The sequence below is a fragment of the Triticum aestivum genome, chromosome 6A (genome assembly GCF_018294505.1).
Source record: "Triticum aestivum cultivar Chinese Spring chromosome 6A, IWGSC CS RefSeq v2.1, whole genome shotgun sequence".
NCBI lineage: Eukaryota > Viridiplantae > Streptophyta > Magnoliopsida > Poales > Poaceae > Triticum > Triticum aestivum.
This window is the reverse complement of record NC_057809.1, coordinates 1,514,461-1,576,598: the sequence shown is the minus strand read 5'-3', so window position 1 is coordinate 1,576,598 and position 62,138 is coordinate 1,514,461. Positions and strand designations below refer to the sequence as shown.

The 62,138-nt window shown below is 44.5% G+C and overlaps 4 protein-coding genes across 5 annotated transcripts; 2 read left to right on the top strand and 2 right to left on the bottom strand.

Annotated features, from left to right (window-relative positions):
- Positions 1 to 3,374: 3,374 nt before the first annotated feature.
- Positions 3,375 to 4,871, top strand: LOC123129885 (leucoanthocyanidin dioxygenase 1). Its single transcript, XM_044549861.1, has one exon. It carries the CDS (start codon positions 3,434 to 3,436, stop codon positions 4,748 to 4,750), a length of 1,317 nt encoding a protein of 438 aa, XP_044405796.1. The 5' UTR covers positions 3,375 to 3,433; the 3' UTR covers positions 4,751 to 4,871.
- Positions 4,872 to 12,321: 7,450 nt separating this feature from the next.
- On the bottom strand, positions 12,322 to 18,200 carry LOC123131549 (uncharacterized). Its single transcript, XM_044551191.1, has 11 exons — positions 17,992 to 18,200; positions 17,350 to 17,901; positions 17,184 to 17,261; positions 16,945 to 17,037; positions 16,670 to 16,765; positions 16,115 to 16,168; positions 15,828 to 16,031; positions 14,446 to 14,577; positions 13,967 to 14,032; positions 13,146 to 13,445; positions 12,322 to 13,051 (listed from the first exon to the last, which is right to left on the bottom strand). The coding sequence occupies exons 1-11, from the start codon at positions 18,052 to 18,054 to the stop codon at positions 12,578 to 12,580; spliced, it is 2,112 nt and encodes a 703-aa protein (XP_044407126.1). The 5' UTR covers positions 18,055 to 18,200; the 3' UTR covers positions 12,322 to 12,577.
- Positions 18,201 to 27,687: 9,487 nt separating this feature from the next.
- On the top strand, positions 27,688 to 32,552 carry LOC123131548 (LEAF RUST 10 DISEASE-RESISTANCE LOCUS RECEPTOR-LIKE PROTEIN KINASE-like 2.4). Of its 2 annotated transcripts, none has more exons than XM_044551190.1 (5): positions 27,688 to 28,439; positions 29,005 to 29,613; positions 30,523 to 30,561; positions 30,911 to 31,970; positions 32,066 to 32,552. In XM_044551190.1, exons 1-5 carry the CDS (start codon positions 27,779 to 27,781, stop codon positions 32,205 to 32,207), a joined length of 2,511 nt encoding a protein of 836 aa, XP_044407125.1. In that variant the 5' UTR covers positions 27,688 to 27,778; the 3' UTR covers positions 32,208 to 32,552. The 2 variants fall into 2 exon arrangements, with proteins under 2 accessions (XP_044407125.1, XP_044407124.1); XM_044551189.1 differs by having other exon boundaries at positions 27,689 to 28,439; positions 29,452 to 29,613; positions 32,066 to 32,548.
- A 2,024-nt stretch (positions 32,553 to 34,576) lies between these two features.
- LOC123129884 (probable LRR receptor-like serine/threonine-protein kinase At1g51810) lies at positions 34,577 to 41,272 on the bottom strand. Its single transcript, XM_044549860.1, has 12 exons — positions 41,164 to 41,272; positions 40,295 to 40,862; positions 39,265 to 39,755; positions 38,482 to 38,626; positions 38,070 to 38,141; positions 37,912 to 37,977; positions 37,762 to 37,842; positions 37,006 to 37,160; positions 36,654 to 36,886; positions 36,377 to 36,506; positions 35,333 to 35,392; positions 34,577 to 35,247 (listed from the first exon to the last, which is right to left on the bottom strand). The coding sequence occupies exons 1-12, from the start codon at positions 41,270 to 41,272 to the stop codon at positions 34,577 to 34,579; spliced, it is 2,781 nt and encodes a 926-aa protein (XP_044405795.1).
- Positions 41,273 to 62,138: the final 20,866 nt, after the last annotated feature.

Genomic DNA, 62,138 nt, shown 5'->3' with positions numbered 1-62,138 from the left:
ATCTCGGGCAAGTAACATACTAACGGACAAAGGGAATTACGTATGTTGTCATAAGGTTCGATCGATAAAGATCTTCGTAGAATATGTAGGAGCCAATATAGGCATCCAGGTTCCGCTATTGGTTATTGACCGGAGAGGTGTCTCGGTCATGTCTACATAGTTCTCGAACCCGTAGGGTCCGCACGCTTAACGTTCATTAACAATATAGTGTTATATGAGTTATATGATTTGGTGAGAGAATGTTGTTTGGAGTCCCGGATGAGATCACGGACATGACGAGGAGCTCCGGAATGGTCCGGAGGTAAAGATTGATATATAGGACAATGATGGGAGCGGGGCGTCACACAAGACCACGATAATCTCTTAGTTGTGTGCGGCGCCCCTCTCCATAGTTTCGTCCCTTGGTCATATTTTTTGAGTGCTTAGGCGAAGCCTGCGGAGATAGCATCACCATCACCGTCGTGCTACCGGAACTCATCCACTACTTCGTCCGTCTTGCTGGATGATGTCTACTACACAACCTTCTTCTCGTAGACGTTGTTGGGCCTCCAAGTGCAGAGGTTTGTAGGACAGTAGCAAATTTCCCTCAAGTGGATGACCTAAGGTTTATCAATCCGTGGGAGGCGTAGGATGAAGATGGTCTCTCTCAGGCAACCCTGCAACCAAATAACAAAGAGTCTCTTGTGTCCCCAACACACCCAATACAATAGTAAATTGTATAGGTGCACTAGTTCAGCGAAGAGATGGTGATACAAGTGCAATATGGATAGTAGATAATGGTTTTTGTAATCTGAAAATATAAAAACAGCAAGGTAACTAATGATAAAAGTGAGCACAAATGGTATTGCAATGCGTTGAAACAAGGCCTAGGGTTCATACTTTCACTAGTGCAAGTTCTCTCAACAATAATAACATAATTGGATCATATAACTATCCCTCAACATGCAACAAAGAGTCACTCCAAAGTTACTAATAGCGGAGAACAAACGAAGAGATCATGGTAGGGTACGAAACCACCTCAAAGTTATTCTTTCCGATCAATCCGCTGGGCTATTCCTATAAGTGTCACAAACAGCCCTAGAGTTCATAGTAAAATAACACCTTAAGACACAAATCAACCAAAACCCTAATGTCACCTAGATACTCCAATGTCACCTCGAGTATCCGTGGGTATGATTATACGATATGCATCACACAATCTCAGATTCATCTATTCGACCAACACAAAGAACTTCAAAGAGTGCCCCAAAGTTTCTACCGGAGAGTCAGGACGAAAACGTGTGCCAACCCCTATGCATAAGTTCACGAGGTCACGGAACTCGCAAGTTGATCACCAAAACATACATCAAGTGGATCACGTGATATCCCATTGTCACCACAGATAAGCACATGCAAGACATACATCAAGTGTTCTCAAATCCTTAAACACTCAATCCGATAAGATAACTTCAAAGGGAAAACTCAATCCATCACAAGAGAGTAGAGGGGGAGAAACATCATAAGATCCAACTATAATAGCAAAGCTCGCCATACATCAAGATCATACCACCTCAAGAACACGAGAGACAGAGATCAAACACATAGCTACTGGTACATACCCTCAGTCCCGAGGGTGAACTACTCCCTCCTCGTCATGGAGAGCGCCGGGATGATGAAGATGGCCACCGGAGAGGGATTCCCCCTCCGGCAGGGTGCCGGAACGGGTCTAGATTGGTTTTCGGTGGCTACGGAGGCTTCTGGCGGCGGAACTCCCGATCTATTCTGCTCCCTGATGTTTTTAGGGTATATGGACATATATAGGCGAAAGAAGTCGGTCAAGGGAGCCACGAGGGGCCCACGAGGGTGGGGGCGCGCCCAGGGGGGCAGGCACGCCTCCCTGCCTCGTGGCCACCTCGAAGCTTACCTGACGTTTACTCCAAGTCTCCTGGATTGCTTCCGTTCCAAAAATAACTCTCCCAAAGGTTTCATTCCGTTTGGACTCCGTTTGATATTCCTTTTCTTTGAAACACTGAAATAGGCAATAAAACAACATTTTGGGCTGGGCCTCCGGTTAATAGGTTAGTTCCAAAAATAATATAAAAGTGTATAATAAAGCCCATAAACATCCAAAACAGATAATATAATAGCGTGGAACAATCAAAAATTATAGATACGTTGGAGACGTATCACTGGATCAAGAAGGTGAGGACGTCACCGAGCTGAACGTGTGTTGAACGCGGAGGTGTCGTACGTTCGGTACTCGATCGGTTGGATCGCAAAGAAGTTCGACTACATAAACCGTGTTACTAAACGCTTCCGCTTACGTTCTACGAGGGTACGTAGGCATACTCTCTCCCTCGTTGCTATGCATCTCCATGGATAGATCTTGTGTGTGCGTATAATTTTTTTTGTTTTCCATGCAAGGTTTACCAACATGTTCTTGTTCAACACTTGCACACTAGCATACTACCAATTCATCCATGACCACTAGCTATCAATGCTTGCCTACATGAAAACAACCCGTAGCATGCTTCAAATCCATCACAACTAGCTACTACTATATCACGGTCAAACAGATCGGAAGATCTAACCCTACCACGTCGACAGATCTAGCTAGAACTAGTAGAAAGGAGGAGTGATTGAACTTACAAACGCCATCGGAAGACCCGCGGAGGAGGTGCCTGGCATGTCGGAGAAGAGGAGCAGTAAGTAGTCAACAGGTCGCCGGAGTAGTTGCGCCGCTTACCTCGTCGTGGAAGTGGATCCGCGCCGGAGGGAAAGCTCGAGAAGGGGGGGGGGAATGGTGGCGGGAGTTTTGCCACGGCGGTCATCTGGCTATATAGGAGCGACCGAATTGGCGGTGCGGCGACTCGAGTTCGTCTCGCCGCTTTTCCGAAGACCTGCCATCTCCCTGCCCGCAGCGCAGCGTTCCCCTCCCATGCATTGCTCGAGGCTGACTCGCTGGAAACTATCGATCCGGGCGTTTCTAACGGGCCTGGCTGAGCACTGCTTTAAGGTTTGTGCGGGCCAAGATTTAGATGCGGGCCAGGCAACCAAACAGGCCGCAAAACTGCCCGCGCGGGCCTGACTGGGCCTAATACAAGCAACCAAATGCATCCTTCTTTTTTTAGACAAAATTGTCTCTTTTCTTAGGGAAGCAAAAATAACAAATTCTAGGGTGAAACGTGAGGTGCAGCCCAGCATCTCGTGTCGGCATCCCACCCCACACTGTTTCTGCTAAGGAGATAGACTAAAAAAACAAAAATGGAGTTGGACGATAGCAGCACGTGCGGGTGGTTGGAAGCCAACTTTTGGCGCGCGTGATGGAAAGATGGAGCTAACCCATCCCAGCCATGGATTCTTCTCATCTTGTATAAGTATTCCGTCCATGAACTCCATCGATCAGCAAGTGAAGTGACCATCGGAGGAGGGAGAAGAATACAAGAAGAAGAAGATGGCGCGCGTGGAGGCCCTGAGCATGAGCGGCGCGACGGCGATCCCGGCCGAGTACGTGCGGCCGCAGGAGGAGCGCCAGGGCCTGGGCGACGCCTACGACGAGGCGGCGGCCAGCTGGTCCGCGGCCGGCTCCCCGCGCATCCCCGTCGTCGACGTGGCCGCCTTCGACGCCGCGGACCCGGGCTCGCCATCCAGCCTCGCCGTCGTCGACGCCGTGCGTGCCGCCGCGGAGGGCTGGGGCGTCATGCACGTGGCCGGCCACGGCATCCCGGAGGACCTCATCGACGCGCTGCGCGGCGCCGGCACGGGCTTCTTCCGCATGCCGATCGAGGACAAGGAGGCCTACGCCAACGACCCGGCGGCCGGGCGGCTCGAAGGGTACGGCAGCCGGCTCGCCGGATCGGCCGGAGAGGATGGGAAGAGGGAGTGGGAGGACTATTTGTTCCACATGCTCCACCCCGACGCCCGCGCCGACCACGCGCTCTGGCCGGCGCACCCGCCAGAGTACGTGCCCGTCACCAAGACCTTCGGGGAGCACGTCAGCGCGCTCTCCTCCCGGCTCCTCGCCATCCTCTCCCTCGGGCTCGGCGTCCCGGCCGACACCCTCGAGCGCCGCCTGCGCCTCACCTCCGGCGGCGAGACCCAGGAGGTGGAGGACGACCTGCTCCTGAAGCTCAAGATCAACTACTACCCGCGGTGCCCGCAGCCGGAGCTGGCGGTGGGCGTGGAGGCGCACACCGACGTCTCCGCGCTCTCCTTCATCCTCACCAACGGCGTCCCCGGCCTGCAGGTGCTCCTCCCCGGCGACGGCCAGACCTGGGTCACCGCGCGCGACGAGCCGGGCACGCTCGTCGTCCACGTCGGCGACGCGCTCGAGATCCTCAGCAACGGGCGCTACACCAGCGTGCTCCACCGCGGGCTCGTCAACCGGCAGGCAGTGCGCGTCTCCTGGGTCGTCTTCGCCGAGCCGCCGCCCAACTCCGTGCTGCTGCGCCCGCTGCCGGAGCTCCTTGTGGACGAGACGCCGCGCTTTGAGCCGCGCACCTTCAGGCAGCACCTCGAGCGCAAGGTCCTCAAGAAGACGAATGATCAACAGGAGGAGGAGGTTGTTAAGATGCCGCCCGTTGTCGCTCAAGAGGAGGAGAAGGAGGTTATTAAGAAGCCGCCGGTCGCCGGCGAGGAGGAGGAGAAGGAGGAGGCCACGGAGCCGCTGGTCGCCGGCGAGGAGGAGCACAAGGTGGTGAAGAAGGAGCAGAGTGAACAGGAGGATGCCAAGATGGCGCCGGTGGCAGCCAACCTAGTGGAAGTTAATTAATTAACTCATCCTACAATAATTACCATAATGATTAGTATTACTCACATGGGGTAATTGTACGAATAAGTGTGCTTGCTATTGAGAGGTGATCAGAAAAAATATATATTAATTTTGCGCTTTATTGTGGCATTTGTAATGTTTTTTTAGTAATGTTATATATGTTATGATGTTCTAAGTAATTAAGTAAAAGATGCATGGTGTGATTCAAATGCCATATTTTTTGTATCTGTGTCTAATCTTGATCGGTGGATGGTTGGGTAGTTCCATTCTGCACAAAATATGTGAAATTTAAGGCACAAATGTGCTTCTATGCTTGTTGATTGACATGCCGTCCATCAGACAAATAAGAACTCACAAATAGTGAATTGTTTTGGGACCCTCTTAAGACATGGCCGTTTCTTCGCCAGGAGGCAATTTTTATGTTAAAAGTATGGCGACTGATAGGCGCCGGTGCACCGGCCTAACTTTCGACCCGTCAGCGCCCGAGCATCCGATCTGGATGTCTACAGCCGTTGATTCCTTCTTCCTCCCCTCCCCAAAACGATTCTGATTCGCACGCGCACAACACGCCCACTCGCCCAACGCACAGCGTGGCTGCCGGCCCCCGGCGTCCTCCATGGCCGCCGTCGTCGCCGTCAAATGTAGCTCGCTGCCCCTCGCCGTCCCCGTCATCGCACGTCCTCCCAATCTCGTAGTCGTTTCCAGCGACACCCACTGCCAGATGCAACTCCACTGAAGCCTAATGCAGCTTGCGGCCAAGCCAGTTCCAGCAACCAATCAAAGCACGGCGGCGCCCGCCGCCTGGCTCGCCGCCGCCGTCGAGTTTGCAGCATAGTTTTCCAGCAAAAAATAAAAATTCGAGCAACTAGAGAAACCAAGAAAGCCCGTTGAAGCAAAAAAAATAGCCGGTTCCAGCAAACAAAATTGCCGGTTCCAGCATATACCATAGATTGTCGTCGTCGATTCGTAGCGAAAACAAAAGCCGGTTCTAGCTTCCGACAATTACGGTTGCAACACCTGTCGTGCACAATTACTGCTGGTTCCAACATCTCCTACTGGTTCCAGCACCGTTGCATCCCCCTCATCGTTGTTGTAGCTTGCGAGCACCGTGATTGCAGCTTTTTTGCTTGCTGGCTGTAGCTCTGCCGGTGGGCAGTTCCAGCTTTTTCTCTGGCTGGTTGCAGCTATGGCGCCCCAGTTGTAGCTTTCTGATGGCTGATTCCAGCATTGCCGGCGGCGGGTTGCAACACCTCGCGGTGCCGGTTCTAGCTTTGGGTCAGGTGGTAGGCAGCGCACCTCCGGCAGCCGGAACGGAGTGGAGGTCATCGGGCTAGGAAAAAGAGTGAGAGAGGGTGGGATGTGGGATGTGGAGGTCGTCGGGCTAGAGGAGGTCGCCGGCGTCGTCGGAATTCGTAGTAGCGGGGCGCTCCAGCGATTGGGAGAAGGGGACCAGGAAGAGTGAGTGGATAAAATCGGAGAGGAGGAGAGGCGCGGTGAAGTGCGTGGGAAGAACCCTGTCTGGGAAGTCAAGATTCCACAAAAGATTAAGGTCTTCACCTGGTAGTTAGTTAGAGGCATCCTCTCGTTGGGTATCGAGGTCGAGAACAGGAATGACCCACGTAATAGTTTGCGTCCCGTCTGTGTTGTAGCCGAGGATGACATCCATATTATCTTCTCCTGCACAGTATCATACATCCTTTGGAGCTACATCACGAAAATAGTATGTGTTCCTTCGTGCCCATCCGACTAGTATATCCATCGTGTGTTGTAAAAATATTCATTTTGTTGTAAAAAATGTTAATAGTGTTTTTTTAATTGTTTCCTGTATTTTAAAATTGTTTGATGTGTATTTAAAAAAATATTTGTCATGTACTTAAAAATGTCTGTTGTGTTCCAAAAGGTGTTGTCAAGCATTTTGGAGAAGTTCCATAAGTACTTCATACATTTTGAAAAAATCATTGTGTATTTTTTTATAAAAATATTCACCTTGTATCTACAAATTGTTCGTCGTCTATTTTAAAAATGCCCATCCTGCACTTAGAAAATATTCACAACATATTTTCAAAACAAAAACAGTCGGTATTATTATTGAGTGTTGATTTTTTTTCTATCTAAAACATGTTTATCCTATTCTTAAAATTGTTCTTTTGTATTCTTAAAAAATATCAACATTTTAAAAATATATCATTTTTAAAACTTTATAACCATGCCATTTTAAAATGTTCACCGTGTTTTACAATGACATGTTTTCTTACTTACTTATTTTTAAATACGCATCTTTGAATTACACAATGGAATTTTTTAATACATGTCAAGCTTTTTAATACCCGGTGAAAGTTTCTGGGAAACATGATGAATATATTTTAAGACTCAATAATGTTTTTCAAATATATGACAGAAATTTATGATGGATTTTTTGAATACCAGACGAACATTTTTTTTAATTCCGGATTACCATATTAATAATACACATAAAAAAAGATATTTTGAAATACATATGAACGTTTTATTACTCACATTTTTGTTTGCCAAACAAGAATATTTTACCAAACAGAATAAGGAAGCAGAAAAGAAAATGTACAAAAACAAATGTGTTTGCTTCGGTCACTTTTTGTTTTGGAGCAAAGTGCATTGCTAGCTTCTTATTTTCTAGAGAACATGTGTTGGTTTCGAGATTTTTCTTTAGATCAAGCTGCTAATTTTCATTGATTAAGCAAAATGTTTACAGGAACCATAACATGATCGGTAAGGATGAACAAGTCAGATATGGCGACCTTGTTCTAGAGAGGTAGGAAGCGTAGCAATGGGTGTGAGCTTGAAAGTTCAGGCTTCTGCTTTCTTGGACATATCTACAAGCCTGAAAAGAGGCCTCTAGGATTTCTCAAATAATTAAGCAAGTTATTCCAGCAATGCCTTCCTTAATTTCAGTTGCCACCGTGTTGCAGCGATATGTACATGTCCCAGTTGAAAATCTTCAGAGAGAAGTTACCACCATCCAGAGCTATTACTCTTTTTCTATATATTTTTAGGGGTTGTAATTCGTTTTTCAAAAAGCTGCACTAGTAGAAGAAAATAAAAAACACTCATATACTCTACTTTTTTTTTTTGAGATGACTCATATACTCTACTTTTTTTTTGAGACAATACTCATATACTCTACTTGAATAAAATCATCCTTCACGTGACCCAATTATGGCCTGTTGGCGTACGAGGCCCAGTTATGGCCTGGTAACCTTCACGTCGTGACCAAAGCTCCACTTCCTCGTCTATTAACAGGCCTCTGTGGATTCTCAAAAAAATAATAATTTACAGGCCTCTGTGTTATGGCCTGTTGATAACTCTTCTTCTCCATGTCAGCAAGCTGCTACACATCTCTGCTTCTTTCGCCAGCCACCAGCAGGCAAAGAAAAATCTTGGTCCTTCATGTATCTTTTCTCCACCTATTTTCTCACTCCCAGACTAGCTCCATCGATCGATCTAGATCAGGTTCAAAGCCAGTCCCACCGGATCCAGTAACTATTGTAAAAATTCACCTATTTTCATGTATATGTTAGCCCATATACCCTCTTAGGTCTCTTTGATTTAAATGATTCTCAATACACAATGATAAAAATAAAAAAAATAAAAACATGATAAGAGTGTCATGGGTGGAATGGAAAAGATATATATACTATTTTTGCTAAACAATATCAGAACACAAAATAAATGCAAGAAGCGCATGAATAGAAGCAAGATGTTACATTCCACTACAAAGTGCATGATATATTCTAGAACTTTGATGCTTGAGAAACATAGCTTTGTCTTAGAAAAGTACAAACCGTGGCGCGAAAAACACAGAATAAATGTGAGAAGCGCGTGCATATGCACTAGATACCGCAAATTCCAGAACAAACTGCATTATGCAGATAGAACATGTGCCATTCAAAAACTGATGAGTAGGGAAAATTAGATGTCTACAGCATTAGATACGTCCTAGAGGGAAAGGTTATACTAGGCTTGGTCCCAACAAAACTAACCACAAAGATAATAGCATCAGGCCATTGATTTATAGTCTTGAAACATTGAGCCAAACATAAAAGCCCATTGTAATATATCAATAATTTGATCATGAAAAAGACATGGATAATAATCTGCACAGGCTCGCCGTAACACAAGCATATGCAGTAAGTTTGAATACTTGGTGATGATTTGGATCTATAACCATCGACAATAAGGTTAACAATTTGCAAGATACTGTTGATATCTAGAACCAGAATAGTCACTCAAACACTCATCCCTACTATGGGGACTTCAAGATCTGAGACATATACAGATTTGCGACAAACAGAAGGTAGGTGAAATATATATTTTAACAGCCATATACAGATCATATCTAGTTTTTTGCCTTTAGCTGAGCCAGCCAGATCTGCAGCTTTCCCGGTCACTTTGTATAATCTATTTGTATCATTCATTCTGGTTGGGGCATGACACCAAGAATTGATGAGGCATGACACCAAGAACAGATTATCTGAATTAACTAGGATTCAGATCTGGGTTAAAAGTACCCAAAATACTAAAACTGAAATGCAAGATAACAGATACCTAGTCTTACCCAAAGGCGAGGCATGACACCAAGAACTGATTAGCTGAATTCTAGGCATTCATACTGCCAATTTATATGATACATTAGATTACAATAAGCAAAATAATACCATAAACACACACTGCATCTCTGTGGGTTCATACCCAAATCATATCGTAAAGTTGCACCAAAATTTGACTAGTTTTTATTTTATTTTATCAATTATCAAGAATTGGTACGAAGATTGCTAAACTTGTATACTGAATATATAGGGTAAACTGTAAGCTAACACACTCATATATTTTTAGTCTCCAGTGGGCATATTTATCACACACGCCAAAAGGAGGATGCAAGTAACATATAATTAACTACAGGTGATGTGAGAAGCTGAACAAATTACCCTGAAAGAATGGCATCAACATGCTAGCCACTTCAGCCCAAAGAGATATCCTAACGAGTATAAATCTCAAGCAACTACGAGACAGTCAGAGCTTCTTGTGAACATAACTCGACTACATAAAAAAGTTACAAGACAGCTCATAGTGGACCAAATTCAAACACATTGCGCCAGTCAAAGAAAAAAAGAGCATGGCGGGGACTTAAACTCAGAGCTTCTTGCTTGTCTTCATCAGAAAGAAAAGAGCATGGCAGCCACTTGAACCCAAAAGGATATTCAATGAAATATAACACAAACAAACATCTAACAGTTACAGCTTCTTGATCATACATTCTTATATTAATCAACAAGGAACCTTAATTGTGGATCTGATTTATCACACCCGCCTAAAGGAGGATGCAAGTAACAGAAAATTAATAAGTGGTGTGAGAAGCTGAGCAAATTCCTGAAGGAATTGCAAATAGTACGTTATGTTCTTGAGATGGCCTTGCACTGGTTACAGAGAAAAAAGGAACGTGGCTGACAGTTATGACTGTCTGAAGAGTGTGTCAAAGGGAACGTAATCTGGGGCCTATAAGCCTGACAGTGACAGAGATAGTCCCAAACAATGCAGCAACAAAGACCGACTACCGCGATTTAGTTATCAAGCAGACCATTGGATGATCTGTAAGAAAGTAGACTCGATTAAAAAAAACAAGGCAATTGTTCGGTTCGGAGAGAAACAGAGACCTAAGGCAAATAAATAGGAAAATATTTCAAACGCTGACTAAAACAACTAAATAATTTTAGCATCGACATGCCAGCCACTTCAGCCCAAAAGGATATTCTAATGAGTATAAATCTAAGGCAACCATGAAACAGTCAGAGCTTCTTGTGATGATAACTCGTCTACATCAAAAAGAAATGAACCGGCTCATAGTGGACGAAATTCAAACACATTGCGCCGGTCAAAGAAAAAAAGGGCATGGCTGGGGCTTACAGTTACAGTCAAGAGCTTCTTGTGACCATAACTTGTCTACGTAAAAAAGAAACGAGCCGGCTCATTGTGGACCTAGTTCATAAAAATTGTGCCGATCATCTTTAGAAAAGAGCATGGCTGAAACTTACAGAATCAAAAGGGGAGCACAATCTGAGACCTGAGCCTGACAATGATATCCTTATCAGTACAAGTTTCATATCTCGAGCTTATCTTAAGATCACACACCACATGCAGCACTAATTCCTTAGTGTGGTTAGCCGCTAAAGTGAAGTGACTCCAGATAGAAGCGGATATTGGCCAACGGGTGCGCCTCGTACCATGCTTTTTTCAGTCGCGCGACGGACTGTAACCGGCCGGCGGCGGCGACCCCTGCACGGTGGTCCAAGGAGACGATGTCGGAAAAGGCGGCGCGGAAGTCGTCGCTGCCGTCGAGGAGGGGGAGGTCGGGCTGGCGGGCGTGGTGGGAGAGGAGGAAGTCGCGGCGGGAGGTGGCGCGGCGCCACGCCGGGCTGACGGCGCGGCAGCGGAGCAGGGGTTTGGGGGCCAGGCGGATGAGGATCTCCCAGATGGAGATCTCGTCCGGGAGGCCGGGGAAGAGAGGAGTCGCATCCGCCATGGTCGCCGGCGGCTGAGAGTGGTGGAGTTGCGGCGGCGGCGGAGGTAGGTAGGTTAGGTCATCTGAGACTGAGAGTGGTAGAAAGAGACGGCCATTTGGGCTGCTCTCAAACGGGCTGGGCTTGGATCCACTTGAATGCATTTATTTAGCGTGTAAAAACAGAATAAGAAAACAAATAGATTATGCTCCTTGTCTAGTTTTAGATTTTTTTTGTTTGAGATCTTTGGCAAACATTGAAATTCAGGCAGTTTTCAATCTTATTAGTTATCACACAAATTAAGTCGTATCGCACCTCTATCAAGATGTATGTACTTTCGGGCTATGATCGAGGCGCTCACCCGGCTGATCTAGCGAATTTCGGAACTAATATTTGCTAGCCTTACGTTTTGGTTTAGCGAATAGCTAAAGCAGCGGTATATGCGCCTCCTCTGGTTCTACATAAATTGAATGTGAAACTAAACATCAGATGTATTGGTATTGTACATATAAATAGTTTTCTCCATGAACTAGGTAAATAATTCCAAAGTTTGACCTTTAAAAAAATCTATGTATGCACTACATTGTAGAATGGATGGAGTATTAGAGGAGAAGAAAAGTAATAACATTCATGCACATAAATTTGCTTTAATACTGGTTGACATGCCAACAACCGGTTGACTAGAAACATAGATATATGATACATAAATAAAAATCCATGGGCGGATTGAAAAAAAAGTACATCATAGAGTGAAAAGAAAAATGAATTGTAACAAGACCTCAAGAAAATGAATTGTAACAAGACCTCGGACGGATGAAAATCTCTCTCCAAAATAGAGTGCAATCAAGTCTTTAGGAAAAATATCAAACGATCCTCATATCATAGGACAAAATCCTTAGGATTCATTCCTAACTACAGTATGTAGTAGTTTATCTGCAATAGCCCATAGTCGCTCTACGATAACAAGTTCCTTACATATATCTGAAAACAGAAGATGGATACTGTTTTTTCTTAAACTAGCATAACTGAACAAAAGATGGATTATATGAATCGATGATCTTTAGTAATAGAACTATACTCATGTCATGTAGGAGCTTCCTCGTCGTATCATACAACAAACAAAACTTCATCACTAAAATACATACAAAAGCTGTGCAAAGTTTACACAAGTTAAACATCTCCAGCTTACTATAGTATTAAAAATGTCTAGTTCAAACACTGTAACAGCTCCTCACTGCTGTGCAGGGGATGCTCGCAAGATCCTGCCGACAGAATCCGGCTGAGATCGTCGTAGCAGTCATCTTTGGCCGGTCGACCTCGGTTTGGCACCGTTCGACGAGTTGAGGTGCAGAGAGACAAAGATCACCCCGATCACGACAATCAAAAAGCCGACGAGCGTGCTGAAGAAGAGGGCCCCGGGCTGCCTCGTCTGCACAAACCCGTACACTCCACCGGACGTCACCAGGATGACGTCGGTCAGACCGTCGCCGGAGAAATCCTCGAGGATCAGCGCGTGGGTCGGAGGCGCGGGGAGATCAATGGATGTCAGTAGGCTACCATCGGGAGAAATCACCACGGCCTCCTGGTCTCCACCCGCAATGATCACCTGCTTTGGGTCATACGCTCGCAGAGAGAAGGTCTTGAGAGTAGGAACCACGACGTTCTCCATCATCCCTGATGGAGATGGAAGGTTGGACCAAGTTGCGCCTGTCGATAGCTGCCATCTCCACATCGCGTCGTGACCAAGTAGGCCTGGGGTGTAAGAGGTCACCTACAATGACAAACAAACATGTCAGGCCATTTATTGGAAAAGCGAGTGCCCTCTCACTTGCTGCGTCTAAAATCGCTAAAAATATATTACTGACCTCTCCCCTGCTTGTTAGAAAGATGATATCGCCATGACTTCCTCTTCTGTGTTTATGACCATCATCCCTCTCGAGCAGAACTGGGGTTGCCACCTCTAAGCCAGATGGATCAAATGACCTCCCAAAACTTCTTGAAAAGTCACCGTGATGGAACAGGTTGAGATGGTTGTAATGGCAGATAGAAACATTGAAAAGTTGCTCCCGCACTGGTACACCGGATGTAGCAACTGCCCAACAGGGTTTCAGCACCTCCATGGACCCGCTAACAACAGTTTGCTCAGCACCATTTCCACCGACAACCTACATAGAATGAACAGAAATTTTTTATGACGATGCTTAACGCACAAGAAAAAAAACATTGGGCCTGGCAAAGAAGTGATATACTCAAATATGGCACGCTTGAATTCACTAGGAGAATTGGAGCGAAGGTAATTGCCCATCTAACGAGACGAGGAACTTACTACTTACTAGGACAAACTGATAGCAAAACCACATTAAATAACAGTACAGATAGAACAAGTTCAGTATCATCTATGTTCATCTTTCAGCAGAAAGTTCAATATCTACGTCTACAAGAAACTAACTGAAAGACCTATAGAACATTTGAACTAATATGTTTACTGATTGAAAAGGCCCAAGAGGAGCTACAGTACATCATAAAACCTTGTGACAATAGTCGAGAAACGAATCTATAGTACGGCTCAAAATTACGGACATAAAATACGAGCAGCAGAGACCTGAAGAGTATTCTCCTGACCCAGAAAAATGTGGCACAGATAAAAAAAAGTGAATTGCAGCTCTATTTTGACATTTCAACACACCTGAACATGATCAAGAACTCCATCTCCATTAATATCTGCATGAAGGCCTCCTTCTGTCAAATGAAGCTGAACATGGTAATCACAAAAACAAATCAGAGATGATTAACCATAAGACATTGTTACAGAACATAAAATTTATCAATACACATGAATTACGACTCCCTTAGAAGGAACTGGGCTGCTCAAGACACTCATGGTGTACACATAGATGCAGTACAACCAAACATTCAATTGGCATAAAAATGATGGTTTAATGTCCATTAATGATGCCAGGCATTTTACCAACAGTTATTGCCATGTAAAATAAAGGCAATCAGCCAATACATCCCTATTAAAAATTAAGTAATAAACATGTAGAGCGTAAAAACAATCATAGATCAATTTTAGAAAGCATGATTGGTTCTTAAAAAACTACACGAGCTAATATGTAAGAATGGCAGAGTGCAAACAACAATAAATCACTGAGATGCATCTTGTACCTTGCAAAGCGTACGTCCAGAAGCTAGATGAATAGCCTCTATCCCTTCCTTTTCATGCGCAACAACAACATTGGGAACCCACCAAACTTGAGTATAATTAGTAATTGTAGGAATATAAACTGTGTGCAGAGACTGCAAAAGAAGCAAGATGTTACATATCAGTACAAAGTGTGCAATACATGTTAGAACTTTGACGCTTGAGCACTGTAACTTTGTTTGAGAAAAGTACAAAATTTGAGCACAGATAGAAGATATGCAATTTAAAAATTAAATGAATTGGAAAAACTAGATGGTTACAGCATTAGATACATCCTGAAGGCGAAGGCTACAATAATAAGGATAACATATGAAGATAAGTACATTAACTACTAACTGTAGTATTGATCCCAAGTTCCCAACAAAACTAATCACAGAGATATTAGCATCAAGCCACCAGTTTAGAGTCTAGCACCACTGAGCCAGGGAATAGCAGATGCCAAACACAAATACTCATTGCAAGTATATCTCAAATTTGATGATAAAATAAACATGAATAATAACCTGTATAGGGACTCCCTAAAAAGATATACACAGTAAGTTTTGTTATAACTTTGTTTAAGAAAAGTACAAGCTGTCGTGTAATAAAAGAAAGAACAGATAATATCTGTAAGAAGTGCAGGAATATGTACTAGCAGCTACCACAAATTCCAAAACAGATCACATTATGCAGATAGAAGATGTGTCATTCAAAAATTGATGAGGACAAATTAGATGGCTACAGCATTCGACACATCCTAGAGGTGAAGGCTATAATACTATGGAGAACACATGAAGATGAAGCACATTAACTACTAACTAGGCTTTATCCCAACAAAACTAATCAGAGACAATAGCATCAGGCAGTTTAGAGTCATGTGCCACTGAGCCAGTGAATGGTGGATGCCAACCATAAAGATACATTGGAATATATTTCTAATTTGATCATAAATAGCCATGAATAATAAACTCTACATGCACTCCCGAAGAGAAGTACACACAGTAGGATTTGTTTTATAGTTATCTACAGTACAGTTATCGATTTGCAACATACTGTTGATATCTAGAACCAGAATAGTCAATTGAGTAGGGATGCAACTTTGTGACCCTCAAGAGTACCCTCTGACCTTCCTTATTTCAACCAAATGAACTAAATTTACAAAAGTTATGTGACTTCTGAAAATTTAGTTCATTTAGTTGAACTGAAGAGGGTCAGAGAATACCCTAAAGGGTGCCCATTTGCACTCTTACACTCGAACACACACCCACACTATGCAGACTTCAAGACAACTGCACTTGTTGCCGACCTGCGACAAACACAAAGGTAGGTGCATTTTGGATTTAACAGCCATATATAGATCATATACCTTTTTGCCTTTAGCTGAGCCAGCCAGATCTGCAGCTTTCCCGATCACTTTGGATATTCTATTAGTATCATCCTTTCCGAGTGGATTGTGTTCAACAGGCTTGTGCACGTTATTAACAACATTTTTTCCTTGTGTTTTCTTTAATTCTTTCCTTTTATGCTTCCTAAAATGTGCAAGTTGTAGGAAAGTATCCTCTCTCCTATCCTGAAAAAGAAAGAAATTCAGATCAGAGTTAAGTACCCAAAATACTAAAACTGAAATACAAGATAACAGATATTTAGTCTTACCCAATGGTGAGGCATGACGCCAAGAATTGATTCTCTGAATTGTCGGCATTCATACTGCCAAATGATACGAGACATTAGGTTCCCGTAAGCAAAATAATACTACTATATAAACACACATATCATCTCCATGGTCGTATCCATATCATATCGTGAAGTAGAACCTGAATTTAATTAGCCTTTTCTTTTAGCAATTTTCATAAATCGGCATGAAGATTGCTATGTAGGCCACCTCCCTAGTCGAAACATAATCAATTTTTGGGTTGACGAAATATTGGCAGCAGCAGAACACGATGGTGACTTATAGTTGCTAAAGTGGAACAAATGGATGTCCATAATATGTTCTTTGTAGAGTATGAGTACAAGCAAATAACTCTCGTAAATATCAGAGGGAACACTGACGCTGTTCAATTGCTACCTATCCAAGAAGATGATCATGATAACTAAATCAAGCTAACGAAGAACAAGTGGTGACAGAGCATATAAGACTTACTTAAATGTGAATATGACCACTGAAGATTATTTTTCATTACAAGTAGTGGTGGACATAATTCTCACCTCCCCAGGATGACGGCTATTAAGGGCGTGAACATCAAGCTTGTAATTATGCTGTGGTATCATCGCCGAAGCATCTGATGGCTGTGCCTGGATATTCTGCCATGTGAAGAGAAAACCATAACAATAATATGAGTCAGACCTTTGTCCATAGCTTATTCACATGCTAAATTGGAACAGAGAGCAGACACACAGAAGTGTTGACGCCATATGACAAGAAACAGTGATGTTAAATTTATTTATGGTACATGAAATAAAATTCCTAAAATGGGGCATACCTCATTCTTCCGGCTCCACCTTAACGCGCCGGTACGGCCAGAGAAAGCATAAAGCGCAAAATGACGCACGTCAACGTTGCCAGCCTCCGAAGCCTGCAGGATGTACATAAAAGCGCAACACCTAAACAGCTTAGGTTTCTACCAAGTTAAGGGGTGAACATCAAGAAATATTGCCACTTCTGTGGTACTTCTGAAACAGGACAACAGTACAGGCTAAACGATGAGCTCGAGGAAATAACCTGTTTCTCGCTGGCACTTCTGCGGTGCTCTTCCCTGCCGTGTTCGGAGGTCATGAAGTCATCGAAGAGATCTGCGGACTGATCAACAGGTTACATTTTTTTGCTGAATGATTTTAACCAAGGGAATGCAGGCAGAAGACAACGTTGGTGGTGATAGCATACATACATGGTGCTGCATCTCCATCCTCCCTCCGACGATGACGAGCCCGGCGTCGCCGTGCTTGAGCGTGTAGTTGGTGACGGAGACGGCGACCTCGCGGTGGTGCGCGGCGTGGGGGAAGTCGTCCCCGAGGCTCGTCTCCCAGAGCTTCTTGAGGTTGTGGTCGAAGCACATGACGGCCCAGCCGGAGGTGACGACGACGAGAACCTGCTTGCGGACGTCGGCGTGCTTGTAGGAGCGGTCGACGGCGCCGACGGCCATGGCGACGGGGCGGCGGCCGGCGGCGACGCGCACGTTGGCGGGGAGCAGGGAGATCTCGGCCATGACGCGCGCCTCGTGGAAGCCGTCGAGGGCGGCCGCGGAGGCCAGCCCGGCGTGGGCCGGGAGCTGGAGGACCTGGATCTTGGCGTCGTGGGTGGGGAGCAGCACCTCGCGCCGGCCGTCGCCGTTGAGGTCGGCGACGAGCGGCGGCGGGAGGCGGTCCGCGTCGTGCTTGATGGGGAACCCGTCGTCCGACAGGTGGTACCACGCCTCCCGGAAGGAGAAGTCGCCCTCGTGCTGCGGAGGAGTTCGCCGGAGGACGGGTCAGCTAGGGTTCCGAATCGATCCGAATCAGAGGAGGGGGAGGAGGGGAGCGGGGTGGGTTACCTGGAGGGAGAAGAAGACGGCGAAGGCGGCGAGGAGGAGGACGCCGAGGTCGCGCTTGCGCATCTTGCCGGCGGCGAGGAGCTCCGGCGACCGGCCACCGGAGCAGTGGATCTCGGGGGGAGAGGGGGGGAAGAAAGCAGAGTGTTTCCACTAGCGCCGGCCGCCGCTCGCTGCTGCTTCACAAGACGGACGGGTGGACGGGCGAGCCCAATGGGCCGTTCGGGAATCACAAGCCCCCTTCTGAAAATGTACAATGAAATGAGAACTATAAAAAAAAATATGTGTGAGGTGAAACTCACTCGAAGATTTAAAATGACGTTACGGGCTAAAATGTAAAATGAAAATACTGTTTAGAAAAAAAAAAGAGTGAACATTTATGAGCACTGCGATTCTAGGGTTGTATACTTTTTTGCTGAAGATAAGCCAACTTCCACCGCGACGATCGCAACCCCTCCTCCCCTCTTGCCAGCGGCCTTGACGGTTGTTAGTGAGCGGAAGGAAAGCCGGGAGCATATATATACTGGTGAGGTTTTCTCTATTTCTTTCTTCTACTAGTAACTATGCAACGCGCGCGTAACCGTTTGACTAAGGAGTGGATTCTTATCATGATGTTTACTTCATGTGTCTACATGCCTTTGAGTTGTGATTAAGTCATGCACCTTAACATTGGCTAGAAAAAAGGATGGCATACAACTAGTCTATGTAACATCCGCTTTTGTAACACTAGTAGAAAAGGGGGCTTTGGTCCAGGTCGGGTAAGCCTATTAGTCCCGGTTCAGTCCAGAAACGGGACCAATGGGTGCATTTATCCCGGTTCGTGCGGTTAAGGCATTAGTCCCGATTCACCTGGGCCCTTTAGTCCGGTTCATGCCACGAACCGGGACTAAAGGGTGCGATGCCCATTAGTCCCGGTTGGTGGCACCAACCGAGACTAAAGGTTAGACCTTTTGCCCCGGTTGGTGCCACCAACCGGGACTAATGGGATTTGAGGCATTAGTACCGGTTCATGGCACGAACCGGTACTAAAGGTCCCATTTTCAAACTCTCCCCCCCCCCCCGACCGCCTTTTCAGTTTTAGAAAAAACAAAAGAAAATGATGGAAATGTCAAAAAAAATAAAATAAAATAAGTTTCCCATGTGATATGTGGTCTAGTTGTTGGGAAAATTTACAAATATGAATTTCCACTTTATTTACAAAATCTCTCTGGAATTTGTAAAATGGGCATAACTTTTGCATATGAACTCGGATTAAAAAGTTTTTTATATGAAAAATCATCTACTCGAAAAGTTACATCCGATGGAGACCGCCTACGGCCTGTTTGCAAATTTGTAGAATCCTCAAATTTCAAAAGGAAAAAAAGTTATGCTCAAATTTTAGTTTTTTTTAAATTTTCAATAAATCTGGTCAAACTACTTATTCAAGAAGTATTAGTGTTACTAAATAATTATTCAAGAATATTAGTGTTATTAAATAATTATTTCAGTTTTTTTGAATTTTGGTCAAATCTGGTCAAACTATGGTCAAACTATGGTCAAACAATGGTCAAACTACTTATTCAAGAAATATTAGTGTTACTAAAAAATTATTGTTTTTTAGAACAATAGTTTCAAACTCAAACAGTGAAATGTGTGACTTCATGCTTAAGCTAAACTCCTGAGGGTTAATAGGATTGACATCTTACTATTGTCAGGAAAACAACGAGTGCAGACTTGGAAACGAGGGAGAATAGAACCCGAAAGTTAAGTGTGCTCAGGCTGGGGGAGTGGGAGGATGGGTGACCGTCCGGGAAGTAAGATGATTTAGAATAATGAGGGGTGATTAAAGATTAAATTGAGCAGTGATGAGGGGTGATTAGAGATTAGAGGTTAAAATAATTCAGAAATTTGAAAATAAAAAAAATAAAAAAAATTCAAAAAAAAATTCAAAAAATTTCCTTTAGTACCGGTTGGTGTTACCAACCGGGACTAAAGGTGGACCGGCCACGTGGAGGGCCTTTAGTCACGGTTCTGGTTTGAACCGGGACTAAAGGGTCAGGGCATTAGTAACGATCCTTTAGTCCCGGTTCAAGAACCGGGACTAAAGGCCCTTATGAACCGGGACTAGAGGCCCTTTTTCTACTAGTGTAAGCAATCCATGACAATTATTTCAAAGCCGGATCGGAGAAACGCAAAAGAAGACTGCTCCATGTGTAAGAAGGTTGACCTTTTGCCGATGTGTTCGTGACATCTTTAAAAGGGCATACGTTCAACAACCTTGGAAGATGGTGCAGACGATGTGGCCGTAGCCTTCATAGCTTGGCAGACTATTCATTCTTTTTCAAGGTATTGTGGCTTCTACTCTTCGGTCAGACAAGCATACCACCCTTAGCCACCGGTTCGCTTTGGAAGAAAACCATGGTTACAAAAAGAGCGTTGGCATCAAAATACTGAGATGCTTTGTTTGCTAATGCAAATAGTCACGCAAGCTCATTTTTTCCCCACTTGACAAGACAATAGGCTGGCAAGTTGGCTATTGGACCAACCTGGCTCCAAAGCCTCTTATCTTAAAAACCTTGGTTCGAGTTGGAACCACCAAGATCTTTGTTATTAAACAAGATAGTTTCATTGTACCAGTGAAATCCTGGACACTCAAAATTAGAATGTTGCTGCTAGAGCCAACAACATTTTCACTGTCGGAGTTCCAATAAGAATCATTGTCCACTACTGTTTCATTATTGTCTTCTACGCACTCAAAGGTTGATGCCAATGTTCAACTGTCCCTGCCTTGGGGATCACATGATTCTACAATTCATTGTTTGTCGGCATGATTCTTGCGAAAATGTTCTCTTCCAGGCTTGAGGTGTGTTTTATTCTTTAACACACACACACACACACTCCATCTGACCACATGATTCGTCTAGGAAGCAAACCTCAAGTGTGCATTGTCCATGGTGCAATGCGCAATATATCCCCTTATTTGTCTTTCCTAAACTAGGTGTTACTTTTTTTTTCTTTTGGTGACTTAATAACTCGGTAATTGGTATGTATCATTTTGCAAATATATGTACTGTATCGTTAAAGGGGAAGTCTGTTGTCGCCGTCATACTCCCCCTCGCACGATCCTCTCCTTTTGATACGTCCTCCCACTCCCTCAGTGCATGTTTTATCTGTCCATGAAAATCATATTTTTGTGTGTGATCCCACTAGAACAGAATATCATTGACAAAAGTTTACTTTCATTGACGAAAGAACTTTTACCAAACCGTGGCATCGTTAACAAATCCACTAGTTGCGGGCAAAACAGAACATTTACTTTCATTGACGAAACTGTGGCACCATCATCAAATTACTATGGTTTAGGGTTTTGTTTGCTTATTGTAGCCAAAGCCATCTTTCTATATATTTCGTTAGGGTTTCCTATAAACCATGGCATCGTCAACAAAGAATTATTAAATATTGCAACCTAAATTTATGCCATGGTAGACCAAACATGATACAAACTTAGTTCCCAAACTAGAACTGATACATGATTGATCTAAAACATTGCATTAAGAAAAGGTTTGCATAATCGCTTTGGATAAACCCTAGAAACTAGATCTCGTTAGCCAGGCCGAGGACGATGGCAATGATGTAGATCCGGCACGTCACAAGGATGTTCTTGAAATCATTTTGGTTATGTGCGAGTAGCTCCATGATTGGGACGATCTTAGAGTTGGGTGCGAAAATGCGAGTCCATTTCTGGCGCAGGAACTCAATGTACTCATCCTCCCACTTCCAGAAATTGCACTTCCCGGACTGCTTGGAACAGAAAAGAAAAGTCCAGAAAAAATTCCAAATTTGAACCGAAGTCGGAAACAACAAGTCAATAATTACTGGCTGGTTCTGGAAATGGTAGAAGTTACTTCTCATATTGGTGGGAGTCATCAAGATATACCACCTCACGAACCCGCAGTTTCAAGTGGTGCAACATATGAATGACACAGGAGCGATGGGTTCATTAGCTAGTGTAGCCGGCGGACTAGGAGGTCTCAGAACCTTTTAACATTGCTACGAGCAGTGTGGAAGAAATGAACAGAGACTATCTAGATAAAAAGAAGAACATGAACAGTGAGGAGACTGTGAGCAACATGGCGTTTGGAGAAGAAGAAGGTTGCTTCACACTTTTATTACCATTGGGAAAAAAGAAGAAGGAGGTTGCTTCACACTTTTATTACCATTGGGCGTTGCCAGTTGGTTGCTAGTTGTTAGCTGTTGGGAGATAGATGAATTACTGAAGCTTGGGATAAAAGATAGGTGCATGAATACAAAACGTGTGAAACGATGAATCCAAAATGCTAGAATACTAGTAGTAAGGGGACGGATGTAAGATATGAGGTGCATTTACCATCGTGTGCAACATGATTTTTTCCTGATTTACAACTGCTATTAATTGCTTCCACAACGGTGACAAATTTTCTTTAATGTATGGTAGCAGAATGCATGACTTGGAATGCTCCTTAGGTGGCGGCAATGGCCATTGTATGAGGAGCGGGTCAAAGTTTGGACCACTAGGCCATTCAACATAAGTTCAATGTTTATACTAAACTTTTATATTTATTTAGAACATGTTCGTATACAATCACATTAATAGTTAATATATTAAAATAATAATTATAGTAAGTAATGAGATGATAAATTTTTCCAAATATGATTAGTTATATCCTTTATGCCCATTGTTGAAAGATGTGTATGCATTGTACTAAATTTAAATTCTATTAGAATTGCATTTCTAATTTTCGTTGCATTGCGCCTCAAAGAGACATTTAAACAAAACTGTTGCGTGAGAAAATAATAAAAGCAGACATACACCTTCATAGATCAATCGTGGTATTCACATGATCATGGTGTATATATCTATGTGTGCTACCTTAACGCGTATGATTTCGGAAATATCCTGATAAGGGTTTCTAGTTTAGAATTATATACACGTAAATAGAAATGTCTAGAGTATATAAAATATTTAGGAGGAGCTTTCCATTGAATACTAGCATGCTACTGTTTTTTTGTGTGTGTGCCAAATGGGTCTCACATAGTACACCGGGTTTGGTATTGTGTTTTTACAAGCATGTGCTCTATATTTGGTATTAGGATAAAATCGATCTAGTTAAGATAACCTTCTATGCGACCTATAGGGTGTTCATAAGAGTGAAACTAACAAGTAATCCAACTAAACTAGGAACTACATATTTGACTGATTTTTTTCACGGTGGTTACCACTTTGCGGTTCGGTAATCGTGAGGAATGGCGATGGTATGTTTTGAGGTGTCTGTGTGGGATGTCCTCCCAGTTTGCAGCTGCACAGAGGAAGCGGATATTTGCTTCACTTTTATTCTTGGAACCGACTGTTTATATATCCAGAAATTCCTCGCCTCTTAAAATAAATGGAATGGGAACTTTAAAAATATGTAAAGTGAAATTCCCTCAAAGATTAGAAAAACATTGTGGGATAAATGGTAACATTGTTTATGCTAATGCTTTTTCTATCCAAAAATTAAAAGAATCATCATTCCAACTAGTAAGATCATGGTGTCGAGTGTGGTGGTGTTCTCTTATCGCCCTAGCTCTCCAGCGTCATGGGTGTGCAAGGGGGAGCCGACGCATGTGCCGACGCCCGGGCGGCCAGGGTGCCGTATTGTAGCGGTGTCATGGGCACTAGTAGAAAACAGGGCTTTGATCACAACTCAATATACACATTAGTCCTGGTTACGAACCGGGACTAATGTGAGCATTAGTCCCGTTTCGAGCGGCTAAAGGCATTAGTCCCGATTCAAATGAGACATTTAGTCCCGGTTTGAGACACGAACCGGGACTAAAGGGGTTCGTGTCTCAAACTCTACCCCCCCCCCCCCCCCCCCGTGTACGTATCGCCATTTTAGTTTTGAAAAGAACAAAAGAAAATGATAAAAAATTCAAAAAATAAAATCCTTTGAGATGTAGTTATATTACTACATCTACTAGTTAGAAAAATTTAAAAACTTAAATTTGGACATGTTTTGCAAAAAATGTAGGAAAATAGTAAAACGGCTATAACTTTTGCATACGATGTCGGAAAAAATGTATAATGTATCAAAATGTTCAGCACGAAAATCCGCATCCTATTTTGACCGCCGTAGGCCTGTTTGCAAATTTTTAGAATCCTCAGATTCTAAAAGGAAAACAAGTTATGCTCAAATTTCATTTTTTTTAATTTTGGTTAAATCTGGTCAAACTATGGTCAAACTACTTATTCAAGAAGTATTAGTGTTACTAAATAATTATTCAAGAATATTAGTGTTACTAAATAATTATTTCAGCTTTTTTGAATTTTGGTCAAATCTGGTCAAACTGTGATCAAACAATGGTCAAACTACTTATTCAAGAAATATTAGAGTCACTAAATAATAATTATTTTGTAGAATAATAGTTTCAAACTCAAACAGTGAAACATGTGACTTCGAGGCTCAAGCTAAACTCCCGAGGGTTAATAGGATTGACATCTTATTATTGTCAGGAAAATAACAAGTGTAGACTTGGAAACTAGAGGGAATAGAACTCGAAAGTTAAGCGTGCTCAGGCCGGAGTAGTGACAGGATGGGTGAACGGCCGAGAAGTTAGACGATTTGGAATAATTGAGGGGTGATTAGAGAATATAGATTATAGATTAAATTGAATAGTGATGAGGGGTGATTAGAGATTAAATTATAAAATAATTCAGAAATTTAAAAATCAAGAAAAAATTCATTTTTTTTTCAAAAATAGTCCCGGCTGGTGTTAGACTAAAAGTGGAGCTCTAGACAGTGGCCACGTCGAGGGCCTTTAGTCCCGATTCGTATAAGAACCGAGACTAAAGGGAGGGGGGCTTTAGTACCGACCCTTTAGTTCCGGTTCCAGAACTGGGACTAAAGGCCCATTTTCTACTAGTGCGGGAGGAGCGCCTGTAGTTAGGCCTGGGGGATGTAGCCATGATGGTGAACCTCGTTAACAAATCTCGGTGCCGTGTTCGTGTAATTGCTTGGTCCTCGGATGATCGACTATGTGCATCGGATTAATTCTAACAAGTTCGACTCCGAGAAGTTTTCTGTGGCTTCTTCTAGATCCTTGTGAGACACTTTGAGAAATTCCTTTCCAAAAGGAAGCTGCGATGCAGACTCCCTTGTTCTCTTCCACTCGGTGAGTACAGAGTATATCCGTATGGTGAGTATCGAGTATATCAGTATGGCTAATGCTAGGATCAATATTTTGATCAGATAATATTGCCTTGCTGATTTCAGAGAACTAGCATGACATGAGGCCATATGAAGGTTTGGTGCTCCTCCGTAGAGCCCCCAATCGCCACATAGTGAAATTGCTGAAGTGTCTTCAAATACACCATTTTCTTGGCATTTTCCCCCCTTGGAGATGGTTGTAGGATATGTCTAGCATTCTGAGTTGTTGAAGATCATTAAGTTTGAATGCCATGGTTCCCGACAGATTGTCGTGGGGAAGTTTGAGCATGTTGGAGTTTCCCCTATTAGCATGTTCTGGCCCGTTTGGATAGTTACAAAATTATGACATTGATCTGAATTGTTTGGTACTTATTTGTCAGGTAAGATTGTTAGATGAAACCTGCAGAGGTATGCTACCTTGGATTACTAAGTCATACAGTCCATGGAGTGTTGGGCCAACCGACACTTTTTAGTTGTGTCTGGTTTGGTCTAGTTTTTAGAAATATCCAAGTCATACAGTCCTTGGATTAATAAGTACCTGCAGAGGTACTTATTTCCCGACATTGATCATAATGTCTGGTTTGGTCTGGTTTTCAGAAATATCCATCATACAGTCCAGAGTTGGAAATCAATCTAAGCCCTGCACAGTTTAGCATCGCTGTTGGAGTGTTGGGCCAACCGACACTTTTTAGTTGTGTGCTGCAACAGTTTTGGCACGTGGGATTAAATCATTCCTGCTAAAGAATATGGGGTTAAATCGAGAAATACGTGACCAAAATGTTTAGAGCTGTTAAGATCAGAAGTCCGATGGTATATTCTTTTTTGAGATAGCTCACACCATGTCACCATCCATGCCGAATAGTGAAGTCCGATGGTTGATATGTTCCCACATGAGATCGATTGTAGCAAATAGATAAGTGGTTATGTTGAGATGGGTGGGTATTAACCCAAACGTAAGTTCAAAACTGAAAATTCGTAAAAAAATACCTGCTTTTATAATGACAGGAGCATAACAAATATGTCTCACACGCCATACATAAGTGCTAAATAAACTCGTGACTTGTGTTGGACTAGCGACAAAAAGTCATGAGTAAATATCGATTGGACCCTCTGGACGCCTCCCCAGGGGGCCGCCAGGGGGCGATCCCAAGCGCCGCCAGCAGCCAACCACGACGCAGCCTCCCTCCCGATGCTGCCGCTGGCATAGGCCGTTATGGCGGTGGGCTCAACGCCGAAGTGGCAGGGGCGCTGGACGCGGCGGCAAACCCCATGGATCGGCTGGGGTGAGGCTTGTGGGGAGCATGCTCGCAGCGGCCAGTGTGGCGTCCCCGGTCGTGCAGTGGCGGAGCTCGCCCCCATGGCTAGCGGGAACCCACTTCTTTGGCGATGGTGGGCGTGGTGGCAACCGTGGATCTGGATCCCACACAGATCCGACGTCAGCTTTCATGGACGACCGACGGTGTGATGAGGGGTCGACGAGGGAGGAGGGTTCCCTGCCGGTGATCCGAGGGTTGCACACGTCATCACGGTGTGGCTCAGCCGCGCGAATGCCGGTAATAACCGTGTCGACCTCGGTCATGGCAGACGATGGCAGCATCTTGGGCGTCGTCTCCTTGTTGAAGGCATCGTCGGCTGCAGTCATTGTCACATCTTTCTGGCTGATAGGGGGAAACCCTAGATTTGAGATTCTCTGATCGGACGATGATAGAGGCTTCGGGGCCGTCCTCCTTCTTGGGGGCATCATCTTGGACGTGAAATGGGGAACTTGTGTTTGTGGGTATCAGCATGCCACAAGTCAGGACTTTATAAACACAAGCAAATGCATCAAGCGAAGACAAAGACACTCTTGTGACCATTGACGAGCGCACCAAATTGTCTATGTCCATGCTACCTGTAATCATCGCTTTCTTTGGCTGCGGCGCCTCATTGACTGGTCAAGACTGTCATCCCATGGGTTGTGCTGGACAAATATCTTCCGAACAATCCAACTGCTGAAGAACCTACCAGTTTTTATATTTTATTTTTGCCAATGAACACCTACCAGTTAAATTTGTCTTGCTAACATCCACACAAGTCACGACCAGAACCTGATCTCCTATGTACTATGGCACTGCCCTTTCAATGTCCCCCACAAGATTGATCTTGCCTATGTGTGCATATCAATAATGCTAAATGTACAAAGAGTTATACGCTGACTAGAATTCTTTCTTTCTAACTAACCTCTCAACTCATCAGTTTGTAAATCCCGTATAACTCTATTACTCGTGTGCATATACACTTCTGTTTCTCATATAGCTAGCATGGATCGCTCAAATCCTAGCCCTTGACATGTAGCCAGCCAGACGTTTTTCCCTTCTCCCCTGCAACACGTTTGCCCTTGGAAATTGAGTGGTGCTGAGCACACTTGGGTCGGGTCAATCTTAGTCCCCTAGCAGTCGCATCACGTCCCTTCAACAATTAATGGTTAAGACTTGTCCCTCGGGTTCTCTCCTCAATTGTTTTTCTCTTTTGAGATTTCTATCCTCCATTCCCCATGGTCTCCTATCGTAATAATAATAGTAGTAGCAGCAGCAGTAGTAGTTTCAATGTCTCTAGCCAGCTTGCTCTTGCTGCTGTGTGTATCTTTCTTTCTTATGGCAGCCACTAAACCAGGCGTGCAAGCAGAAGGCTGCTCACCCGAGCGATGTGGCAACCTGACCATTGCTACCCCGTTCGGGCTCGTCTCGGGGTCGGAGGAGAACACATGTATGCAGCTGGGTTTCCAGGTCCACTGTACTGACGGTGTCCCGTACCTCGGGTACCACTCTGGATACGGACTCCAGATCCTCAACATCTTCCCCGACAACGGCTCCATGGTTGTTTCTGACATCCTCAAGCTCGGGGACTTCAACAGTTCGAGCCGCCAAGGTTGCCATGTCCCCATGGCCAACGCCGCCACCAAAATTGAGCCTCCATTCTCAATAAGCCCCCTAAACCAGAACCTCATCTTCTACAACTGCGCCAAGCCGCCACCAGCCCGAGCTGGGCTGGTGGAGACGATGTGCGGGAACAACACCTTTGTCCGCGCGGGAGGGTGGTACAACGCGACAGGCGGGATGAACAGCGGATACGCTTTGGAGGGCTGCAACACCACCGCCGTGCCGGTGCTGGTGCCTTCTGGCGAGGCGAACGCCGGAGACTACGCGGAGCTCATCAGCAATGGCTTCCTCCTCACATGGCAGCCGCTGCCTTCCGCTGGTGGTAGTGGTAAGCTCACTCATCAAATAATTGCTAGTATTAGGCGGGTTCCATTCTCGTCCACTACTTTGCAGATTTCCATTACTCCTCAATGTGCTGTTTCTTGTCATTGTAACCACCAAGGATTTGGTTACTAGGCTGAGAATTTGGTTGCCGCCCCGTAACCACGAATCTCGGTACCCCATGAGAATCCTCTTACCCAGCAAAAAATTCTGAAGTTTTGAATTTGACTGAATGTTAATTGAGTTTTGTTTGAAATCAAAATTCATTCAAAAATATTTGTCCAATATATTCAGGGTAGCCAGAGAAATCTCGGTGCCCCATGAGATTTTTTTCCTTCAGAATCCAAAACCTTGGTAACCACTCGCTCACATGTGGTGAGGGCAAAGGTTCCCTTGACAGCTCCCTGCATGGACACATTCTACCAGCGTGCCCTCCTCCTCACCTCCATTTATTTGTATTGGTACCATCCACGCAATAGGTTACCACTTCACCAGAACTCCTATCTCTCCAATGTCCCCAACCTGCAGCAGCCTGTTGCTGCTTCTGTGCATATCTCTCTCTTGTATCGCAGCCATTAAACCTGGCGCACAAGCACAAGAAGGCTGCTCGTCCGAGCGATGCGGCAACCTGACCATCTCTTCTCCGTTCGGGCTCGTCTCGGTGTTGGAGGAGAACAGGTGCGCTCAACTCGGTTTCCAGGTCCACTGCACCAACGGCACCCCGTACCTTTGGTACTATGAGCCCGGGTTCGGGCTCCAGATCCTCAACATATTCTACAGCGACGGCTCCTTGCTCGTCGCCGATATCCACAAGCTAGGAGACTTCGAAAGTTCAAGCCACGAACGCTGCCATGTTCCGGTGACAAACACCTCCTCCAAAATTGGGCATCCGTTCTCGATTAGCAACTTGAATCAGAACATCATCTTCTACAACTGCACCAAGGCGCCGCCGTTGGAGACCGTAAGACGAGCAGGGCTTGTGGAGACGGTATGCCGTAATAACACCTTTGTCCGCACAGGAGGGTATTACAGTGAGAGGGACGGCGCCTATGCTTTAGAGGGATGCAATGCTATCTTCCTTCCGGTACTGGCAGCATCCGGCGAGGCGAACGCAAGTGATTATGAGGGGCTAATCAGCGATGGCTTCCTCCTGACATGGCGGCAGCCGCCTGCTGGTAGTGGTGAGCTCACTCTATCGTCATTTTTTTTCTTCTAAAAAGGGGATTACCCCGGCCTCTGTATCACATGATACACACAACCATAAAATACTTTTCTGGGCAGCTACTGGGCGCCATGTGCTAGATGCATATATACTAGGATCAAATGCATCGACGAAACATTTTTTTTCTCATTTAGTCTAGATGGTCGAAATCGCTTGCCATTGCGGTCTGAGCCCCCAGTTCAAACAAGCTTGAGCATGTAGAATTGGTTTGAAATAAAAATATGAAGTACATCTAATTAAAATGACTAGTCAGTTATTTTGAAGCACAAAATGACTAGTGAGATATGAATTATTTATTCCTAGAAAAAGAGAGGTGTGACCTGTCACAGTCGGTCATTGCTAGTGGGGAAATGTCATGGTCGTTCCCATCTGTGCACTCCACACAAATATATATCTACCAATCAAGATTTTGCGATCACCAGAAAAAAAATGATAAGCCGGCGACAATGACGCTTTGACTGTGGACACTTGCAGATACTAGTGACGTAGATTAACAAGGCTTCCAAAACTCCTTATTACCTTCTCGTCTCACATGCATCAAACTTTCATGATAATGCGTTTGATATACGGTCCAATAAAATCAAATACATCACTGTTCCCACAATCATCTAGAAATGAAATCTAAACAGGCCAATATCTCATATTAATTATTGTATCAAAACAAAGATAGACATGTAATTCAGGCACATCACTACCTTGTGATGTATCCCTTTTTTTTCTGTATATTTCGTTGGCAGATGTTTAAGATTATAATATGGTGTGTGTGGGTGTGTGTGGGCGCGTGAGCGCGCTTCCTTTTAAGAAGCCAACCGATATCGTACTACCATGGACATGTTGCTTTTGAACTAAATATTATGTGATATTTCAGGTATCAAGAGGATTAGCAAAAGGATACTAATACTAATAGGTATGATAAACTTTCACAATACTTTCATATGTGACCGTTTAAATGTGATTGATTAATCAGGGTTAATATTTTTCTATGTTACTAGTTTTATAATTTTATCTTGCCTATAAGCACTGAACTTTGTTTCTAAAATTAAAATTCGAAACAAGCAACTCTCTATTCGGGCATGATACAACACTGGTCATTTTCAAGCAAATCTATGACCTTTACCTTGTTCCTACCTTTTCCGCCTCGTACTCTTTCAGAAGGAAAACTTACATGTTTGAAACTACTGATGGTGTTACAAATTTAACTGTCTATATAATGACTTGTGATATATAGAAGTGATTAACATCTGCTTCAATGACAGTTTCAGCAGCAGTTTCAGCCTTGCTCTTTCTATGCATTTGTGTGATGATGCGGCATCCTAAGGGGAAAAGACTATGGTCTCGCAGCAAAAGAACTAGCAGCGGCACTGAAAGGAATTACGAGGCCATGATATTATCATATGGATCACTAGCCCCCAAAAGGTACACGTACTCACAGGTAATGAAGATAACATCTTCTAGCAATCATGAGCTTGGAAAGGGTGGTTATGGTGTGGTTTTCAAAGGAAGACTACATGATGATCGACTTGTTGCCGTGAAATTCTTGCATGACTGCAAAGGAAATGGGGATGATTTTGTGAACGAGGTTATGAGCATTGGGAGAACCTCTCATGTTAATATTGTTAGCTTATTTGGGTTTTGTTTGGAGGGATCAAAACGAGCTCTTATATATGAGTACATGCCCAATGGTTCCCTGGATAGGTATATTTACTCCGAGAACCCCAAAGAAATTTTAGGATGGGAGAGGCTCTATGCGATAGCAATCGGGATTGCTCGTGGCCTAGAATACTTGCACCATAGTTGTAATACACGGATCATTCATTTTGATATCAAGCCACAAAATATCCTTCTAGACAAGGATTTTTGCCCAAAGATTGCTGATTTTGGTCTAGCTAAATTGTGTCATGCAAAAGAGAGCAAGCTTTCAATGACTGGTGCTAGAGGAACAATTGGGTTCATTGCTCCAGAAGTTCACTCTCGGACATTTGGTGTTGTTTCAACCAAGTCAGATGTTTATAGTTATGGAATGATGTTGTTAGAGATGGTTGGGGGCAGGAAAAATGTGAAATCGGTGGCTGAAAAATCGAGCGAAGAATATTTTCCAGATTGGATTTATGACCACCTTTGTCAAGATAATGGACTGCGAGCATGTGAAGTCACAAGTGAAATTGAGAAAATAGCAAAAAAGATGACCTTCATTGGCTTGTGGTGCATACAAGTAGTACCTATGTATCGCCCTACCATAACCAAAGTTCTAGAAATGTTTGAAAGAAGCTTGGATGAACTGGACATGCCACCTAAGCAAAACTTCCATGGACTACTGTAAGATATTTATCCACATATTTATGTTCCTTTATTTAGTTTAAGTGAAGTGACATTTTCAATAACTTGACCTACACATTTATGTCTTGTTCCAGTGACGACTCAGCACACAATATGAGTGTACAAAGTGCAAGTTGTACCATTTCTGAAGACAAGATCCTTGTGAATTCAAAAAAACATTCAATTGTTGCCGGCTCTTTGAGAAAGCAACATGCACTAGATTCAGCAAAGCAATAAAGTTCAATGGTGTATCACTAAACATATTTCATTTATGTACAGACTTGATTTAAGGCTGGCTCTACCTGAAACAAACAAACTAGGATAAATGTATTTTCCAAGTTCCATTAGTCAAAAGCACTGTTTTAAGTTAGAAGGTTATTACTTTGTCCGTGGAACATGTAAAGATTGACGCATAATGAATTCCCACGTTGGTTACAGCTGGGAAGGAGATGCAATGATTTATACCTTTGTGTTCATCATAGATAGGAGTTGATTCTCTTGCACTCGTAACACTGGGTAAATTAATGGTGGAAGGAGCATGCCTCGAGGATGTATCCAATGCTGTAACAATGCAATTTTTCCATCTCATTATTTTTGAATGTCACATCTTCTATCTGCATTGCAGTCTCTGCACCCTGTTTCTACAGTCACTAATTATACTCAAGTTTGGTGGTACCTGATGGTGGATCCTGTGCATCTCTGTGTTTTTTGCTGTTTGCACTCTGCTACTGCTTACATATTAGCTCATGAGTTTTTTTAAGAACCAATCATGGTTTTTAAGAACCATATTAGCTCATGAATTATATTTATGGAACCAATCATTAATTTTTACGCTGTACATGTTTATTACTTCATTCTTATAGGGAGGTACTGTTGGTAAGCTACCTGACATCTAGATGATTATGGAGATTAAATAAGTATTTTTATGGAGATTAAACAAATGTTTGATTTCAACAGGACAGAGAACTAGCTGGCAGACCTCCTGAAAAAACCCTTGGGGCGCATCAGATTCATCCAGCTGCGTGAGAAGATTGGTATGCAGAAAATAAGGTAGGAAGACTATGATTTAGGGGGTGATTGTTGAATAAACCCAAGTCTGCATCCTAGTGCTGTTTTCTGTGCCATGGCAGAGTTTCTGCTTTTGCTGCCATCGCAGTGGTTTTAGCTAGTGTCAATTTCTTCAGTTTCGTCAGTTAGTTTCAGGTTTTCTGTCAGCGAGATTAGCTCGAGTTGTTAGCCACCAGGAGTGAGTCTCGCGCCTCCCCCGATCGCTCGTGGGATGGAACGAGCACTGTTTTGAATCGAAAAGTGATTGATTGATCGATGGTTACAGAGAGTATATATATCCCCTGAAGAGATGCGATGATCCCGAAGAGATGCATCGGTTCCAGGAGGACGGGAGAGAGGCGACGGTTGCGACGGACACATGCGTCCGTGCGGGCGCAACTTCTCTTTCGATGGGCAAGGGGAGATTTCCCTTAATTACAGATTATAGTTTAATCTTAACAAGCACAACGTTCGGTGGTGGCACGTAGTTCGGGGGCCACGAGCCCGTTTCTTCAGTTGTACTGCAAATAAATTCAGTGCAAAGACAACAGAAAAGTCGCAAGTTTTACACGGCACAAACCTCCTGCTCTTCTTCCTCCTTGCGATTGTGTGAGTTCAGAGAGAGAGAGAAAACCAGATGGGGAAGCGAGATTTGCCAACATGAAGCGTGCATAGGGAAACCATGCAGGTTATATCTATTTTTTCACACTGTGCAAGTTTGTGCTCCGTACTTGGTTAGGATGAATTATTCTTCCAGGATATCGCGGGGTGGCTCAGAACCGAGGCGTGAACTGAAAGCGTCCCCAAATGGCATACACGATTGTACTGTTAATATCTGGAGCCATGAGATTTTATCTTTGAGGGAATGCAACTATGTGTGAGATAAAAAAAGACTATTGGACAAGGGACACACGGAGGAGTTATGGGCTGTTGATACATGCCAAGGGCCGACACGCGCGACTCTCGCTCGGTACGTCCAGCCCGTACGTTACCGCTCTGCCGCTAGGTGGGCGGCTAGGGGTTGTCGGGATACAAGGCCACAACAGTTTGTGTTCAACGGGGACGAGGATGAGGCCCTGCAGCGGGCGGCGGCCGAGTCGAGGAACTGCCGTCGGGCGGCCTGGGACCATGAACGGGATCGGCCTCTTTACAGCTCAGGTTCGGACTCGTTCCTAATTCTGTGATGGTCCATGACTCGGGAAATGTTCATAGGGTTTGGTAAAAGTAGCACCTATTTTTTTTAGCTTATTCCACACAATGCGTGACACATTAGTGATAAATAAGCAGAATTATTAATAAGCAACGCTTGAGCAGACAACTTGTTTAAGATATCATGAGTTCTCACATGAAGAAAATGCTAGCTTTTTGAAAATTACTCCTAATAAGTAGCGGAGTTCGCACAAAAACAGAACAGAAAGGAAAACACCACAGACGTGCTAGAAGCATAAAATGAATCGATTACAGTTTATGAACAACAAACCAGATTACCAAACTCATTTGAGCAGATTACCAAACTTGGACTAACCAGATGCAACAATAACTCAGTAGGAGTTTCCCTTTCACCGTCCAGATAAAGGGATTAATTCAGACATCCCACCGGTATAACCAGACCGGAAGGAGTTCTCCTCGTTGCTTATTCCAGAAATCGTCAACTGAAATTGCCTTCGAATTTCAGCATCCATGGGGTTCATACTACTAGTTGAAGCAGAAATAGACAACTTTTCGCTTGAAACTACTGGCAACAACTCTTTGAGCCTTGAAACAACCTCAGTCATGGTCGGCCTGTCAATGGCCGCATTTTCGACGCAGTTCATGGCGAGGTCTACCACACTCTGGAGTGAACCAGCATCGTACTGATCCAACAACCTCTTGTCCACAATGTCATGAATATTGCCCATGGCAATCTTATGGCGTACCCAGTTTGGTAGATGAAAGGTTTGAGGCTCCATCAGTACCGGGGGCTGGCCCGTGATGATCTCCAACAGCACGATGCCGAAGCTGTAAACATCTGTCTTGACTGTGAGTTGGAAAGTTGCATGGTACTCAGGGTCGAGGTAGCCAAGAGTGCCAGCAGCAACAGTAGATATGTGTGTGTGAGCATCATTAAAAGCCCGGGAAAGCCCAAAATCAGATATTATCCCCACCAGATTCTTGTCTAGAAGGATGTTGGGGGTCTTTACATCTCTGTGAACTATTGATGGGGTGCATGACTCGTGTAGATACTCCAGCCCTATAGTTTATTGAAGTTCATTCTTAGTCAAAACAAGCATACATACATACAATACATAAAATTAGTAAATAATTGAAATATGGACCTTGTGCAGCATCAAGTGCAATATGAAGTCGTTGTTCCCAATTCAAACTATAGTCATCTCCTGCATCAAGAAATACAAGATTAATATAAGTTCCTTGATATGTGTATAGCACATAAATATACATTTTTATTATTGGTACTACTACCATTATTACTACTACTACTAGTTCTACCATCACTACTACCACCACCACCACCACTATTAATACTATTATTGTTACCATGTTCTACATATACTAACAAATTATGCACACTGCCTTAATGGTTGAGCATTGAACCAATTGATATATTAAGATCTTAAACCTGCATAAAACTGAGCTTTGATATTCGAGAGGCGCCTGATGCTTTTCCTTCTCTTTAGAAGAGTTTTATTATACCTAAATCAAATTCAGAAGAGAACCAACTATCTTCGAAAGATGCTTACAATTCCATCATGTCATTGTTATGACTCTAGGAGTGTGACTATGCTTTCCTCAGTTTGTTAGCCATATATCTATGAACAATTAACCGAACATTACATGGTTGTGACTTCAAGAATGTGCAGCTAGGGACTTACTTCATACTACATACTCTACATATACATAGCAAATTAGCTCCACCAACGCAAATGCATTTACTTAGAGTAAAAACTAACAGTCTAGGCAACCAGCCACACTTGTAACAAGAAATCATGTTCACAGTAGGATGTCAAAAGCTGAACTACTTTGACTTTAGAGTTCATTTTTGTACTTATGGACATGTCCTATGATTTTGACATTATTCTACAAAACACCATATATTCATATATAATATGAGAAGTACTTGTATCTAAAGGGTTAATTAAACTATGTGGTCAAGGTGTCTGTTTTGATTGTTTGTTTTGGAGGAATTAAAACCTTGAATTTGCCAACTTGCATTTTAAATTTTACAGATTTTAGGTTTGGCCGAGAGTTAAAATTTATTGATTTAAGTCACAAACAGCCTCTATAGAAATTTAACTACAACTTAACAAGTCAACTATGTTTGATATAAACATTAATAAAAGGTAAACAATTAAAAAATAAACCTCCTCTTATGAGTTGTTGAAGATTCCCTCTCGACATGAAGTCATAAATGAGAGCGAGGCACTTCTTGTTTTGGCAATATCCTTTCAAAGTCACAAGATTCTTGTGATGAACTTTGGACAAGGTTTGTACCTGTGGGAATACATATAGTTACCAAACATACAAGCCAATTGCATTTATTGCATATGGACTCAATAAAGGGTATATTTATCTTGTTGACTTATTGTGTATTGTCTATTGAAGAAACCATGATTCGGCCATGTTTGTTTCGTGTTATACCTCAGGGAGGAAGTCTGTTGACTCTGTTATTGATGTTTCCATCAGAACCTTAACGGCTACTTCATCACCATTTTCCAGTGTTCCATGATAAACAATACCAAAACCTCCTTTTCCAATGATTGATTGGAAGTCATTTGTTATGAGCTTGAGCTCTACGTACGTGAATTGTTTGGTGTCAATATGTAGGGAAGCTTCCTCTTCATAGATGGCATAATCCTCATGGTCTGACTTCCCTGTATAGTCAAGAAGTAATGTTTACATGAAAGTTTAGCTATAAAGTTGTTGTCTAATGTCTACCTAATTTTATTGCAGCGATGAAAGGGGATTTTAGAGCGTAAAAGTTATATTTTACCTTTCCAGCATAACTTCCAGGTTATGCACATCAATACTAGGAGGGATACCAGTACCACAGGAACCGTCACTGCAATAAGCATCGTTTGTATGGTATTCTTCTTATTTGAGCAGTACATATCTTTGACTTTCGAGCATATGGGGTTGCCTTCCAATCTTGTGACACAAATGCAGAACATATCTATAAATCATCTCTCAAACATATTAGCTACAACAGCTCTTCAAGGTTATGATTGTAGCATACCTCCGTTTTCTAACACAACTAATCCTCTAATAGTTCTTATAAGGACCTCCAACCTCTTTACTAACAGACTGCATGGTTTTCAAATCGCATCCCATCATGAATAGGTCACTATCTGCCTATCACATTGAAGGCTCACAAATGATAAATCATTTTGAAGTTACCGGGGTATGCTTGGATAAATAAGCACTGCAAAAGTATGTCTATTTTGTGGCACACTAATTGGGTGCCACAGCTTAATCACATTTGATGAGTGTTTATGCATATAGTTGGTTTAGCTATGGAAGTGTGTTATTGCAGAAGGAGAAAGTGAACATGTGGAGCTCTTGTTTGACAAGGCGTGCCAAAGGAACAGAATGTGTTTCCACCAATAATTTATATAATATTTGCAACTACTGTTTCTAAATGTTGAATTATTTCTGTGATAATGAACCTTGGATTGAGCTTATTGGTGTGTTTTTAGTTTGATAAGAAATAGAAATATATCAAGGAATTGCGCAATAGAGCATGCCAAACCTTAAATCAAGCAAGCCAGCCCGGAATCTTCGAAGAATAGAGTCGGGGATTGGCCCAACGAGCTGGTTGTTTGACAAGTTGCTGGAAAATAATAGTTAAAATTATTCATATGAAATCTATATCATCAACCACATATGCAATCAGACTTACATAATTTTGAGTGACTTTAGTTGATAGTCTGGAATAGCTCCCGTCAAATTGTTGTGTGATAAATCCCTATATATGTTTTGTGCTTAGGGTCAAAATTATGTCAACATAATCGCAATAAGTGTCTAGCATATCAATACATTGTGGTAAGTAGCACTTACAGGTTTTCTAGTGATACCATGTTCATGAATGATATGGCTAATCGACCTTTCAACCCAGTGGCAGAGAGATTTCTGCAAAAGCAACTCATGTTACAACAAGTTCTATTAATCTAGTGATTTCATCAAGCTGACATATATTTTCAAGATTATGTAACCTTATTTCTATGGTCAAGGTGGTACAATAAATTACATGATTGTCATTTCAACCAAATTATCTGTGTTATCAAGATCTTAGCCGATAAGAAACATGACCGAGTGTCTGCATTGTAAAATATTTGTACATAACAGTACATATTTGCAGAAACACTTAAATCAAGAGGGGGCTTTTGTGGAGCATTAAACTTATGCACTTAAATTGTAAAAATGAACTCTAATGCTTTAATTTCAAATGTATATGGTATTTTGTTCTTACACTGAAACAATCCTTGGATTCTGGTTGCTCTTTGAGTAGTCGCAAGTCAAACCTTCCCAGGAATATTCTCTAGGGGAGCACGGATCTCCATTCCAATTTATCCGTGTCAAATTGTAGTGCTTCTTGACTTCTTTCATGTAATGGACTACAATAAGAAAAACACAGAAAAAATGAACCCGGAATAAAAAATATGAATATGTTGCTCTGGTTATAGGGCTTATATGTATTAAAAAGATGAAAACATTAACTTAAGTAGTTGTGTTATATGAGGGCATCCTTTCCATTTTCCGGATTGGATTTCTAAGGATAGAGGTTATTTTTCAAGGTTTTGATTTTATCGGGGTGTCTCCGTATATACAAGGAGATACCTGCCATGAATGAAGTATACTAGAAGCTACCCTAACTTTCTCCCATCTCTCCCCTTTCCCTAGCCAAAGCATCTCCAGCAGCCTAAGTCAGTTGCAAAGTTTTTTCAGATGCAAGTATTTATCTTTTCATATAATTGAATAAATTTATGAATTCATTGCTCAACTATGGTCTTAGCCATGGCTCATTGGCAATTTGACGTTTATATTTCGGCTTACTCAGGAGTTGAGTATACTAGTGAGCCAGCCGGCTGATGAACTTGTTTCTACTACTTTAATGAGGGGTCCTTAAGATTTCTTTATAAACGCATGCATATAGCTAGAGGTGCTATTGAACCAAGTGAATAAATTGCATGACGACCATGCATATACTAAATGATAAGTGTGTAATGAACGTGTAGTATATACATCAGCTTACCATCTTCCGAGTCAGTAGTGAGGTTATCCATCCGAACGAGGGAGTAGAGCTCGAACGCGTTGATCAACGGCTGGAGTGTCGAGTTGGCCGTCTTCTTCAGGATGAAGGATGCATTTGGGTTGCGCAAGAACCGACCGTTCTGGTGCATGCTGTCCACCTGGAATCGTGAAGGGGAGAAGTCTGAGAAGAGCAATTCGCCGTCGCTGTAGATGTCGAACCTCCTGTTCGGGTTGCTCCCATTGATCTCGGCAAAGTGAAATATTGGGAGAAGCTGCAGGCTCTTAGTGTCTAGATTGGGAGAAGGTATCGGAGAGATGATCATCCCGGAAGAGTTCATGGATGAGGTCAAGGCATTTTGCATGATGACCGACGGTATATGGAAGAAGTTGTTGCCGGGGAGGCTCTCCACTTTATTGCTAGTGTTGAGGTTCCTCCTGGGGTTTAATGGGGGCTGTCTTCTCCAGAAGCGGTCATAAATGTCCGTTGGATACCTTAATCGAACACAAGGACACACAAAAAAAGACAGATAAATACTCCCTTCGTTTCATAATATAAGGTTTATTATTTTCTGTGCAAGTCTCCGTTTGAATGTTTTTCTGAGATTATAGAATGAAATCAACATCTGTAATAGCAAATAGATAAAATATGGAACTACTTTTCATGATGGATCAAATGATATAAATTTTGTATTGTCGATATTGATATATTTTCCTATAAACTCGGTCAAACACGGCCTTGTTTGACTTTTGAAAAAACAAATATACCTTATATGAGAAACAGAGGGAGTAGCTAACATGGTACCGTTAACGTTTGGCATTTACTTACAATTTGTATGGGATCTAGCAGCCCTGACTACTCATCGCCTTGAGATTTACTACTATAAGTTTTTTGTTAGAAGCAATTGCAGGATAAAGGAAAAAAAAGGATCAAACACTTTATATGCATTGAGGTGGCAAACTGAATCGAAAACCATTAGCAGGCACGACTTAGATCTACTCCAAAATTATTATGGACGGACTCCTCATCTCACCTTGTGATATAGTCGGCGATGTTGCCCAATCTGTATCGACTATGAAGGCTGATTGAAACCGAAGTATTGAAAAAAGGGTACATCATATCTTCGAGTGGCCTCAGCTCCAACGAGGATATGAAGGGAATCCCTGAATTGAAGTTCACCAAGCAGATGGACACGAAGTTGCTCGGAGCAATGGTGAGCACCTCTTTCCATACCATAGTCGATGGTTTAGTGTTTGTCAAGTTCACCGCCTCCCAGAAATTAACGCCGATATGGAGCCCAAAAAGAAAGAGTGACCCATCCCGAGTCTTGTTCAACCCATCATAGTTGCCATAAGTAAACGTGGCTCTCAATAGATACTTCTTACCAATGGTGGATGGCAGTGTATAGCAATTCCTTGAGCCATCAGGGAAGCTCCTCAGGGTTGTTTGTTGCTCATTTGTGGCATTAGCCATAAACTCTTGAGACATCTGTTTTCTCATGCCACCCTCGACAAATCTACCGTCAGGATCGAACCGTAGCCCAGTGGTGCTGTCGTTGTAGGAACTGCTGTTTCTCAATCCACAATCGATGCTTATGAACCCTATACAATGGAGAATATGTATAAATTCCATGTGTTCCAACTTCCAACAGTTTGGGATTCTGCATCATTCTATCAATGAAATGATACACAAGCGTTGCGCATTCGTGAAAAAAATAAATCATCAGCTGATACTGAGAAGCTGATAGTAATGTATGGATGTTCAGATTACTGTAAAGCTAGATTTCTTTTAAGTTGCATGCGCAAGTAAACACAACTGTACTGCATGCAGATAGAGAATAGGTTAAAGAACTGTAGGCTAGGATCTATAACGGAAAAGCTAGGAGGATATGGCTTGTGTTACCAGAAGAAGGAGGCTGGCCGTGAACTTGAATCATCATGACCAGGTTGAGCAGCAGCGCCAAGATCCATGCCAGTTTGGTACTTGGCCAGCAAATGAAATTGATCACCATGGTTTCAAGCGAGAAACGGCGTGCGTATCTGCTACAAGTGACTTGTGGAGTTAGTTATATAGCAGAGGAAAATACAATTAATTAGCACGTTTTAGCGCTTGCTTCCCATGACCTGGCCTCGATCGGCGCATGCAGCCGGTTAACGGTGTGAAGAAAACTAAAGTTTTGTTCATCGGTGGGTGAATTCACCTTCAAATAAATGCAACTTGCATTAATCAAAGGGATTAATAGAGATACTGCAACTTGCCGTGGAATTTTGTTTGGCTGTCCTTGCAACTTGCAAGTTTCCGCCAGCCAGCGTGCAGGAACTCGTGCGTTCTGACCAACCATGCAACTCGGTCCAATAAGCTATAGCGGAAGCACACGTTCATTTTTCTTTGATCCAATTCTGATTAGCATATCTAAAATAAAAGAAAAACATTCAAGACCAAAGCCCACGATGCTAATGTAATCACATATGCAAAAAAAAAAAAAAAACTGGTCCTCGTCATGGGAATATCTTAATCACAGGATCATTTCTTAATCACGTAAACATTGCCATGAATTGGGTCATTTCTTAATCACGTAATCATGCGTGGATCATTTCTGCTGGGAATATATTTCTCATTCAAAGCAGCCCACACGAGCTTGACCAAGACATGGGAATCAATCCCATGATTGCACGCGATGCTTTGCTTTGGCTCGCATGAATTAGCAGTCTGCTTAGACGGTAGCTGGGAATCAATCCTAATGATTCATCGTTTTGGAAGGGACTCATGTGAGTGAAGGATATTTTCTTCCATAGGGTGCAGTTTAGTGTTGGGGACGGCTCAACAATAAGGTTTTGGGAGAATACGTGGTTAGGTGATAGGCTGCTAGCTCTCCAGTATCCGTCTCTGTATCATATTGCTCAACGTAAGGAAGAGTACGTGGCAACGGTGATGCAGACAGTACCCTTGAATATTCAGTTCAGGAGATCTCTAGTTGAGGAACGCTGGACCTCTTGGCTGCACTTAGTGAGGAGGCTAATGAAGGTGCATCTCTCCGATGAGGAGGATTCTTTTAGATGGAAGCTCATGAATAATGGTTTGTTCACAGTCAAGTCTATGTACTTAGATCTCATCAACTCTGGCCCAATCCCGCGATCGCTTCATATTTGACGAGTTAAAGTACCCTTGCGAATTAAGATATTTATGTGGTTTGTCCACAAACAGGTGATCCTAACCAAGGATAACTTACTCGGGCGGAGTTGGGTAGGTAGCTCGAGGTGTTGCTATTGTGATCAGGATGAAACAATACAACACATTTTTCTTGATTGCCCGCTTGCGAAGTTACTTTGGAGATCGGTGCATGTAGCCTTTAATATTTCACCTCCCAATAGTATAGAGATGTTGTTTGGGACGTGGCTTGATGGAGTGAATGTACATCTCGCACGTAATATTCGGATTGGAATATGCACACTTATTTGGGCTATATGGAACTATAGGAATGATATAATTTTTAACAGAAAAACTATGACTAATTTCTTGCGGGTTATATTCCGGGCTACGACATGGATCCGTACTTGGTCATTACTCACTCCTACGGCCTCCAGGAAGCAGCTGGCTATTGGGTGCAACCGATGGGAGATGGCAGCTCGGGTTTTCTTCAACCGGTTTGGATGGCGATCACTGCATAGGATTGGTCCTTAGTGGATCCTCGTTAAGCCGGATGCGGCTTTGAGACTTGTAATTTTTATTTTTACTGCGCTTTGTGAGCAGTACTTTGCACTCCAGACTTTGTTCTATCGGATTTTTAATAAAGTGGCTGCATGCATCTATCCGATGCAGAGGCCGGGGGATAACCTCCTTTTCAAAAAAAAAGATGGTAACTGTGTACATTTGTCTTCTCCTCATCCTGACCGAACTCATTGAGCTACCTAGTACCAACGAAAAAATTAGCACACTACAAAATATAGCGAGGCCCTTCTCCAAATGCTACACAAGTTATAGCGCGCTAATAGCGTGTTATATTTCAAAATAGCGTTTGCAAAAAAAATCAAATATATCTAGAAATAAAGTATTTAAGCAACTAAATTTTTCCTAGGAGCAAGCAATATATGCATAAGGGCCAAATCTAGGACATAAAAATTGAATGTCTCAAACAGTTTCAAGATAAAAAGAGTGGGAAAGGTAGTGGTCGTGGGTTGGTTTTGGGCGTTTAAGTTTTGTATAGCCTGCACGTTAAAACGTGTAATGCTCACCCGCAAAAAAAAACGTGTAACGCTACAACGTTATAGCGTGTGTAGCGCGCTAATTACATGATTAGCACCATAGTGGCCGATTTTGTCAAAATGTAATGTCTCCCTTCTGAATATGCTATAACCGCGCTATAACGGCGAAATAGCGTGCTATTTTTTTCGTTGCCTAGTATGCGTGTATTGTCTAAAAGTATTGGGTAGCATTGTCGAGGTCATGGCATATCAACGGAACGGAGCTCAACCAGTCGATGAACGGGACGACGCAGGCAGCGCCCCATCTCTCGACCAGAGCCAGCTTGTGAACTGCAGCAGCACCTCGCGAATCGAGTGCATCTGCCTCTCAGGTGGGAACAGGGATGGCATCACCGGCTCGTCCCAATCATTATAGGAACAACCACCTGTCTCCAAGAAGTCTGAGATTGATAAAACAACAAACTACCTAAAATGTTCCTAACTACCCAAATATACTACTAGAAATTTAATGTAGTATTGCCTTATTTGGGCCGTCCAACCACAAAAACAAACTGTCCAAATTGACTTGATACACCGTAGAATGTCTCCAAACCCTGGGTCCCTCCCTATCTTTGTTTTTCTGTTAGGGCCTATTCGGTTTGGAGGATTTTCATAGGAAACACATAGGAATAAGGATCCCGGAGGAAAATTTTCTATAGATGCATTCGGTTTGTAGGAAATGTGTACAGGAATTTTGTAGGAATACTATTCATTCCTATGCTTTTGAAGGAAATTACACATCCACTCAAAGCTCATTTTACGTGTAGGAACGAGGCGAGTCAATTCCTTAGGATGGCAAGTGTCATCCTATAAAATTCCTATACTAGTACCAATTCCTACTTTATAAAATCCTCCAAACCGAATGAGCCCTTAGGTGTTAGGTGTCTTGGACACGTTGAGTTTCGTCACTTAAGCACTTCGCAGATAGGTGTTTTTTCCAGCAAAGTTTTAGCTCACCTGCAGGCGGTTGCGATTTGTGCGCCATCAGCTTGGATGTGGATCGTCCAGCACATTGCTCGGATCGGCGATGGAGAAAAGGGTGCGAATCCTCATCAACAGGCCCCGCCAGTCCACGGTCCGAACGACGACATCATCGTCAAGGAGAAGTGTCGGCACTGCAGCAACAAAGGCAACTGGGCCCGTGAGTGCTGCAAGAAGCAGCATGACGAGACCTCGTCCAGGCCGAGGAGGACAACGGCTCTGGGCTCATGATGGTGAGTGTCATGGACGTTTAGGAATGTGTGGCTCCCCCGGTCACTGCCAGGCCCACCACAAAGACCACGTTGCACACCCGGCACGTGCACACGGGAGGCCAAGTCTTCCTCAAGGAGGAGAGGGTGGTTATCACGCCCGCCCGCGATGATGTCGAGCACGGCGAGGTGTCATTCATCGACACCGGTGTAATGAACCATATGACTGGTTTCCTCGACGCGTTTGCCGAGCTAAACTGGTCGGTCGCCGGCAAGGTGCATTTCATGGACAGCTCCATGATGTGTGGGACATCCATGGACGTGGCACAATTGTCTTTGCTGTTGATCACCGCTCCTTAGTGTGGTTTTCTGTAGCTCAGGCTACATGGTACCCCTTATCTTTGCCATCCATTTATGCATCGCGATCCGTGCAGATGCATTTGTCTTTTTTGTTTCTCTCAAACGACACAACATATAAACTTCAAATTTTGCAAAACAACAATACATTTTAACTACAATCTGGGAAAAAACTTTCAGATTTTTTCATGCATTTTAAATACATAAAATAATATTTTTAGTTAAACAGAATCTCATTTTGTATATTTATATCGGACCAAAAAATCTGAAAGTTTTTCACATATTGATGTTCTAATGTTTGTTCGATCTGCAAAGTTTGAAGTTCATATGTTGTTTCATTTTATAGAAACAAAAAAGAAAAATCTGCTTGTTATAAGTTAGTTGAAAAGTACGGATCTCAAAGTAAGGCTGAAGGATTGAGGATAAGAGGTTCCATGTAGCCTGAGCTACAAAGAAACTTTGTGCAAGACTTAAGAGCAGGGTCGTGAGCCTCGGTCAGCTTGACGGTATGACATCCACAACCACCGTGCACGATTACCGTCCGAGACCAGCGCAGTCGTCCGCTCGTGAAGGTAAAACGCTGGCCTACAGTTTGTACCGGCTTACCTTTTTTCATGTGCGTCCAGTGTGCCTCTCCATGGGTCACGTCTTTGATAGTATGATGCATGGCGCTGGCTTGGACACCTGCACTTCAAGGGCATGCAGAGGTGGCGCGCGGTAGCCTTGTGCGTGGACTCCTGCACATTGAGCATGCTGATGAGTTGTGCGAGGCGACGCATGTTGTTTCCATAGAAGGCGCGGTACAAGGCATAGCAGCCCCTCTGGCTCGTCCACTGAGACTAGTGTGGCCCCATCACGCCAGCGACGCGAGGAGCCCATTGGTACATCTTGCTCCTCGTGGACGACCACAACTGCTTCATGTGGGTGGCACTAGTAGAAAAACGACCTTACATTCACCTCATTAGTCCTGGTTCGATTATGGCCCGGTACTAATGTGAACATTAATCTCGCTTTCGACGGCTAGGGTGCGGGCATCATTAGTCTCGGTTCGTGGTGTACATATAGTTCCGGTTTGTGTCACAAATCTGGACTAAAGGGGTTGTGGCAGACTGGCGTCAGGCCGGGGCCCCACGAGCCCCTTTAGTCCCGGTTTTTGACACAAACCGGAACTAAAGGTTAGACCTTCAGTCCCGGTTGAGCCACCAACCGGAACTAAAGGGGTCTAACCTTTTAATCCCGGTTGGTGGCTCCAACCCGGACTAAAAGGGTTCTGAAATTCTCAAACTGAACCCACCCACCCCCCCCCCCCTAATCGCCTTTTCAGTTTAAAAAAAAGAAAATGATAAAAACTTCAAAAATTAAAATCATTTGGGATGTAGTTATGTTACTACATCTACTAGTTAGGGAAATTTAAAAACATAAATTTCGACATGTTTTGCAAAAAAACTCTTATGAAAAAGTAAAGAGACTATAATTTTTGCATACGATGTCGAAGAAAAACGTATAATATATAAGAATGTTCAGCATGAAAAGCCGGTTCCGATTTCGGTCAAACTGTGGTCAAACTCTGAAAGGAAAAAAAAGTTATCCTCAAATGTAAGTTTTTTTTAAAATTTTGGTCAAACTATGGTCAAACTACTTATTCAAGAAATATTAGTGTTAATAAATAATTATTGTTTTTTAGAATAATAGTTTCAAACTCAAACGGTGAAACATGTGACTTCATACTCAAGCTAAACTCCTAAGGGTTAATAGGATTGACAGCTTACTATTGTCAGGAAAACAACACGTGCAGACTTGGAAACTAGGGGGAATAGAACTTGAAAGTTAAGCGTGCTGGCGCGGGCTCGTGGCACGTGGTGGGCCTTTGGCCCTGGGCCGTGTTGAACCGGGACTAAAAGGGGGGAGGGGGGACCTTTAGTCCCCATCCTTTAGTGCCGGTTGCAGAACCGGGACTAAAGGTCCTTACGAACCGGGACTAAAGCCCGATTCTGCACTAGTGTGGACCTCCTCGCCTCCAAGGATGAGGCAGCAGGCGCCATCGTCAAGTTCCAGGCCACAGCTGAGGTGGAGTGCGGCCACAAGCTGCAGGTATCGCACGCCAATCGTTGCGGCGAGTTCATATCACCCACGTTCTACGAGCACTGTGCCGAGCAAGGTTTGCAGCTCCACCCACTACTAGGAAAGGGCTATAGATGGAAATGACACTAATGACGCACCAGACATGTGGTGCGCCATTAGTATATACTAATGGCGCACCACCTCCTGTTGCGCCATTAGTGTTGAAACTACTAATGGCGCACCCTGCCCACGGTGCGCCATTAGTACCAATTTTTTTTTGAACTAGTGCGCCTGTCCAAACATACTAATGGCGCATCCACTGGTGGTGCGCCATTACTAGTTGTAACTAGTAATGGCGCACCAGCCAGAAGGTGCGCCACTAATGTTATTTTTTTATTATTGTTTTTATTCCTTTTTTTGCAAAAGTACTAATGGCGCACCACCAGGGGGTGCGCCATTAGTAACCTGGATTACTAATGGCGCATTTGTTGCTGGTGCGCCATTAGTAAGTGGGCAGCAACAAGATATTTTGGACAGCCTCTCCTCCCACACTCACTTTCTCCCCACTTCATTCTCTCCACCGCCTCCTCCTTGTCTCGGGTGCCTCCTCTTTTTCACCTCATTTCCACCATAGATTCATTCAAATTAAGTGGTTAAGTTACCTTGTTTTGCTAGGTAAGTAAGGGGGGAAGCTATATTTATGTTGTTCTCCCTACAACAATGTGCACATGCACTTTTTATGGCCTAGCTAGATCTATGTATGTTCGTGGTGTTGCATATGTTTGTGGTGTTGCATATGTGTTTGTGTTTGGAGGTGTACCGGTATTTGAAATGCGATAGTTGCCAATATTTTGCCGGAATGTTGATTCATTTCCGTTTCGGCGAGAATTTTGGCATTAAGCATTCTTTTTGGTCCTATTTTTAGGGAAAGTCATGCCAAATTTTTTCTTGGTTCTAAAATATCGTTTTGCTCTACCCCGCAGGCGACCATGGTCCGCACGATGACCGAAGGCATCGTGAATAGGTTTTTGAGGTCCGCGAAGGCCGAGATGCTTCAAAAGAACGAGACGGAGATAAGATGTCCGTGTCGAAGATGCAAGCTGAATAGCCTTATTGCGGACCCGGATTCCGGGCAGGTGCGGGACCACCTGCTCTTGCGTGGTTTCATGGATGGCTATCGGTGGCAAGGTGATGAAGATGACTACGAAGTCGTCCATGGGGGCCGGGCAAGAAATGAGGAAGGGCAGCAAGACAACCACCGCGGCTCGGGGGGGCGAGAAGACGAAGAATCCCCAGGAGATGATCACGACGGTGATGCTGTACACAGTCATCATGTAGAAGATGCAGGACATGATGATGATGCCGGCGGAGCAGACGACGCTGGACCATCGATGGGCTGGGTGCAGGACCCTCATATTCAAGAGCTGCTTCTCAAGCAGACGGATAACGCAAGAGCTGCCGCCCGAGAGAAAGCCAAGATGGATCAACTTGAGTTAGACGCGGTTACTCCATTGTATGAAGGATGCAGGCCCGAGGATACCCGCCTGAAAGTAACGCTCATGGCTCTGGAGATGAAGGTAAAACACAAAATGACCGACGCATGCTTCGACGAGAACATGTCATTCTGGCACGAACGTCTTCCCAAGGGGAACAAGTGCCCGACCAGTTTGGAGGAGGCGAAGAAAATCGTGTGTCCTCTGGATTTACCGCACGTGAAATACCATGTGTGCATGAACAATTGCATCATTTATCGGGACGAGCACGCGGAGTCTACCATATGTCCGGTGTGCGGTGTCACTCGATACAAGAAGAGGAAGAAAGCTCCTCGAAAAGTGGTGTGGTACTTTCCGATCACTCCTCGTCTGCAGCGGTATTTCGCGGACCCTAAGGTAGCAAAGCTCCTGCGTTGGCACGCGGATAGGGAGGAGAAGAAGCGAGAAGATGACGCAAATGATCCGGAGATAGATAAAAAAGACAAGATGCTGAGTCACCCTAAGGATGCGAGCCAGTGGCAAGCGTTGAACTTCGAATACCCAGAATTTGGGAACGATCCAAGGAACATCATGCTGGGCGCGAGCACCGATGGAGTCAATCCGTTTGGCAGCCAGAGAAGCACACATAGCACCTGGCCTGTGTTCGTGTGGATGTACAACCTTCCCCCTGGTTGTGCATGAAGAGGAAGTACATTCACATGAGTATGCTAATTGAAGGGCCGAAACAACCAGGGAACGACATCAATCTGTATCTGGGGCTGCTGAAAGAGGAGATTGACACGCTGTGGAAAACGCCAGCCAATACGTGGGACGCCGCAGAGAAAGAATATTTCCCTATGAGAGCCGCACTGCTCACGACGGTGCACGACTATCTCGGTTACGGATATCTTGCGGGGCAGGTAGTCCACGGATTTTCTGGATGCGTAAGGTGCATGGATGACACAACGTATCGCCAGCTAGATAGAGATCCCGGGTCTTCGAAAACCGTGTTCATGGGACATCGAAGGTGGCTTCGCGACGATGACCCGTGGAGGAAACGCAAGGATCTGTTCGATGGTGAAACCGAACCCCGAAAACGCCCGTGTACGAGGAGCGGCGAGGAAATAGACAAGCTGTTGAAAAATTGGAAAGACTGCCCACTGCCGGGAAAGAAGCAAAAGGCGCCAGAGCCGCTGCTGAAGGTATGGAAAACGAGGTCTGTTTTCTGGGACTTGCCGTACTGGAAGATCCACCGTGTGCCTCACAGCCTTGATGTCATGCATATCACGAAGAACGTGTGCGAGAGTCTGCTTGGTACCCTGCTCAACATGCCAGAGAGGACCAAAGATGGGCCGAAAGCAAGGGCAGACTTGAAATCAATGGGCATCAGGCAGGAGCTTCACGCTATATATGATGATGATGATGATGATGATGATGATGATGATGATGAGGCGAAGCAGGACACAGAAAGTCGTCGCAAAGGCAAAAAGGCCAAGAAGACCGGAAATGACTACCCTCCCGCGTGCTTCACTCTAAGTCAGGAGGAGATCGAGCAGTTTTTCACCTGCCTCCTAGGAGTAAAACTTCCTTACGGTTACGCGGGGAAGATAAGCAGATACCTAGACCCAGCGAAGCAGAAGTTCAGCGGGATGAAGTCTCACGACTGTCACGTGCTGATGACGCAGATACTTCCAGTTGCAATCCGTGGGATCATGGACGCGCACGTCCGTGAAACGCTATTTGGCCTATGCAACTTCTTCGACGTCATCTCTCGGAAGTCGATTGGCGTGAGGCAACTCAGAAGGCTACAGGAAGAGATCGTGGTGATACTATGCGAGCTTGAGATGTACTTCCCGCCCGCATTCTTCGACGTTATGGTGCATCTGCTGGTCCATATAGTGGAGGATATCATCCAACTCGGGCCGACGTTCCTGCACAGCATGATGCCGTTCGAAAGGATGAATGGTGTCATCAAAGGATACGTTCGCAACATGTCACGTCCAGAGGGAAGCATAGCCAGGGGCTTTCTGACCGAAGAGTGCATCTCCTACTGCACGAATTATCTAGGCATCGAGAACCCCGTTGGTCTGCCCGTCAACAGGCACCTCGGCAGGCTCGCTGGATGGGGTCACCGTGAGGGTCGCCGCGAAATGCATGTCGACTTCGAGGGTCGACTCGCCGACTTTGAAAGAGCAAACCTAGTCGCGCTACAACACATAGACGTGGTCGATCCTTGGGTGGTAGAGCACAAAACCTTTATTAAGAAGACGTACAATGACCGAGGCCAACAGAGGACGGACGGAGATATACTCAAAGAGCACAACTCATGTTTCACGCGTTGGTTCAAGCAGAAGCTTCTGTCGTACCCTTTACATGAGGATTCTTCCGCGGAAGAACAACTCATATTCGCCTTGTCACAGGGCGCCGAGCACAACCTGATGACCTATGAGGCGTACGATATCAACGGCTACACATTCTACACCGAGGCCAAGGACATGAAGAGCGATGGTTATCAGAACTCCGGGGTAACGATGGAATCCTACACCGGTAACGACAAGGACAGATACTACGGAAGGATCGAGGAGATCTGGGAGCTGAGCTACGCTGGAGAGAAGGTCCCGATGTTCCGTGTCAGATGGGCCAAGAGCGTCCTAAAAGAAGACCGGTATTTCACCACCATGGTTATACCCGAAGCCAAATCCAAGACCGCGGGCGCAAACGTCACCGTGAAAAATGAGCCATGGGTACTGGCTTCCCAAGTGGACCAATGCTTCTTCATTACCGACCCGTCAAAGACCAGTCGTGTTGTCGTGAGGAGAGGCAAAAGGAAGATCATCGGAATGGATGGAGTAGCCAATGAGCAAGACTTCGACAAGTACGGCGACCCGAGGATCGAACATGACGACGATGATGAAGTAGCAGCATACACCACAAGAAGAAGCAGGACCACCCTACCTAAAGGACGTCCGTTCCACAGAAGAACTCCATTTGCGAAAAAGAAGGGCAAGAAGATTGTTAACAGATAGCTAGCTAAGATCGATTGTATTTAAATCGTAGCCTTCATTTCTCGATTGTATTTCATGGGCACTTTTTGAACTATCATGAATATTTTTAAATTTCATGGATACTCGATCTCGATCCCCCTCCATCTCGATCGCTATCCCACCTCGCCAGATCCGGTCCCCTCGCCGCCGAGCACCCCCCGGTCCACCGGCCGCCGCCGCCGACCCCCCGCACCCTCGATTCCCCTGCTCAACCGCCGCCGCCGACCCCCCGCACCCCTCCCCTACTCAACCGCCGCCACCGACCCCCCGCACCCTCCCCCGCTCCACCGGCATTACTGTTTGATGATATTTTTTAAAAAATTATTACTGTCTTATAAAAAAATTTACTGTTATGATTTAAACAAGTTTGAACATATTTAAACACAAATAAGTATCAAACAACATTTTAAATGCATAAATTTTTTTTGTGGAGCCTAGGAATCGAACCCAGGACCTCCTGGTGTGAGAACTGGCACCTGACCAGTCGAGCGAGTAGAGGGGAGTTGATGTGGATAAGGTCAGGTGGGAGATAACCTGTTGGCTCGAGCGGAATTAAAAAAAATACTAATGGCGCACCAGGTCGAGGTGCGCCATTAGTATTGTGCCCCCCTACTTCTCTTCGATCCCCTCTCTCTCCCTCGCCCTCGCCCTCGCCCTCGATCCCCTCTCTCTCCCTCGCCCGAGCCCTCGCCCTCGATCCCCTCTCTCTCCCTCGCCCGAGCCCTCGCCCTCGATCCCCTTCCCCTCTCCTCTCCCGACGCCGCCGCCCCGCTGCTCTCGACGCCGGCCAGATCCGCCGCCACCTCTGCTCGAGCTGCTCCCATCGACCACGCCGCTGCTCGCGTGCTTCTTCTCTCCCGCGACCCCGCCATTGAAGGTCTCGCAAGGTCCTCTTCTCCTCCCCCTCCCCCTTTGTTCGATTCGATTGTGCCACCGTCAAGGTTCCCTGATGATGCTGGTTCCTCTCGCGCGCAGGCTGCACGCACCTCGGACCGCGTGTGCCTAGTTCTTCCCGGGACGCTGCCCCGACCCTACTACCCACGCCATCAGGGGAGCTCGTCAAGGTATCATCCCCCCTCTCTCTCTCTGCTCTCTCCATCTCTCATGCTCTGGCGTGTTTTTTTCCTAAGGGACGAAACTATGTTCTCTTGTTGCTATTGCTAGGTGTTTTTGTCTGCCATGTACGTACATACCTAGAGTAGTTGATTAGATGCAGAATTCTTTGTTTGCTGAATTGCTGAATTGGAAACTGTATCATCTGGTCTGCGTGTGACACGCCATTTTAGCAAATTCTTTGTTTCTCTTGTTCCATTGATACAATATCAGAGTTTAGTTGCTACTGTTCTGGTGTAAGCTATGGCCAATATATATAACAGATTCTTTCACTTGTGTCTGTACCAAGATCAAATGTGTGGGGAGTTTCTCTTTGTTGATATATTATTCCAAGAACAATTGTATCAAGCAAGAATATTGACTAAGGCATTGTTGCAGAGATTCTGAGAATTAGCAAACGATTTTGTGTACTGTCCTCTGTTCTTTCTTATTGGTGCGGTGATTGCTGAACAAGATCCCACCTGAGAAGGCAATGTACTCCAAAATACTATAAGAACTGGAGTAAAAGATGACTGCATCTCACAGAATATAAGAAATGGGGACTCTTGGCTAAGTATGGCAATGCCACAGACTATAAGAAGTACTCCTGCATCTTACACGATGATAGGTCTAATTTATGCTACTCAACGAAAGAAGAAGAAAAATGCACTATATACACTGCCAACTGTATTTAGTTAACATTACACTGCCACTACTATTCAGCACAAACGTTTGATCATCTCACTCTACTTACTATCAATTGACACTGTATAACTGTCAGCTCCATTCACTAGCAGCAGCCAGCACTTCTGAATCTAATCTTTCTTGGGCAAGCTCGGCTACTTGTTGTTAGTCATTCACTAAAAGATCCTCAACAGACTGCATGCATCTAGTATTAAATTTCTTGGACGGATCATCTCTTTTAGCAAAGGACTGTAATAATTAACTAACTGAAAATTTGACATTCTGGACTATGCTTGGCTCTGGTTTTGTGAAATCTCATCTCTTTTCTAGTGCCATGACTAGTCATGAATTTTATTTTACTTTCCCCACTTTATAACATTCAGAAATTGTTTACTAGCTCAAGCTTCTCCTTTGCACTTTATCACTTCAATCTGCTGCTACCTCAAGCTTCTCGTTTACACTTGTGCCAAGTAGCATTTTTTCCTTGTATAATTATATGGTGGTTGACTGAGCTGCTACTTTTTCCTTGTAGAAGATCGCAGGTCGAGTGGGAGGGATCCAGTTGCGACGACACCGAATCACTAGCAAGGCAGCTGCCTAGAATAATAGGTTGACTCACCTATATATACTACTATCTTGCATCTCTCTCTTGTTTCTTCTTCTATATACTACTATCTTGCATCTCCAATTTTTAAGTAATCTTGCATATGTTAGAAACTACATATATGGTCTCCGGTTTTCTTACCTCTACTCTAAAACACCAACGCATCAACAAAAGAAGATGGTATTTTTGTTACGCTTTCAGTTCGTGTCAGCAGGGAGATATAATGTTTTACAATCTTTCTGGTTATATTGGAGTTAGGTTTTTTGAATATGAGTAGCAGTGACTTGGATATACCTTATGGAGTTGTAACAGTTCCTCTTGGTGCTTAGGTGCATTTTCTTTGTGTAACTTGGTTTAAAAAACAGAACCTTAATCAGCATGATCCTCTGACCTTAGAAGCAAAATAATCGATCTGACTGCTAGGAATCAGATGTATGTTTTTTAGCATCCCATCAGACTAGTTATGCGTCGTACGATTTGTTTCATCTCATATATGTTGAATATAATGCCAGAAAAGGTGCTTGGGTTAGTCTGTTAACTAAAAAAGTTCAGATTCAGAAACCTGTAATTTCTACTTTTATGCCTTTGTTACTCCAGTCAAAATTTTATGTTTGATGCCCATGGTAGTTGAGCTCTCACCTCACCTCACGCAGCATGCATGATGCCACAATGTCTAGTACGTACTGCCAAGCAACTGGCAAATAATTATAGCTTAGAATAAATAAATCTGATGTAAGATAAGCATGGCATGAGCTTTAATTAAATAGCATAATACACGTTGGTAGTCCATCTCTCTCAAAAAAAATACATGTTGGTAGCAGATGATAGATACCAATCCATTGGATCATCAGACATATTAAAGTCTTTTTTTGAGCCCTTATTAGCTACTCACACTATTTGCCCCGCAGTTTCTCTGTCATGGCTACCAAGTGATTGACGGTGGGCTAGAAAAATAAAACCACCAAACTATCAGTAAAAGATGTGAACCAACATCTTTCATTGTTATGCATATCAAACACCAAGGGTTATTTTCACTTAAAGTTTTAGAATGGGTGCATTACAATTCAGTCTGATATCTAATAAGACACTCTGGGCTGATATAATTATGGAACAGAACCAACCATGATAAATAAAAGGTGATGTTGTCTATGCATTACCAAAAATGTATCTTTGTGAACAAATAAATTGGTACCAACAGCAATGCCATCTTACTGTAGAATTAGAATACATGGACATGATCAGCTCAGCTCCCAAACTGCCATTGATCAGCTCAGCTCCCAAACTGCCCCATTTTTACTGTTCTTTGTTAGCAGAGCTGCTTGTTTCTAAGAACTTTGATACTATTTGGATCAAAGTTAAATGAGCACATAGATGACAAAAAGAAGTTCAGATTGTAAAATGTTCATTTTGCTGCTAGTGCCCATTTTGAGTAATTGCTTAGAGGGATGATCCTGTGTGAGCTGGTGGAGTGATTTGTTTTCTACATAAAGCTCTTTAGTCAGGATGGTTTTCGTGAAATACACATGAAGCTTCACCAGCTCCTGTGGGTGTGGGATCCATGTGACATGTGGCATTGCATCCATGCCCACCTGGGATAATGATTTTGCAGGTACCCCGAGAGGCCCTTGAGTTTGCCGGAATGTCGATTAACTTCCGTTCCGGCAAATTTGGGTACTCCATATGTCCTATTTTCAGCAAAGGTCATGCTGAAATTTTCCATGAATTTTAGCATGACTTTGCTAAAAATAGGACATATGGGGTACTTGTGACTAATGCATGGGCCGGGGTATCTTAGTAGTTAATTAAGTAGGATCAAGTGCCCCGGCGTACTTGTGACTAATGCATGGATTTTAGGGTGCCTCGGTGTTGATAAAAACCGAAATGATGAAAGGTTAGGCTTTTAGGGTGCCTCGGCGTCGAAAAACCCTCAATGATAAAAGCTTAGATTTTAGGATGCCTCGGTGTCGACAAACCCTAAATGATGAGACCATGATCTTGTTCCTTGACAATAACCAACTTTTTGACCAAACTTTGTTTCTATTTAGAGAGAAACATGGCCCACAACGATGAGGCCGGGGGTTCGGGCGGCAAGGCATTCTGGGAGCTGTCCCAGGAGATGGAGGAACAACCTCACTTGTATGAGGCCGCCGCCTTCCCCACCGATCCTGAGACCACGGATGGTGCCGCCAAGGATGACCACACTAATGCCACCACTGATGGTGCAGCCGAGGATGCCACCACTGATGATGGCGGCGCACGCACAGATGGCAGCCAACCGAAGAGGCAACGGAAGGACCGGCGCCCGATCGTGCTCCGCACCCTCAAGGAGGAAGTTACTGAAGTGGACTCCAACGGGAATCCAACGGCGCCCGAACGAATAGTCAAGGGGTACTCTCTTTAGCTCGGGTGCATTGTCCGGAGCACCGTCTCGATCAACACCGAGAACCTGAGGCATCCTGACCGAGGGAATTTGTGCAACCTCCTCTTCACGAAGCTGCACGAACGATACAAGTTCCCCGCTGAATTTGAAAACACAAGCCTCAAAGGGAATAAAGTGAACAATGCTGCCCTCACGAAGATGAGCAAGGCCCTGTCTACTTAGAAAAGCAATGTGAAGAGAATGATCGAGAAAGTGAGAGTTATCAGAAGATCAAGGAGAAAAATCCTTCGATCACCGAAGATGACTACAACGACTTCAAGATCAATTGCTCGAGCACCGCAAGCTCCCAATCAAGTGAGTGGGGGAAACAAATGCGGGAGCTGAACATAGGGGAACACACACTTGGTCCCGGCGGTTACAGAGTGGCGGAGCCTATATGGGACAAGGAGGAGGCGGACCGTGCCGAGCAAGGCCTACCGCCCCTCTTCGATAAATACGGTGACAAGCAGACCAGGAACTTTGTCAGGGCCCGGTACAAGAAGGACCCGAAAACAAAGGAGCTTACCACGGATCCGAAGACCAGGCAGCTTGAGCTTGTTCTGGTAAGGAATACACCCCCGCGTAATTAGCTCCATATGGTTGCATTCTAATTAATGAAGCCAAATTTCTAAATGGTTCACATTCCTTCTGCAGGCGACTGAAAGCAGTAGCGCGGGGTCGACTAAGAGCAACCCTTGGGACACCACTCTAAATAGGGGGTTGAATGTAATGAAGAACAAGGATAAGCTCAGTAAGACGACGTCAGCTGGTCGTGTGGCCGGCAAAGGCTTGTCGACAAAATGGGGGTCATACTATTCCGCTGGTGTGCGGAAGGAGAAAAAGACCAGCTCAGAAAGCCAGGCGCGAGAGGTTCAAGAACTCAAGGCACAGGTGGCGCGGATTCCGGAGATTGTCCAAGAGCAAGTGGAACAACGACTCGGAGCGACGATCACCGCCCTTGTGCCTACCTTGATCTCGGGGTTGAGTGCGTGGATTGCGGGCGGCCAACAGGGGCCGCCCCCGATTCCTAGCTTCACGGCCAGCAACTCGCATAATGCGATGGCGGGGCCATTGGTGCCTCCGGCGGAGGCGACATTGGTGTCTCCGACGCCGGCACGGGAGCTTAATGCACCCGGGTGTATGCCGGCCGGCACCTCTGCAGCAAGCGGCACCTCCGTCAACTGCATGCCCGCCGTTGGCGGTGCGTCGACATTAGCCGAGCTCGACGCCATCATCACGGTAACTAATTAAGCCTCTCTCGGCCGAGGACTTCATCTCCTTGCCTTTGACTGGGCATCCCTGACACCCTACATGTTTTCGCAGGGCGCCGCCGATGTTCCGTGCACTCTCCTCCACTTCGTGAACAACGAGTTGGTCGATGTCGCCAAGGGCAAAATCGTTCAACCGGGCAACCCCTTGTTCCACGGTACCCAGATGCCACCCAACTTGTTTAGGGTTCAACTGGTTCGGGTGCTGCCAGGCTGCGACGACTTGTTACCTCCGATTCGACCCGTCGGGGCCGACGATGAAGACGTGATGACCCTCAGCGCCTGCCTAAGCTGGCCCCTGCTTTGGCCGAAGAGCCAGATTCGTTTGGGGGCGGGGGACACCACCCCAAAGACAACACTGCCAGTCGTGCCGGCGCCAAGTCGGCCCCATGGCAAGACCGCCGTAACGGTGCCGGACATCCCTATGCCACTGGATCCAAACATGCATATGGCACAGGATCAGAACGACGACGACGACGAAGATGATACATTTGGCAACGTCGATCAGTACTTTGCCGAACATGGGTACGATGGCGACTTCATGGGGCCTCCTTCTCAAGAACCAAACCCAACAAAAGACGTGTGCGATCTAGCTGGTACCGCGGAGAAGCCAAGTTGCAACAAGCGCCGTCTGACGTTCAGCTCTCAGGAGACGCCTCCAGCCGCCGACTTCACCGAGCCTCAGATAGGCGAGGTGCGAAATATTATCAGCCCCAACACACTCAAGAAGGCGGTCTGTGAGCAGAACTCGGTCCCATTACAGGAGAAGAAGAAGGCACGCAAAAGAAAGACTAAGAAGGGTGCGAGCCAGCCGGCACCGAGTACGATCCGTGCTCAGGACGGGCCACCTTCACCGCAGGATATCTCGAGGAGGGTGCATGTGGCGGGTAGGGCGATGCTACCGACAAATATGCTCAATGCTGCAACCGGTGCTATGCGGAGTCTGCATGACAGTGTTCTTTCTTTGGAGAAGCGGCGTCTCAGGGAGAAGGATGTGGCATACCCAGTTTTCGCGGCCAAGGTGCCAGAGGGCAAGGGCTTTGTGGATAACTCCATCGGGCGTACGATCGTCCTGCGTTTTGATGACATCCACGCTATGTTGAACCTTCATCCGCTGCACTACACCTTCGTTCGGCTATTTTCGCTGAGTATGGAGATGCGGATCATTCGCGACAAGACCCCGGACATCGTGATAGTCGACCCCTTCTACATGCGTGCCAAGATCTTGGGCAGTGCTGGGGACCGGCAAGTCGCGAGTTCTTACCTCGAAGGCGTCATTCTGGCAAACCAAGATAAGGATAACTTCCTCGTGCCTTACTTTCCCGAGTAAGTCCTCCCCTCAACCGGCCCGTAACATATGAATTCTTACATTTCGATCGTTTTTCTTTTAACATTCCGTGTTTTCTGCAGTGACACACGTTGCACGCTCATCCTCCTAAGCCCCAAATATTCTATGGCCACGTATTTCGACCCGGACCGTCAGTCGAACGTAGACTACACAAATGTCAAGAAGGTTCTTGATGATGTTCTCCCCGGCTACGCCAAATCTGGAGGCACCTTCACCAGGCCTATTCGTAAGTACGGCAAGCATGTGTTCTCCCACAATACGACGTTCTGCTGCGTCAAGCAGCCGCCTGGCGGTCAGAAGGGTGCCTACTACGCCAACCATCACATGCGGGCGATCGTACGGGACCATCATCAACTTCTGCTACCGAGTAAACTCAAAGATTGGGCCGCGAGCGTGTCGGCAATCCAGGACGCGGACCTCCGACAAGAATTCTTTCGCATCCAGTCAAAGTTTGCGGAAATCATCCATCAATATGTCCTTCGTACCTCGGGGCAGTTCTACCTCAGAAATCAACCGTCCAACAGTGACATCGACACAATGCTACAAATGCAGGCTAACAACGACCGTTATTTCATGACTCCCACGATAGACGGCGGCTTCATCCACGCTCCGGTCCCTTGAGTCGAGTCGAAAGCAGTGATGCTGTGTCTAGTTCTGAAACATCGATTGGCTCATGTTGTAATTAAACTTTAATGAACTTGTAGTATGTCTCTTTGGTTTCGAGAGTCGTTCAACTTAGATGTAATCGATGCTATTAATGTCTTGCTTTTCTCTTCCGATCGTTCTGTTGCATAATTATATATTGCTTATGTATTGTCTGTGAATTGGTACTAACGTTTCGTTTGGCTAGTGCATAGCGATGCCGACTTATGTCGTGTACAAGGGTAAGGTTCCCGGAGTCTACGATGACTGGGAGGAGTTTCGGAGACAGGTTCACCGATTCAGCGGTAACAGTTACAAAGGGTACACCACTAGGGCCGAGGCCGAATCTAGATACGCCCGCTATCTAGCGGGAGAGGAGAGGGAGCATTGGAGGAACCGGATGAAGACGAGTTTCATCGTGATGATGCTCATCGTGATGACCGCAGCTCTCTTCTATGTGATGGTAGTTTAGATGATCGATATCGACTTGTAATGTGAAGACAAACTCGCTACTCGCGGTCTCGAGACTTGTAATATAATGTTCTATCTTTGTTCGGTCTTTTCAATTCGGAGACTAATATGATGAATTGTATTCGGAGACTAATATGATGAATTGTATTCTTCTATTGTATTCGATGAATCTGTTGTTGATGTGTGCTGTCTATATTTTGTCAAATTATACATTTTGTAACCTGTGCAAAAAGCAGAAAATAAAAAAATAAAAAAAAACTAATATTCATACTAATGGCGCATCACATGACAGTGCGCCATTAGTATGACAAAGCATACTAATGACGCATCACTGGTAAGTGCGCCATTAATATGCCATGGTTACTAATGGCGCATCCAGTGGTGGTGCGCCATTAGTATGCCAAAGCACCTGGATATACATGGCCCCTGGGAGGCATACTAATGGCGCACCCTGGCCTACCAGGTGGTGCGCCATTAGTAAAAATTATTAATGGCGTGCTGTTAATGGCGCACCACAGATGCGCCATTAATGGCCATACTAGGTGCGCCATTAGTAGGGGTTTTTCTAGTAGTGACCTCACCATGCTGTGCACGCCCTGGCAGAACAGTGTCGTCGGGAGGCAGAACCAAACAGTACTCGGGATGGCACAAAGCATGTTGAAGGTGAAGCCGGAGCCAGGCATGTTTTGTTGCTAGATTCTTGATGTTCTCGTTGTCTCGTTACCTTCCAGATGTTTAAGCCTACCATGTTGCCCACATACAACCATGATTACCACTTCATAGCAAACCTTGTGTTGGCTACATTACCGCTCGCTCAAGAAGCTTGACAACCTTCCGAAATGTTGGGGGTAGGATTGCTTTGTGTTTGGTGTGCAGGTACCGAGGATTTGGGATGTAGAAGAAATACCTACTAGTTTGATAAACCTTAGTTCTCAATCGAGGGAAATACTTATGTTGGGTTAATTCACTCTCACACTTGAGGGTTACCCAACCACTGTTACGAGAGAGCAAACACTCGACAGCTGACACATGCACCTCTTCCAGAGCCGGCGGGTGCTACATATGACGTCTCATGCAGGGACGTCAAGTCATGCATGCTATCAGTAGGTACTATATGGTGGCTCTGGTGGAGGTGTCATGTTTTTCCTGTTCCTACTGGATCAAAAGTGGTGCGACGATAGTGACGGGAGGGAAGGCGGTATGATACGTCTTTGTCTTCCAGTATCTTCTCTAGAGGTATCTGGTTATTGAGGTGTCAGTAGACGAACAAGGGATGATGGTAGAGACGGCATCAACGATGAGTTTGCGCACTTGAGTGGAAACACAAGATCTCTAATCAGGCTATGTCGACGCGCGCAGTTGTGTCCGTGCTAAAGGTGTTGGATCGAAGCTCGGCTTTGAGGATGAGAATCCTAAGATCAACATTGGGTTCGACTCGTCTTCATTGGCGCACATGCGATGATTCTTTCTTGTAGGCATAACCTAGAGGTTGCATACTTTTTGTTTTGTGTTTGTCTTTTATCATAGGCTTAGTAGCTGTTGGTGGAGTTTCTGTCGCCCGCATGAGGCCTCCGATATTATTTGTGGGTTGATGTTGTTGTCTACTGGATTTTGAATAATTATTAATAACATATGACTGTGTGCATTGCCCTTCAATGCAGAGTCTGGGGATTATCCTCCTTTCATACAAAAAAAATGCCAGATACGAATAAGGTATCTAGAGTGTCCTTCTTGGCCCAAAATAACCTAAACAGAAGTGTGTGTGTTTTTTGCATGTCCGTATTTTTTCATCATCCATGGCATTGGAGATGCTCTCTCAGCATGGAAGAAGAGACGACACGCGCAGGCACGCAAGCATGCAGTAGCACCGGTGTGAATCCATCTCAAACGGAATCGATGGCCTCCTTGGAACTCTAAACACACGCATTAATCGTAATTAACCAGCGGAGGAGACGGATGGCCACTGCTGGATTAATTACGACTG

Bases quoted from the DNA above. Each gene is read 5' to 3' on its own strand.
- LOC123129885 (XM_044549861.1), top strand. From the start codon at position 3,434: ATGGCGCGCGTGGAGGCCCTGAGCATGAGCGGCGCGACGGCGATCCCG.
- LOC123131549 (XM_044551191.1), bottom strand. From the start codon at position 18,054: ATGCGCAAGCGCGACCTCGGCGTCCTCCTCCTCGCCGCCTTCGCCGTC. The intron at 16,032-16,114 runs GTAAGACTAAAT...TTTCTTTTTCAG, and splicing joins GCGTCATGCCTCACCATTGG to GATAGGAGAGAGGATACTTT. The intron at 14,578-15,827 runs GTATATGATCTA...CTTCTTTTGCAG, and splicing joins GCTCAGCTAAAGGCAAAAAG to TCTCTGCACACAGTTTATAT.
- LOC123131548 (XM_044551190.1), top strand. From the start codon at position 27,779: ATGTCTCTAGCCAGCTTGCTCTTGCTGCTGTGTGTATCTTTCTTTCTT. The intron at 29,614-30,522 runs GTGAGCTCACTC...GTGATATTTCAG, and splicing joins GCAGCCGCCTGCTGGTAGTG to GTATCAAGAGGATTAGCAAA. The intron at 30,562-30,910 runs GTATGATAAACT...CTTCAATGACAG, and splicing joins AAGGATACTAATACTAATAG to TTTCAGCAGCAGTTTCAGCC.
- LOC123129884 (XM_044549860.1), bottom strand. From the start codon at position 41,272: ATGGTGATCAATTTCATTTGCTGGCCAAGTACCAAACTGGCATGGATC. The intron at 38,142-38,481 runs GTAAGAACAAAA...TTGCTTTTGCAG, and splicing joins AATCCAAGGATTGTTTCAGT to AAATCTCTCTGCCACTGGGT. The intron at 37,843-37,911 runs GTAAGTCTGATT...ATTATTTTCCAG, and splicing joins CTAAAGTCACTCAAAATTAT to CAACTTGTCAAACAACCAGC.